This window comes from Coloeus monedula (assembly GCF_965178545.1).
Source record: "Coloeus monedula genome assembly, chromosome: 17".
Classification (NCBI taxonomy): domain Eukaryota; kingdom Metazoa; phylum Chordata; class Aves; order Passeriformes; family Corvidae; genus Coloeus; species Coloeus monedula.
Window position 1 is genome coordinate 11,324,762 of NC_138797.1, and position 71,421 is coordinate 11,396,182.

The window sequence follows — 71,421 nt, forward strand, 5'->3', positions numbered from 1 at the left end:
AGCCTGGGATTTATAGAAAACTCGGTATCATCCAGAGGTGGGGTAAAGCACCTGTCTAAAATGAATGCAACACCCAGTGTTTTGGAGGGTTTGTCATTTTTCCTGGTTTCTGGTGAACTGTCTCCATTCCACTTGCCTCTGTAAGGGGCTGTTTCAGTTCTGCACCTCCCCAGAGCCTGTGTCCCTCATGCAGGGCTGCAGTGCTGGTGCTCCATCTCTCTCTATTTTCCTTTAGCCCAGCTGATCCAATCTGGGAATAAAAACAGAGGGAAACAGATGGTCCATTGTACACTCTGCTCCTGCCTGTACCGGCTCCCAAGAACCTGGTGCTGAGGCCAGGTCTTGCCTCTTATTTTCCATGTTTCAGGTTAAATGCATGTGCTAAGAGGAATGTGGGTAGGACAGCTTGTGTTCCTGAGGGGGGCCCCCTCAGTCACCCCCTGCTTTGGGATGGTTTTCCTGCTAGGGCTGAAGAAACTGGGTGGAGAAGGTCCCCGGGGCAGGAATGGGTGTCCTTGAGCTGGGAGCCCCTGGGGTGCCAGCAGGTGACCTTTTTGTCAGCCCTATTAATCATTGAGTAACATCTTAGATGCTGCAGCAGCTGGAAAACTCTGAAGTATGATTTTTGATATCAGTGGATTATGTTTCTCAGCAAAAAAAAAGGGTAGTTTTTACACCTGCAAAGAACTGTGTGTTACCACCTTCCCTTCACAGCTTTTATTGTACTATATAATAATTTATTGACGTGACATCAGCTTCGGTATCAAACTCTGCCTCTAAGTAGCCCAACTCCAGGGAAGTTTCTGTTTCACTTCTGTGCAGCAAGCATTGGCGACATCCAGTACAGCAAGCACCAGGCACAGGCAGCTGGTAGCTCCTAACCCTGCTCCCATTTTCCAGGCTTTCTGCCTACCTTAGGAGACAAAAAAGCAGAAGGCTGACCCCCAGCATGATGAATTCCTGCTGAGCTTTTTCCCATTAACTTCAGTAAGGGCTTAATCCGGTGGTTTTCAGAAGCTGGGTGGCTGGTGGGGACTTTTGATGGAGGCAGGGGAGAGAAGACAGGGTGTTAACATGTATTTCTGATTAATTATAGTGTTCTCAAGAGTAAGTGAATAATAGTACTGGTCAGAGCCAGGCATCACACAGGTCTCAGCCCTGCAGAGTAAATGGTGCCTGAATTGTGAGTAATGTTGACCTGGCAGAGGCCAGATAAGATACGGATTTTTCATGTCCAGGACTGGACAGAATTCCACATATTGATAACTAAAAGCACCAAAATATAGGCAGCACTTAGCACGCAGCTCTTCCTCACTCTCAGAAATCACATTCAGCTGGCTTAGACAGCAGAAGTGCCCAGCAGGGCAGGTAATTCATAAGAGAACAATTAGGAGATTAAATGGCTTCAGTAACTTCCAGCCTTGCTGCCTATCTGGTACAAAAAGAATCTTTTCCTGTTAATCTGGTGAGAGCTGGGGGCCAAATCCTGCAGTGTCTGGGAGGGATTTCTGCAGGGACCCTGACAGTTCCCAACTGGAAATATGTTCCGGTACCACCAGCTAAAATCACAACTAAGTGCTGCTGTTAAACTAAACTAATGGCAGAGTTGTGGACAGAATGAAGTTGTCCCAGCACCCTGTGTGTGTTTGGGGGCTGAACACTGTCCATGCATGCTGAGCCAGCACCTTTTACAAGTAACTCCTGAATTTACCCGTAGCTCTCAAAGCCATCGCACTCTCCTATGTCAGAGCTGGCCAGAACAACTAAAAATTCACATGATTTTGTTTTTCAAAGAACAATGATCTGCCTAAAGTCAGCTGTTCTTGTTTTTAGCCATCTTGAAAACATGAAGATACCCCATTGCTCTGAAAGCAGGCAGGAGGAATGCAACAAAATGAATAGTTTGACTTTCATGGTTTTATTTTGGTATATATTTCATATCTAGATCTCATATCTATATATGATATATATTGTTCTATTATTGACCTGTTCAGATGTTTCTCAATGGAAAATGTTCAAAATTTCCAGTTTATGAGCTGTTCTTGGAGGAGAGGTGACTTTTTGACACTGATTTGGAATGAAAAATGGTTTGAATAATCCAAGTTTCCTACAGAATATAAACTTCACCTTCCAGCCAGGTCTGGGAGTGATAATTTTCCTCCTACTCCAGGTTTTCTCACTTATTAAAAAAAAGAAAAGAAAAAGATAAATGTCATGATATACACTTGAGTCTCTTGCATTTTTGCCAGGCTAAGTGATGGAGAAATTGCTTCATCCCTTCTGATGGCACTAGTAGAGATGCTGAGAAATGAGCTGTTTAATTCCGTCCTTCTATCAGGAATCTGCTAAAACTTGGGCTGAATGAAAACAAACATTTCTCCAGGAACTGCACTCGGCACCCACAGCATGGTGGGAACCAGGTCCTACATTGCCTCCAGCAATTCCTCCTGAGGATGTCACTCCTGTTTACAGGAAGACACTCAAGGGTGGGCAGAGTTAAACCAACCTTAAATATTTTAGCACAGCACATCCACTGCCTTCTCAGAAGGTGTCAGAATGAGACATTACTTATAAAAAGGTGATAAAAATGCAAAACCAAACAGAAACTTGGGGTCACCCCACCTTTTGCGCACTGCTCTGTGCTGAGCTTTGCAGACCCCCACCACTGCTCTGGACCATCTGCCCCAAACCTGGGCATTGTGGGAGCTTTCCTGCTACAGCAACGGCTTTTGCTGGCTGGTGTTGGATGAATGGGGCAGATCAGAGCTCTCAGTTTCTTTTCAGACTTTGCAAAGTCAGGTGTCTATTCAGTATTAAATATTATCTCCTGTAAACAAGACAGGAGCCTGTTTAAAAACCGTGGGCTTTAAAAAGCGTGGGCTTTCCAGCCCAGCACAGCAGCAGCACACAGGGCCACATCAAATTCTTCTTTTATGAATCACAAAATAGATGCTGCTTTAATGCTTATGAATATTTGTAAACTGGGAGTTCTGACTGAAGCCAGCGTTTGACCTCCTGGCGTTCCCGGCTGGACACATCCTGGCGTGGCTCGTTGAAGATGCCCGTGTTCCGCGCTTTGCCTTGTCACTGGGAGATATGGCACACAGATGGAATGATCATATTGGCCTCCAAAGGAAAATATTTAACCCAGGGATGTCAATGAAATATAGAAATGATGGTTAAAATCCCAGAAGCCTGCCTTGTTTTTGTCTTTTTCCTTTCATCTAGCACTTTGGGTCATGCCATCACTTATACGCTTCAGCCCAAACAGGCAATTGCTGAGTTAAGAACCTGGAGTTCAAAGTGAACCATAAACCTTAGTCTATAAGATAAATCATACAAATTACTTTACAGAAATAAATAGAACGTTTGGGAGAGAGGTTATCTTCTTGCCTTCAGTTTACATCTCTAATGACTGTAAGTTCACAAATGCATTCTGTCAAGAATATAAACATTGCTTTTATTATACCAAAGACAGATATTTATGACCAACTTTTACAGTATGGCCAGCCAGCTTAGAGGAAAACCCTGGAATCTGGGCAAGAATGTAGAAACTTTGTCATGATAATTTTTAAATTTGTGGGCATCTTTTCAAAGCACCATGAACTCTACTCAGAAGAAAACCTCACCACTTGGGTTAAACTGCAGAAATAAGGTTTTAAAACAGTGGTCAGGGCTGAGCTTTGCTAAATTTTTTTTGTGCAAGTGGTGCTGACATGCAGAAATAGGTGTTCCCACACAAACACACCCAGGTGGGATTTCTCTAAAACTTTGAACTCATCTTTCCCACAGTTCTCAATGATTTTATTATTGCAGCCTTGTACAGTGCTGTGTTTCAGGGCACAATCCTTGCTCTCCTGCTCTTGTTGCCAGAGGAATTTCATTTGGATTAGACTATTCACTCAATCCTTTTTTTCTATGGCACAGTATAATAAGGAAAAAAAATATTAGATTGATGAAAAGATTTTTGCTGAAACTGGATGTTGGAGAGGTCAGGGAAACACAGAGGCAACCCCAAAGGGTATTTTTCACACAGATCCCAGCATGGAAACTGGTCCCAGTTTGTTCCTTAAAGTGCTGCCTCATCCTGCTCTGTCCAGACTACATTAGAGTCCCCAACAAACCAAAATATTTTTTACTGCTCTTTGAAAAGCTCCTCTTGCAAAGCAGGGGAACAGCTTGTGTAGGATGCAGCTTGGGTACCTGACCTGAAGCTCCTGTTGTGCAGAAGATGGGGATAAATAACATTTTCTTTGCACAAATCCAGGAATACCGTGGTGCATTGCTGTTGTGGAAATCTGACCTCTGCTCCTTGCTCTGTCTTTAGGATAAGGCTGCCTGGGGAGAGGTTGGGCTGTCTGGGACAGGAGGTGATGCTTGTGCCTTGGGAAGCCGTGACATTAAGTGTTTTCACTGCTTGATGGACTCAGGGTGCTCCTGGGGAAAGAGAGACCAGATCCAGGTCCAAAAGGATAAGAAAAATACCTCCCTGAGCCCCAGAGGCAGCTCTGCAGAGCGTTTGGGCTCTGCTCCATCTCATCTCACTTACCCCTCCAAAACAAGTCCCTCTGAGCCCAAGCTAAGCCTAATTAGCAAAGCAAATGTGGGCACGGCTCCACTCCGAGTGCCTGGGCTGTTTTACGTAAGCCCGCGGGTATTTCCCATCTCAGCGAAATCAGCACCTCTCCGGAGCCCTCTTCCGTCCCAGGAAAAAGCGCCTGTTTTGGAACAGAAGAGGAAAGGCTCACACCAAAACCACTCTGCAGCTCGTATCGCTGGGCTGCATGTGTTCTGTGAGTGCAGCAGTCATGGATAAGGTATGAGAAATTGGACATGAGATTGCATTTCCTGCTCATGCATCTGCTGGATGAGCTGTTTGGAGCCTGCTGCTCCATCAGGGATTGTTTCTTTCCTACATCATGGTAGTCACAGTGTCTCTGGTCGGTTGGGGTAAGTTATGTCTGGGAAGGGAAGGGAAGGAAGAGAAGGGAAAGAAAGGGGGGGAAAAGGAGCATGTTGAAGACAAAAGCGTTTAAGCCCGGACACGTCTGTGAGCATGTGTGTGACACATTCACGGGCTGGTTTGTCAGAAGCAGGGAGGTAAAATCTGTGCCCCCAGTCGTGCTCAGCAAATCAAAGGGTGGAATGGAAGAAAGAAGGAATTCCTCAGCTCTGGCTATGCTTGCAGATCTTGCCCAAATGTTGCTGGCGTGCCTCCACCCCTCCAAGCAGTGGAGCTGCAGGGAAGTCTGGGGTGCAGACCAGCTCCCAGGGAGGATTTCACGTCTCCAGTGCCCCCCAAACCCTCACTGCAGGAACCCAGGTCAGCACTGAGTGGTGGGAGGATGGGCTGCAAGCTGGTCCTCAGTGCTGATGGGAGCTAATTATCAGTGACCAAGAGAGCTCTGGGCTTCTCCCCTCGGGACAGCATCTGGCTGGGAAGCAGAGGGCAGAGGAGGGAGAGAAGGGAGAGGAGGGAGAGGAGGGAGAGGAGGGAGAGGAGGGAGAGGAAGGACCATCAGGGTTTGGGCATGGGTGAGTTTTGGAGTCAGTGGGTTTGTGAGGGACAGCAGGAGGGAGCAGGGCTGCATCTCCACAGCGGGTCAGCAAACACTGGCAGTGCCATTGTCCCCTCTGTCCCCAGTGACACACCCAGATCTCCTCCCAGCTCCACTGGGGCACATCAGAGTGTGCCAGCTGCTCTGTGTCTCCCCTTGCACCTTTCTGCTTTGCATACAGGGGCTGCGATAGAGATGAGAACCTCACCTTTGCTGTGTAAACCCACAGGACCATTTAAAAACCTTTCCCGATGGAGGGACAACTCCACTCCCTCACAGCAATGCACCAGAGGGTGTTTTGACAAACTGATTGTATCCACAGCTCAAGTGGATGGGGGTTTCTGGAAAAAGTCCAGGGATTTTCTGCTCCATTTGACATCTCCCACACAGACTCCTCCCTTTTGTTCCAAGCAGAAGTGTTACTTTCCTTCTCTTTCCTTACCTTTTTTTTTTTTTTTTTTTTCCAGAGGGAATCAAGATACAGGATAGGAAGGAACACGAATGAACAAACAAACAAAAAGCCAAGAGAAATTATTTTTGTATTGAATCATGCAGGAAAAGGCCCACTCCTTTCAAATGGAACTGAACAGCCAAGAAAATTCTGAGAAAAAAGGGATTCAATGGGAGAAGTGCATGGAACAAAATAGATTTTTCTTCACTGGAGATGTTTTGCAGGAATGCCTGTGACTCCTCCAGCCCCTGCTCCTGTGCCACCTGCCCTGAGAGGGGGACACAAACAGAACCTAGCCGTCATCTCCATCCTTGAGATTGCCCTTTGTGCAGAACTAACCATTGCCCATGGATTAATAGAGGGATTGATTAATAATTTGACTTAAATGGTGTCTCAGGGCTCTTCATTACTTGACTGCTTGGTTGGAAGCACCAACAAATATTTTGTGTTTTAGCACAGAACTGAGAGCAGGAGCATGTTAACTGCATCTCTGAGGTGGTGTCCCTGGTTCAGCAGAGCCTGTGCCATGGAAGACCCAGACAGATCCAGCCATTTCCCCACACTCCTCTCTCTTGCACTGGAGCCACCCTCTCAAGGGCTTTTTTCCCAAAATTAATTACAACTTGCATTAAAGCCAGTGCATCTTAATATGAGTTCTGTCATAACCACAGATGAATGAGGTATCTGAATGTAAAAACTTCTCTTTGTTGGAGCCATTTATAACACACAAGTACGCCAGGATTATTCCAGGCAATAAACAGGCCAGGACAACCATGATTATCCATGAAAATGAACAATGGTAAACAGTTTAATACAATGGTTTACGCGAGAAGTAGTATAAAAAACCATTTCCCAGGCATCTTACCTGAATGATAAATGAAAACAGAGCCCCAAATAACAATAACAATGTAAAACAATTTGGGAAGCCTTTTCTAAGCAGCACCCTGGTTAGAGTCCAAAGAAAATACATGCAAAAAATATTCAAAATCCCATGCTTTACATTGACTTTGGCCAGCTCCCAGTTCTTGGGTATAAAGCTTTCTCCCAAAGTTTTGCAAGTAAAACAAGTTCTTTGAATGAGGACCTGATCCAGCCAGCTGCTGAGCATTCTCCATTCTCACTGAGGTCATCAACATCCACAGTTTGCAGGACAGACGTAATGCATAGGTCAAAAAAATATTCCATATTGAAATCCATCACATAAAACTCCCCAAAAAATGAAACTTTCAGGATTCACCCCTCAGTTGTGCAATGCTTTTTTTTGTCTGTTTTTTTTTTTTTTTAATTGAAAATAGCAGAGATTTGAGTACAGAAGTCACTGCTGGAAACTGTTCCGGCATCTGAGTGACCATGAGGCCCATGGAACTGGATGCTGCTCTCAAGGTTATGGCCAAACCCTCCCTGCTCCACTCATGGGATGCTTGGAAGCAGCTTCTGGAAATGCTCCTGCACACAAGCTGCCCCTTCAGCCCCGAGCACGGAGCAGGATTGGGCTCTGAGCCCTTAATCCCCACAGTGAGAAGTGGAACACTGCACACAAGATGTAGCAACAAAATAGATTTAGTTCAAGGTTAGTCTCAAGAACCCTTATCTGATCACTGACAGTAATTTATCACACAGAACCCATCATTAGTGTCAAGCTGTTTTATTACCCACTAACTTAACACTGTTTTACCAAGAGTCAAGTGTGATGTCACTCATGTTAAAGTAATTTACAGCTAATAGATATGAGGTAGGAGTCAATGTTGGCTCACTGAGTTCCTTTCATACTCGGTGCTAGCTCCTCTCATTTTGCTCAGTAGGCAAATCAGGGAGCAAGGAGAGGCAGCAATAAAGGGGAAACCAGCCCAAGCACACACAGAGGAGCTTTGAATTCCCCAGCAACTTTTACTTTGAGTACAAGAACTGACTCAAATACCTGAACTCTGATATCCAAGAACTGAAATGGACAGTGGGATTCAAGACACAATAAAAAGTAATCTGGTTTGTGGGACAAGAAGTGGGGAGTGCTTTGGCCATGTGGAAGCTCCAGCACATCAGTAGAGGGGGAATCCCTCTAAAAGTCACATCACGTACCCGCAAATCCTGCAAAATCTGTCTCACCAGGAAAGAATAAGCTTGGGCTGATTTGACATTGCATTTTCAGTGGTCTCAGCTTTGATGGCGAGAGTTCCCCTGATTTGGAACACAAAGAGAAGTTACAGAAACCCCAATAAGGAGTTTTGTTGCAAAAAAATGGAGACAACTGCGCATGAACATTGTTTTCCTTCCCTGCCTTCCCCATCTCTCCAGCCAATTCTGTTCAGTCTTAAGGTCAGCCCCGGTGCAGGCTGTGTTTATAAGAGAATACATTTCCCATTTCCAAGCACTTGCCATCTCCTCTAATGAATCCTCCTGCTGATGTCTCCCGGATCCATATTCTTAGCCTGCTAGACATTCGGAGATAATCCTGACTAATGTGTATATATTCAAAGAGTTTTATTGTGGAGAATTGTACATTTGGATTAAGGGAAAGGGCACCCTATATCAGCTCACCTCTCCAATTTTATACCCAGTAAAACCATTTTAAATCATTGTATCTGCTCTTCTTTCCCCTGGAAGTTCCTAAACTTTGGGCTATTTGCATGGTGACTTCAAATGGTCCTGGAGGTGTGACCCTTCAAGGGACTGCAGAGAAGGTCTCTGGGGATTAAATTTTAACAGTTCTTGGGATCTCAGGTAAATATGTTGCTCTGACAACACACCTGGACTGTAAATCATTGGAGCATCTCTTTTGTCAGCTCTGTCAATAACTGTCCTGGTCTGTAAATTCTGTTTGATCAAACAACTCTTGGAAACAATCACGATTTCAACGGTGACCTCCGTTTCAACCCACAGCACCGATTGTATGCAGATTGGTCAATGGCCCCTGAAAGGAAGACCCCCAACTTTTGGCTGCAGGAAGGGACCAGCTGACCAGATGTGAGGCTGAAGGTTTGGAAGAGCTGGACAATGGTTAAACTCTACCTAGAGATTGGCCTGGGTACAGTCAGATGGGATATACATGCTCATAATTTTCTTCCTTTCCATGGGGAACTGAATGAAAGCTTGCCAGGACTTCTGCTTCTGCATATCTCTGCTTTCTTAAAATCGTTCCAGAGGTTTCTCATAACACATGGCTTAGCTCAGGCAGTTCCTGCGGAATCTCAAGAGTGATCAGGAGATTGTGAGTGGCCCTTTGCCGTGTTCTCCCTGGCCACAGCACTGGTGGGCTTCCACTGTGCCGGAAGAAAGCAGCTGGGCAGGACCAGCTGTGATCCAGGCCTAAAACTCACATGGTGCAAAGCCCAGGTTCTGGCTTGACTTTTTATTTACAAAAGTCATAAAAAACATTCCTCTATCCCTCCCCACCTCCAGAGCTTTCAACCATGGATGCCACTGCATCTCTTGGGCAGCCCAGAGAGACAAAGAAGTGCTTTGCTTCCCACTCTGGCCAAACCAGCTGCCTCTCCACCTCTCCCCCTCCATACCACCTCTCCAACTAATTGGAGCCACGTTTTCATGCCAAAGCAGATGAAAAATGCAGCCGGTGAGGGCTGAGAGGTTGTTGAGAAGGTGAAAAATGAGGCTTGGAGAGGTCAGGGATGCAGCCAGAGAGGAAAGCTCCATGAGGTGGAGGAGATTTGCTGACCCAGACCAAAGCAGTTGAGACGTGACAGAGAAGCTGCAAAAGGAAAGCACACCCTGCAGTGGGTGAAGGCAGGAAGAATATCGGGCACAGGGATATTCAAATGAAGTGTAGCAAAGCAAGGCAGGGAACATTAAATTTAGTTCTAATAGGTAGGAAAGGCTGCACCATTCATTTCTCACATCCTTTCAGTACCTTGTTTATGAGAAGTCACAGTGCCACGTCTCCATCATGGAAGATTATTTTTAGACCTATAAAACACATGAGGAGAGAGATGCAAAATGAAAATTAGCCCATAATGCAGAGAGTGTCCCAAATTCATCCCTAGGGTACCTGTATCAACTGCAGTGGAAGACTTCCACCAGAGGTTCATTCAGACCTGTATTTAGAAGTGCACATCTGTGCAATGCTGGGCTTTTGAGTCAGGAACTTCACATCAAGCCTGAAATGGGAAAAAAAGAAGTGCTTCTAGTTGTAGCAAGCATCAATATCACAAGTGATTTAGGACAGAAATTTTATAAGATGTGAAATTCTGTCCCTGTTAGTGCAGAGTTAAATAAAACTCCAGAAAGTAAATGAAGGAGAGTCATGTTTTGGGACCGTGCCTCATTCTGGGCCTTCAGAATCAAATCCATGCAGTCTCCTAATTAAAACAACAGACTTCTGCAAACCTTCAGACCTTGGAAGAAGAAACCACCTTCCATGCAGCCAGACTCTCAAGTGGTTGGATTTACTAAGTGCATAACTTCTCACTATTTATATTTTAAATCAAAAATGTCTTGCTTCCTTCCACACTTATGTAAGGATTAAAAAAGTGGAGATCTGGATTCAAAGCAGCTATAAAAATAACAATTGATTTATCCCTCTGTGATGCAGGGACTCCTGTCCTGAACTACATGCAGAAGTGGCCAGGTAGACCAGCTTTCAGGTGACCCCTCCAGATCCTTCCCATCCTTCCCTCCAAGCAAGAATGCTCAAAGAACTGGGAATGATTCCAGACGAGCGAGGGCTACAGGGACCATAAGGAGGGTAACACAGGTACAGCCTTGCTGCTGCAGGGAGGTTTGTGTAGGGGTGAACACTCCCAAAGGCTGTACCTCTGTTCTTTGGGTAGTTGGGGAAGACAAATGTCCAAAAGAGACTCATGTTCAGGAGCCACAGACCGTCCAAAAGCTATCAAGCAAATCCTGAGGTAAGTGAGTGCTGTCTCATTTTCAAGATAAGGGGTTTAACACTGTATTGAAAAATTAAAGTCTTTCCACCATGAAGGCTGATTGGAAGTGTATCCAGCCGGAGAGCAGGGGCACAGCACCAGTCAGACAGCAACTTCTCAGTCTCCCACTTTTGACCCAGGTAGATGAAATCAGCAGTGCTTCCTCAAAGTCATTGCACTTCTAAGGAATAATGAATCTGAGGGTCTCCCAGATGGATTTTTCTTTTTTAATCCTTGAGATGTCCCCATTTCCAGTTTCCTTGCAGCATCCCACATAGCAAGGGGCTCTGTTTATGAGAACACTGCTGTTGATATTAGAGCTCATTACTCCAGAGCCCAAAGCTTTAAGGAAAAACACCCAGTATCATGAGACTTGAAATGAAGAAAATGAGCTCATACCCTAGAGATGTCCAGCTGGGAGATTCCACTTTATGGAAACGCAGTACAAGCACCTCCAAATTACTTGGGCACCAGCATCCCACATCCCAACACTTAGTAATAACCTAAAGGTCCCAATTTTTCCTTCCCTGGCATGGAAAGAGGAAGATCCTTTGCATGTTTCTCCCAACCAAGCAACAACCAGGTTACATCATGACTTTGGTGGCCGAAGCCCCTCGCTTTCCTCCCTCCCCCACCCCAGGAACAATGGCTAACTGTTCTTTTTCCATCTATAAATTTGTCTGAGTTAACAGTTCCCAAGATCTGGCAGCAAGCTGGAGCTGGGAGTGAGCTGAGAGATAGGAGAGTGACAGTCTGAAATGAAACACAGAGCTGCTGGGCCTGCAGCCGTCAGACAGGAGCCTGGCTCCCTCCCTTAAAGATTAGCGAGACTCCTTCACTGGAGCCCTCCGCATTCCCCAAAATCCTAGCAACAAAGTGCTATCTCTCAGCCGCCAATGAATCATGTGAATTTAACCTTTCACCTGGCCACAAGGAGGTTAATATACCAAAATAGCCTTTTTTTTTTTTTTTCTTCCCCCATTTATTGCCCATAATGGCAGCGGGGAGCATGGTGAAAACCCTGCAGAGCTGGAAAGGCTCTGGAAGTGGTTTGACACCAGACTTCTGCCAGGACCGGGCTGGCATGCCCAGCATCAGCCCACCAGGCTGGAGTTTGTACAGGGAAATAGTTTCCATTACACAGTAGAGAAGATTTTTGCCTCTCCTTGCCTGGCTGGTGCCTTTCTGTGCCCTCCAGCTTCAACCCCACAAACTTTTACCCAAGGTGTCCCCCAGCATGCCCACATGGCTGGATCCTGAGTCACTCGCTGCTCCTGCCCGTGGCAAAAGTCCTGGAGGACATCCCCAGTGGGGTCAGACCCTCACCCCCTGCGAGATGCTGAGCCCTCCTAGGTCTGTGTATCCTTCTTGGGCTGGAAGTCCTTGTCCTTTGGGTTTGGGGCAAAATTGGAGCCCTCAGTGTTCCCTGCATAAAAAAAACCATCGAGACCACAGTTTGCCCATCTGCAAAAAAGCGATGTGGTCCATCCCTCGCAGGGTATTCCCAGCAGCAGGAGCTGCAGCCCCAGCCTGTGCTCACTGTGCCTGCCATGTCAGCCTGAGGATTCCCTGACCACTCTGCAACTCAGAGCTTCTGCTAAATCCGCCTGGAAGGAAAAAGAATTTTAAACAATTTGGGTCCAAATCATGCAGGCATAGGTCACTTTTAGGAGGCACATGCCAAATTACCCATCTGAGGGGGGCACACACTGCAGTTGGCATTTTGTACCCTTTAAATATTGAAGGAAAAGTGGTGATTTGTGCAGCCGTTTTTGCCTCATGAGAGGCCGGAGGAATGGCTGAGACTGAAGCATCCCAGGATAAAGGATCTGTAGGGGACAGCAAGCAACATCATCTCTACAGGACACCTTTTATTTCCCATGCCAGTGAAATCCTTGTGGGCTAAGGAAGAAAATAGGATCTCAGAGCAAGAGGGGGAGAAAATCAAATACTTAACCCCACCTCTATCACAGCCCCCCTTCCTGAGAGCCACTGCCACATGCATATAACAGGAGATAAATATTTTTGGCATAGCCTGCTGTTTATTTAACCCTTTTGAGACACAGTCCTCTGGCATCCTCTCACTCTTCGAGACACAAAACCTGTCTGTCCTTGCCTGGCTGGGCTGGGGCAGCTCAGTCCTTGCCCACAGCCTCTCGCTGGACAGGGCCTCCCCCAGCCCTGGCTGTGTCCATCACTCCTCTCCAGCACTGCCTATGGAATCAGCCTGGCCTCGACTGCAGGAGGTACCTGAGCTTGGTCCTTGGACAGGGACCAGCCCATCCCTTGGAGACCGGGTAGGAAGGGGCTGGGGGAAGGATGCAGGGATACAGACCGGGGAATGTGGACTTGGGGATGTGTCAGCAGTGGAGACCAGGGGATGCTGGAGATACAGACCCTGTTGGTCTCCTGTCCATCTCCCCCCTTCCCAGGCTGGGGAAGCAGCTCCTGTGAGCTTGGTGTGCAGAGTCAGAGAGCAGCCCGGTGCAGCCCATCAGGACTGAAGGGACTAAATATGCGATGGGTTTCCCTTTGCACGGGGTGGCTCGGGATGGGGGGATCGGAGGGGGCCCCGTGCCGGCTGGGCGGGCGCTCCAGGGCAGAGCCCAGCCGCGGGCACCGCCTGGGCTCGATTCTGACATGGGAGCTCACCCTCCCCGACATCCCTGAGGGCAGGGGGCTGAGAGGCTCCTCTGAACCCCGGGGGAGGATGCTGCAGCTCGGCGGAGGCAGAGGAAGGAAAGGGGACGTAATTAATTGTCACCTCCCCGTGCACTGAGGGGAAAGGTAACCATAGTTTCCACGCTCGGGATGAGCCTTGCTGCCCTGCCCGGTGCACCAGGAACGGGAACGTTTCTGCCCTTCTTCCTCCACTTGGTTTTTCTTTTTTTTTTCTCCTTGGCTTTTTCTTGGGGGAGGGGGGAGCTAAAAGCCCCCTCCGGGATGGCGCGGGACGCTCCCACGCGTCCGCCCCGCGCAGGACTCACAAATCAGCCGGAGCAGGATTAGGGCCGAGGGGCCGGGGCGCCGGGCAGTCTGTCCCGGCCCGGGGGAGCCTCACCTGGAGGGGTCAGGGCTCCCTCGGGGCCGCGTCGAGCCGCACCGGCCCCTCTGGAACTCAGCCGGAGCCAAGCTCCGCCTGGACGGTGCGGTGAGGGGGTACGGAGAGCCCTTAGGAAGCGGTCGGTCCCTTCCTAGCCCCCTCAAAATAAGTGGTCCAATCCCCCGGGAAGAGGGGAGCCGGGTCCGACTCAGCCCGGCAAACGGACCGTGAGCCCGGCAAGGGCCGTGCACCGGGGTCAAAGCTCCCGGAGGTACCGCCAGGGTACCTCTCCCGGGAGGCCTTCCCGCCTGTCCCACCGCCAAACGGGGATGGAAAAGAGGGATCGGGGTTTCCGGGCACCACCCTCACCGGTGCTGTGTTACGAATTTTGTATCTAATCCTCTCCGTGAGCCTCGCAGGGGTGTGCGGCCGCCACGCCGTGGTGCCCTCGGTGGGGCAGCGAGCACCGGGAGAGCCCCGGGCTCCCCGTGTCCCCCACTCCGGCGTGACTTCCCCGGGCGCAGAGCGAGGGCTGCGGACGGGGCATCGCCGCTGCCACCGCTGCCACGCTGGCACCTTCCCTCCCACTTCATTTGAGCATCGCCTACAGGGGCCTTCCTCACAGGAGTACCCCCGGGCCCCCTGCCTGCCTCCCGGTTACCGATCGCAGCTCGAAATCCTACAAACACCCCAAAGCACGGGACATCCCACGCCGTGGGCGCCACACGCAGTCCTCACGCGTGGGTGACACCAACCCGGGCCGGCGCCCAGCGGGGACTGGGATGTGGGGCCAGTCCGGCGGCTGGAGCTGGAACCCCCGGGTTTGGAGCACCTGCCCGGCGCTGCTCCGCGGCCGCGGGCGCTGCTGGCGCGGCTGCGGGAGGAGCCGCTCTTTAGACCCCCCGCCCCTCGCCGCGGCCTCGGTGGGGCGAGAGCCCGGCAGCCCCGACACCACCGGAGGAAAAAATGCGTTGAAAAACTAGGTAAAAAAAAAAAATTAAACAGGAAAATCCAACAGCTGAATGGATCTGACCACAGACACGCTACAGGTCCACGGGCAGGTTTTCGCGCACGGTGGTTTTCTCCGCCGTGAGCACGCTCACCGGGCACATCCCTCCGGATTGAGCAGCGCCTCGTTTATTTCTACGTTTTCACATTTCTTTGAACGCCAGAAGCGATCGGAGAAGGCAGTTCGTACACATTTTAAAAAAATTAAATATAATAAATTACAGTTAAGTAACATCTTGAAATTGTGAAAACTGGAAACCCACGCGAAACGAAAGGAAGGAATCTCCAGCAGTGGCTCAGCCACAGCAACGAAGGGTTTGGGGCTGGTTTTCTGTAGGGACGCTTTTATTCGTGCCGCCGTGGGACTGGGGCGTCCTCGGGTTTTATTTTCTTTCTCTATAGCTTTTTCACATTTAAAAAATTATTTTTATGCCTTTTTTTTTAATATCCCTTTTTTCCTTTATTTTTTTTTTTCCTTTTTCTTTGTTTGTTGGGGGGGGGGGGTAATTAGTTGTTTTGGTTTTGTTTTCTTCTTTTGCTCCGCGGGCACAGGGACACAGGGATACCCTGCGAGCCGTAAACGGCCGCTTTTGCCGAGCAAATAAATACATCTCCAGCCAGTTGCGCTGCATTATTCCGAGGGAAATAGCTGGCATTCCTGCACCAGTTTATTTTGGAGCTGAAATTTCCCACCCTTCCCGCAGCGCTGCTCCCTGCGGAGACGAGGCTGGACGGGCTCCCCCGGGCGCCGGGACCGCACGGGCGGGCAGCGCTGGGCTGCGTTACCGGAGGGCTCCCGGCAGGGCCCGAGCAGGGCCCGATCCAGTCCGTAGAGGCCTGCGAGCGACAAAATTCTGTCCGCCCGGGGATGGAGCAAGCGGCGGGCGAAATTCGCCGAGAGTTTTTCCCCGTTTCTCCGGGGAGGAGAGAGAGGCTCAGCGACTTTGCGCAAAAGCACAGTTAATTCCCCGGGACAAATCCCGGTAACGATGGAATTATTTCCTCGCTGGCCGGTACCGGACGAGAGTTAAATTGGCTGAATTACCCGGGCTGATCGGGCTGCTGGGACTAAAAGCTCCTTTCCCTCTGAAGTCCCTTCCCGGCTCGCACCCACGGGGAACAGCGGGGAAAGGTTTTTTGTCCCCGTCGCAAGGCCAGAGCGACTCGGCCTGGGGGCTGCAGGGAGAAGGACCCTTCTCTCTGCTGCTCCCCCCGGGGAAGAGCAGAGCACCTGGAAGCGGGACAGCCCCGACGGGACTGTGAGAGGCCGGAGAGCTGCTCTCCGAGCGTGGCAAAGCCGCGCTGAGCCCCGGGCGCGGCCGGAACGTGCAGACTGCGAGCATCGCCGCATCCTCGGCGGACCCGTGGGCCGCTTGAGGAAGTCAGGGCGAGCCGGGGGCAGGCTAAGACGCCCCTTCCCCGTAAGGATGGGGTTTATGTCAAAACAGAACCGGAGCGCTAGCTCGGAGCAGAAAACCACCAGCTCTCATCCTCGGCTTCCAGATCCCCGCCGGGAAGTTTTCGGTGTGCTCCCCAGCATCTCCCGGCGGCCCCGGGCGGGGGGGGCATCGCCTGCAGATGGGGTGTGGGAGCGAACCCCAGAAACTCAGCGGGGCCCGCAAAGGAGAGAGCCACTCCCAGACCTCCCCGGGGGCGGGCGGACACCTCCAGCCTCGCTGCGGGGGCGGCCGGGGGCCCGGGGCGGTGCTGGGCGCTCTGGGGGCCGCATCCTGCCCCCGCTCCGCTCGGCCCCGCCGCCCCGCGCCAGGGGGAGGCTGCGGGCGCGTCCCCCCCGCCGGGAGCGGAGCCGGCGGGACTTGTCCCGTCCCCTCCTGCCGGGAGGCGCCCAATCCCGGCCGGGACCGGGGCTGCCCCGCCGGCCGTCACGTGGGCCGGCCCGCACCGGGCCGCCGTAAAGAGCCGGAGCCGCCGCCGCCGCCGCCACTTCCCCGCCGGGCGCAGCCAGGGACGCACCCACGGGAGACGGGGCGGCGAGAGGAGGGACACCGGGGGAGGGCAGCCCCTCTCTGCCAGCGGGTCCGGCTGAGTTGTTTTTTCTCCTGCCTCGCCCGTAAATTTTATTATATATTTTTTTGTATTATTATTTTTATTTTCCTGGGATTTCCCTGGATGGTCTGAGCACAGCTCCATGCCCCCACGGCCATGCCCGGCTCTGCTCCCGGCACGCTGCCATGTGAGTACCTGTGCGGGAGGAGCGGGCCAGGGCGGGATGCTCTTGCGGGGTTCGGCGGCTCGAGCTCTCCGTCCGCACGGAGAGGCCTGCCCGAGGGTTATTGCGCTTTTTAACAGGAAAGCGGCAGCGCTGGTGGCTGGGGGACACCGGGGATGCTCCTGATCCTGGACCGCTGCCCAAATCCGTCGGGACCCCGTTCCCTGCGGGAACCCTAGGGGCCGCAGCCGGCCGCGTCCTCGCCAACAAGGCCCCGAGCTGCGCTCCAGGCCCTGGGTTCTGGGGGAAAAAAAAAAAAAAAAAAAAAAAAAAAAAAAGACGGGAAGGGAAATACTATTGGGAAAAAAATTTAATTGTTGAAGTGTTTTTCCGGCCCCTTGGAGGTGCCCAAGCGGGCTGCGGGGCGGGGGAAGGTGCCGGAGGGGTCGCTACCCGTTCCAAGGAGGTTAATTCTCGCCGTGGCTGAGAGGAAAGCTTAAAAAGAAAACAAAGGAAAAAAACTTACAAATTTCAGCCCCTGCTTGAGGCAGGGAAGAGGCGTTTTCGGCGGGAGAAAGGCCGTCGGGTCGCCGGTGTGTGCGGGTCTCAGCCCGCTGCTCTCGGTTCTCCCTCCAGGTTCCTCTGAGTGAGCCCCTCGGCACCGCCGGGCCGCAGCCGGCCGGGCCCTGAGCCGCCGCCGCCGCCGAGGACGGAACATGTATCAGGGTCTGGCCCTCACCCCCAACCATGGCCAGTCGGCTTATTCCCACGACTCCAGCAACTTCCTCCACTCGTCGGCCGGTTCGCCCGTCTACGTGCCCACCACCCGGGTGCCCTCCGTCCTCCAGACGCTGCCCTACCTGCAAGGCTGCGAGCCGCACCAGAGCCACCTCGGCAACCCCCCGGGCTGGGGGCAGAGCGGCGGCGAGGCCGCGGCTTTCAACGCCGGCAGCCCCCACCCGTCGTCGGGCTTCTCGTACTCGCACAGCCCGCCGGGCAGCAGCCCCTCGGGCCGCGACGGCGCCTACCAGGGGCCCCTGCTGCTGGGCGGCGGGGGCCGGGAGCAGTACGGCAACGCCTTGGTGCGCTCCGTTAACGGGTCCTACTCCAGCCCCTACCCCGCCTACGTGACCCCCGAGATACCGCCTTCCTGGACGGCCGGACACTTTGAGAGCAGCGTGCTGCACAGCCTGCAGACGAGGCAGGCGGCCTTGCCCGGCCGCAGGTCCACTTTCGGTAGGTCGCCACCGCCCTTCAGCGACGTCTCGGGGCGCCGGGTGGGAGCCATCTCCATCCCAATGTCAAACCCCATCCCCGCTGCGTGTCGGTGGCCCAGCCCCGGGATGAGCTGTCCCGCTGGCATTCCCGACGGGAGAGGAGAGGATGATTTTATCCAGGGATGGGGAGATGGTTCGGGAACGGGGTATGTGCGGCTGACCCTGCACAGAGGTGGGATAAGGGAGGGGGTGCTTGTGTGACAAGAAGGGCAAAGACCACGTTTCAAAGCAGAGCAATTCCCCCGGAGGACAGAGGAGCAGAGGCCGTTCAACCCCTTCCCTCCCCACCCCACCACCACCCCCGCGATATCTCCTTCCCACAATATCGACTTTGTGCCTGTGCTTCAATACTTACCCTTGTGTTTAAATTAGCGGGGCAGATTTATAGCTCCCTCCCTTTTAAGTAATTTATTGTGGTAAATTAGTTTATATTTGAACAGACTCTCGGTCTCCTCAATCGCTTTCGCCAAAACAGGTCCGTAGCTGCATTGCTCTGCGGCCTTTGGGGAGACACCGAAAGGCGCTCAGGCGTTGAACAATAAACTTCAATTCCTTTGCATCCACACCGAGAGTACCTTTAAACCAAGCTCTGAGCAAATAAAGTTTTGGGCTTGATTTAACAGGACTCTTCGTTCGCGAGGTTTATAACCCCGGGGGCACTCCACCAGCCTCCTCCGGTTGTGGTTTGCAAAGTCCTTTAAAAGCCACTTCAAGATCTCAGCCGCGTTATCATCTTTACTGCGGTGAACCGAATTATCTTATCTTCACCCCAAGAACAAAGTTAAAGCAGGGAAGCAGCCCCCTCCCCACCAAGCTGCCTCCCCGGGTCGGCTTTTCCTCCCACGCCGGCGATGCTGGGCAGCGGTTTCTTTCCAGGATTTTCTCTGTGAAAATCTGATGTGTTGTGCGGGAAAGAATCGTCCTGCTGAGGGAGGTGATGCCTCAGAGATCTTTTCTGCACTCTGGATTCGGTGCTTTAAGATCCAGGATAGCGGCTGCCGTCCTCTCTGCCGTTTATTTTTGCTCTTGGATAGTGTAAACTCTCTCAAGTAGTCTAAACTATTCTTTCTTTCTTTCTTTCTTTCTTTTTTTTTTTTTTTTAATTTAATGAGTTACTGCAATTTGTTTTTTACCTTTTCCCTTTACATTTTATTTCTATTTTCCATTTTCCTCCTTTTAAAGTTTCGCTCTTTCTCCTTTTTCTTTCCGTTGCATCATTATTAATCTGATCGAAGATTTTATTATTTTTAAAATATAATAATAAAAGCTATTTTTCCTCGTAAGAAAAGAACGGGAAGAATAAATTATTTTTAAAAAGAGGGGGGAAAAAGCGGTAGGAGGAAAAAGACCGACTCTCGATTGAGAGGTGCCCCCGTTTCGCTCCGGGCTGCCCGTTTGCCGCTGAGCCGTGCTCGGGGCAGGGATGGACCGCGGACGGTGCTCCGCGGCTCCTTCTCGGGAATTTCTTTTTTCCCGGGGACAGAAAAAGTGAGGAAGAGCCTCGCCAGCAGGAATTGGGGGCGCGGGAGGCCGGTGGTGCTCTCCTGCGGAGGCCGGGAGCCCCGCGGGTGCCAGCCCGGCATCGCTCGGCGGGCAGCTCTGAGCCTTCCCTGGCCGGGCCGTCGCCCCCGGCCAGCGCCTGGGTGTGTTTCATTATGGAAATCAGGAAAATCGCCCCATTTTGTCCCCTCACCCATTTATTTTTGCACCCCGGAGTCATCATTGCACTCTCCCGCTGATGACCCTGCGCCTCCTCATCCCAGGGAGACCCCAGCCGCATTCAGCCCTTTGGCGTCTTTCGGGGAAGGGATGGGGGAATAGGCGGTATTTGAACAAAATATTAAAAGATTAAGGTGTGGAGGGAATAAAGGGGTTTGGTTCACACTTCTGGGGTGGAGGTAAACCCCCTCCGGCCAGGGATTTCCCCTAGTATTGGGCACAGAGGATTGGAGACCCTCTCCCGCAGGGTCCCCGGGGACATCCCCGTGCGCCGGGGATGGCTCCTGACCCTCACGCCGCGGGTGTTTCTTCCAGAGTACCTGGAGGAGTTCCCCGGGGACGGCCGGGAATGCGTGAACTGCGGAGCCATGTCCACACCGCTCTGGAGGAAGGACGGCACCGGGCACTACCTGTGCAACGCCTGCGGGCTCTACCACAAAATGAACGGCATCAACCGGCCGCTCAAGCCGCAGAAGAGGCTGGTAAGAGGGGGAGACCCGGCCGGGATCCCCTGCTCCACCCGGGGCTGGCTGGAGGGCAGGGGACGGGGGACTGTAGCAGTGCCTGTGCTGTTGGGATCTTGGTACTTGTGTTAGATCTGTTTGACCCCCTGTCCTCCCACAGACTAAGTGCCAGGACACCCTTGTTGCGGAGCAGAACCGGCTGGGGACAGGGGGAATGGGATGAAGCCAGAGGGTTTTCTGCCCTGGCACGAGTGGTGGGCAGTGGAGACAGAGCCGCGGGGACTCGAGGGGTCTCAGGGCTGCACAGAGGGTCTGCACCAGAGTCGAGCAGGGACAATCAGTCCTGCCTGTGGCTGGGACTCTGCGGGCTTCCCCAGGCTCTATTCCTGCAGTGGGTGCATTGCTTTGTATTCTATTATTACTATTATTATTATTATGATTATTATTATTATTATTATTTCCTAGTTCTCCATGCAGACACACAGGGTCTAGGCAAGGCAGTTGAACAGGAGGCAGGGCTGGTCCTGAGCTGGCCCAGCAGGTTTGTGGCTGCTCACAATGGGAGCAGGATGGGGCCCTGCTCCATGCTGCCTTCACCCTCCTGCCTAAGGGGAAAACTTGGGGTTTGGCAGTTCCCAGTTTCCCTGCTGGTTAAAGCAATAATTCCCTCTGTCAATGTAATATTTGGCTTCCTCCAATTGGGATCCCATGGTGAGAGAGGAAAGGCGCGTCCTTTTTTTTTTTTTTTGCGTTGCTTTGGGATGTTTAAATTTGGTGGTAACAGTTCTGGTTTTAGAGCTTGTCATCAGACGCCGTCATTACAAACAGGATGTTTGTTGGAGCCGTGCTGGGGAACAGCTGGGAGCTCCTTGGGCTTTCACTCGGGGTGTATTCCTGTAGTTATTTCTTTTTATTGCAAAACAAATTATTAGCAATAACCCAACAGTGACAATTTTCTGTGTAAGAAAATCAGTAAGGAGAAAAGAAAAGGTTGCAATGGAGCAAGATGTTTCATTCTGATTCCAACCGTCGGAAATGCAGCTCCGGATCTGCAAAATGAAATGAGTAGTAGGTCCATGGAAAATCCCCCTCTTCTGTTCATCACATTAAAATCAAGACATTTGTGTGAAACATTTAGCATTATCCAACAGGATTTGCCTGTCTCTCCAAAATCCTTCTGTCTCCTTAAATGTGATGACATTAAATCTGCACCCCCGGTCGCTGCTGTGCCGCAAATCTCAGAGTTACGCTGCTGATTTCTTCAGAGCGAACACGATCCGTGCACAGAGAGAGGTGCAAACCAGTTCAAATCCAACTCTGCATTTCAGACTGGCATCCAAATATGTCACTGGATGATTTTCTAGGGGATTTTTGAGCAGCTTTTCCCTGGGAACTGGAGACATCTCGCTGCTATTCCATATTTTATTTCAACACGTGGGAAGGGAGACAGCCGTGCGTTGCCTGCTCCCTGCTTGAGCCTCATCGGTAGCACCCGTCAGGCATTTTTCAACAAACATTTCACCAAAGTTTTCTGATGGAAAACGCTTGTTTGCAGAATTAGACTGTTTCCCATAGATGAGCAAATATAGTTGGGAATTATCAAAATACTTCCAACCTTTTTTATTATTTTGGCAATAAATACAATAATGATAAATCTCAAATGAAAGAGCTGAGTCTTGTCCAGAGGAAACTTTTTGCTAGGGTTGAAATATTTGAGGGGATTTTGATTTATGGATTAGAGAAGGGGCTGCAATTTTGACTTTCCATCCTGACTTAGGAATTAAACATTTTGAAACCTTGGGTTTTCCCAAGGCTGTGAAATGTCTTGTTGCAACAAGTTCTGCCCTATTGGAAGAAGAGAGATCTACTGATGATGGGCAAGAGGGTGCCAGCTCTGGGAGCCGAGCAGTGAATGCAGTGACTCCATGGCTGCAGGAACAATGAAATCAGCTTTCCCAGTGCAGTGAAATACAGACACAGGAAAGAAAAAATGGTTGCTTTTGTCCTTACGTTACGACCTTTGTTCTGTACGTAGACACTGCGCTGGGAGTTATTCTGACTTCTGTTTTCACAAAGCAAAGTCCCCCAGAAGAGAACACATCATGGCCCAGATAACACTGCAGGAATGATGTCCTGCAGCTCAGCCTGCTCGTGCATAGGAGAGGGAGAGCAGCAGTAATGTAGTTTCCACTTCATTTTTTGTTTCCTTTTTTTCGAGATAAGGGCAACATCCTCTACACAGCGGGGACAGCCATTCTGCTCCAGCCTGTGTCTGGATTCAAAGCACTGTGGCTTTCAGCAGAAAGAGTTTTTGTTAGAGGAGGATGGAGGCAGCACTTTATTTTAGGCAGCACCTTTTCTAGCCAAAGTTTCTCGGTGTGTTTCACGAGATGGTATCTTAGACCTAGTGTGAAAAGCCAAATCACTTTTGGAACCAGGAGCAGCTGGTGGAGTTTCATGGCTCGTGCTATTTCCTGTGTTAAGAGGGGATCTGCCCTGCATGTTGCAGTACAGGAGGGGCAGATGCAGCAGAATCCTGAGCTGAAGGACTACTCTGAATTTTTCCAGCTTGGCTCAGAGGATATTTTTTCCACCTCGGCCCAGGAGGAATTTTTTCAGCCTGTCCCTTTTTACAGTTTGCAGCGCGCAGTGGGTTTGGTGACACTTTTGGGGAAGGTGGGGATGGGATTGATCACAGCCTTTGGACAATCCAATCGGACCCTAGAACCACCCAGTCCTCACGGCGTGTGCCTTGGTTCTCTTCTGCCTCTCAGTTCTTGCTGCTCCCTCATCCTCCAAGGTGCAGGTTTGCCCAGAGCTGTAGTGACAAAGGCAAATCTCAGAGGATGCTGCTGCCTTTGGCTCTGAGCCTCGGATCTCCCCACTTTCAGGAGCTGAGCTCAGATATCTCAGCACGCTTTGCTACAACTTCTTTCCTGTAAACCACAAGTCCCCTCGAATCTGCTGGAAAATGGGGGCAGAGAAGCATTGATTAAATCAGGGGGTTCAGTGCCTTTTTTTCCCCCTGTGAAACTCGGTGGTTTCTTTTCCACCTTTGAAAAGGAGGTGAAGCAAAGTCCCTGACAGCTTGGTCTCCCTCAGAAGGACCTGCCCTGCTGGCTTTGAATTTTTTGAGCTCTCCAAGCAGCTCTCATACACAGTTAATTCAATAGGCACCAACTCACCATTCCTTGAGCTTATCAGCAGCACTTGGCTGTCAAGCCAGGTCTGTGAAGAGTTTTTGTTTGAGTGTATGGTGCATTTGTATAAATAAACACTGAGCACAATGTTGAAGTCAACAACTTCCTAGACAAGGTCAGAATGGTACAAAGGCAGTGGGGTGGAGGCAGGCAGAAATGCATTTTCTTTCAAGAGAATTGCTGGGAAACCAGCAATAATGTATTGTACCCGCGTCCTTCAGTGAGCAGCGGTAGCCTTGACTGTCTCTTGCTTGCTAAGATGGCAGGTTGTGGCGCAAGAGCAGGTTCTCATGGGGTTCCTGAGGTTTAAATTGTAGTATTGGTTGTGGAGGATGGTTTCCTCTCTCCTTGGCTGTGCAAGGAGGAGCCAGCCTGCAGAGTGACATTCAGGATGCATAGAAGGCACGTGTCACTGTCCCATCAGGAAGCCCAGGAGCAGGTTGTGATGCAGTGCTGGCAGGGTGGGCAGACCTCTGGCAGGGCTGGCATTGCCCTTGGGCCACCAGAGCCACAGGTCTCATTGTGGTCTCATCTGCAAGCTGTGGACACAGCATCCTGTGAAACAGGGAGAGTGTGTCCCTCCCTCACAGGGACCTGTGGTGGCCCAGAAAATTTGAGACTTTTGAAAGGGCTTTGTGTTGGCCTTTCCCCATCGGCAGGCGAGGACAAATTGCAGCAGTTGTCCCAGGGCTGAGTGCCTCCAGATTCCCCTCTGTGTCCAGCAGGAGCTGGACCTCAGAATCCTTGCATCCATCAGGTGCTCAGCACCTGCCTCTGCTCCCATCAGAGCCGAGGTCCCTCCTGGTTGCAGGGATGAGCAGCACAGCCCTGGCAGCTGAAAGGCTCTCAGGGCACTCTGTAGCTGCTCCAGGATCTTGCTGTGACACCAGGTCCCTTATTAGGTACGAAGATTGTTGTCTCATCCCCTGTGCCAGGCTTGTCAGCTCACACCTTGGTGTATTATTATTTTTGCCCGGTTATTTCTTGCAAGCTGAATAATTCCCAAAGTGATGCCATTATTTGCAAATAGTTGCTGAGACCTCTTTGCTGAGCAACGAGTGAATCAAACCTAGGGCATGTAACTTGTGCCTCTTGAAATTCAAAGCTGATCTTTATTTGACTGCTAACCTTTTAAAAACATTTCATTTTTATTCCTACTCTTCCCACTTCATTCGTTATATTGCTCAGTCAGGATATCAAGCAATAATGGAAAAATAAACAAACAGGGAGTTTTTATTGCCTCCATCACCTTTTGTCTGCCTTTGAGTGGGTTCAAAGTGATTTTTCTGAGAGCTGAAGAACTTACTTAGACACCTGAATGTGGAGAGGCTGAGATATTACTTATGCCACAGGTATCATACACTTAGTGAGGTCTTTTATTAAAATAGTTTCAATACCTGGTGTTAAGAGACTCTCATACGAAATGCCTATTGAGCTGACAAGGCTGTATAAAGAGAGATGGGAATTTTCCAGCGGCTTGGAGGGAAGTTGTCAGAAATTAGTTTGCTGCTTCTGCCAGAATGTTTCCTTCTCCATTTGGAATTACTAATGTTTCAGAGCCAGCAACCACTGCACTCACAAAATATGTCATTAATTAATGTCTGCAGGGTGTTTCTAGAGCCCGCAAGAGAACAGGTTATCTATGAGACTTGACGAATAACCTCCCTTGTCTCACCATGGACCAGTTCAGTTTGGTTCTGCTCAGTTCAGCCAGTTGTCTTAACACAGAGATTAATTGGGATGTTTCTAACTTTAGTGGTAGTTCTGAGTGCAAGAAAACAGAAGAGTTCACTCAAAGCATGAATTTTCTTCATGCATTTAAAGCCCAGCTGGCATTTTCAATCTCTTTCTCCACCTGAGTGGATCTTCTGGAGGGAGGTTCTCTGTGCTCTGAGTCCTGATCACTTCCAGCAGATTTGTTGGAAGTTTGTGAAACTAGTTGCAAGGATATTTTCCAGGTTTATCAATCTAACAAAAAAACAACCCAAACCAAAACAACAACAACAAACCCAAACCAAACAAACACTTGCAAATTAGTGATCTCATTTGAATGCAATTTCTTTGATCTGAATTTGGCTCTCGCTTGTGTTTCACATTTCCCGGGAATATGGTGTACTTGGAGATGTCATTTTTATATGAAAGGAAACTTCCCAGTCCATCACTCCTGTGTGTGCACTCATGTGTTTGTTTGCTTGTTTTGAAGTCTTCATCGAGACGTGCTGGCCTTTGTTGCACTAACTGCCACACCACCAACACCACCCTGTGGAGAAGGAACGCCGAGGGAGAGCCCGTCTGCAACGCCTGCGGCTTGTACATGAAACTCCATGGGGTGAGGAGCACATCCACACCAGGAGGGACCCTCTGGGGTTTGGGATCACTGCCCAGCAGCTCTAGGAGATCAGCTCTGGAAGGACCAGCCTCTGGACTGGACCCAGAAGAGCTGTACCTTGAACAATTAAAAGTTCAGTCTACTGGGGTGCTCCAGGGTGAGGCTGAGGGAGTACTGGAATGCTCTCAGCTTGCCCAGAGATGTGGATGCTTCATCCCTGGAAGCATCCAAGGCCAGGCTGGATGCATCTTGGAAAAACCTGGGATAGTGGAACTTGTCCCTGCCCATGGCAGAGGAGCTGGAACTACACGATCTTTAAGATCCCTTCCAACCCAAACCATCCTAAGATTCCATGAAAAGAAAGCTTACCAGGCTCCAGCACCTGGAGACTGAAGCTCCCCAAACCCAAACTGAGATAAGGAACGTATTTCTTCTCTATGTGCTAATTAAGAATGTGTGAAGGAGGCTGCAGAGCCCACATGGAGGCTGATAACATTTACCCACAGAGGATGGGATCTGTTGCTGACACATCCTTCAGCCAAAGAGGAGACTCCATCCCTCCATAAGGCTTCTTCAAACTTCTGCCATAAAGGCTGAAGCCTCTTTACCCCATGCCCATTCCCTCTGAGCCCTGTAGGCTCTCAGTCTGTCAGTGTAATTTAATAGGGCCCTGTCATAAAGGTCACTAATAAATCAGGAAAAGAAAAATAGGAAATAAAGGAAAAAACAAAATTTGTGGGAAAGCCTTAGCTGTTAGCCTTATACATCTTCCAGCCAAGGCCTGATGCAGAGAAAAATAGCTCTTAGTGAAGGACAAGGACTTTAGGTGCTTTGCATGAGCTACAGCACAGAAATAGGAGAGCAACACATGCGGGAAGGAGCTGAATAAAATACAATATTAATGATTCCAAACTTTATGAATGTCAAGGTACCACGACCTCTGGCCATGAAAAAGGAAAGCATCCAGACGAGGAAAAGGAAGCCTAAAAACATTACGAAAGGCAAAGCCTCAACAGGTACAGTGCTGCTATGATCCATCCTGGGGCCTTGGAGCACAGTTCACTTCAACATGTCTTCTGAAGGAAATGATGATAATTAAAAATAATGGGATTTTTTTCCCTGATGATTGCTTTAGATCTAGGGCCTGTATTTATGCATAGACCTCGTTTGATAGGAGGATGCTTGGTAGGAAATCTCAGCGCTGTCACGTTGTTGTGAGATTCCTCTGGGCTGTGGGCGCCTGGCTCCAGTGCAGCAGTGCTCATCTTCAAGCAGATTTGGGATAAATTAAATAAAGGGGAAAAAAACACTTCCAGATTTTGAAAGGGTTCCCTCCTCCTCCATCAGACTCTTGACAGAGAAATACAAAACCTTTTCTGACAGAGATATAGTAGAAAGAGAACAGTAGAATCATTCTGTGAGATGTCATGGTTGCTATTAAAATAGAAATTTCTTTAAGAGCAGGTTTGCACCCACATTGCTTCACTGCCCTCTACCAATTGTCTTCCAGGATCCACGACTTCGGCCACTAATTCCCCTTCTTCCATTACCAACTCAGACAGCACGGTCACTTTAAAGTCAGAGCCCAGCACAACCTCACAGTACCCCGGACAAACCATCGTGTCGGTGTCCCAGGTAAGGAGCAGGGCCCAGAGCCATCGCCTGCTGGTGTGGATGGTCCACACGCCTCCACGGCTGCTGCTCTGGGGGACCTTGATGAGGTTAAGCAATTAATTCATTGTGCTGTGGCCACCAGCCTGATGGACTCCCTCAGGCTGAGAAAAGCAGGGAGCATGAGCCAAGATGCTGTGGATGAGAAAGGTCTCCAGCTTGTTGGTTTTCCATTGGATCTTTCATCCTGCAGTGGGGAACTGGGTTGTCCAAGCTCTGCTGCGGCTTCAGTGCAGAGCTGAGTTTAATTCCCATCTCCTGCCATGAAAGCACAACACTGTTGAGTTGATGAGATCAGCCCAGGGTGGAATCCTCTGTAGCTCCCAAGAAAAGGCTTCCTGGGCATGTGTTATCAGCACCTTATAGCCCTGAGATGCTCAGTGACCACAGAGCTGTGATGCTGTCAGAGGCCCGACTTTTGTGCCAAGTTTTTCTTAGGGGCTAGTTGCTATTTCATCTTGGTACAGGAAAAAAAGGCTCTAAATCAACTCACACATCAAAATTTTGTAGCCCAACGTTGTCTTTATGCTGAGTCTAAGCCCTCCCTGAGCTGGACATGTGTGTATGAAGGGGAAGATCATCCCTAGCACCATATGGGGTAGGGAATCTTGTTTGAAACCAAGAAATGTGTTTTGTGCTGTGCTCTGAAAAAATATACACACACCTAAAGGTCTCCAAACTGGATATATTTAATCAATGAATAAATGCAGAGGGGCCCTGGGATGCCTCCTCTTTGCCTGGTCATTGTGGTTGCACTGAGGGTGCAGCACCCCTCCCGCCCAGCTCCGGACTGCTCTGAAGGGAACTGTAGCATCAGGGATAACCCACCCTGGTCACAATCTATCCTAGTGCTACCTCTGCATTATGACAAGGGGCCAGTGGTTAATGACAGTGGTTAAGGCTTTCTAACATCCCTCTGCTTCCCTCCCCGGGGCAGGCACAGAGCCAGTCGGACGAGGCACTGGCCAGCGGCCACGGCGAGTTCAAATTCGAGCCCGAGGACTACACCTTCTCCCCCAGCAGCATGGCCCCGCAGCCTGGGCTGAGCGTGCCCCTCCGGCAGGACTCCTGGTGTGCCCTGGCACTCGCCTAGGAACCCCCAGCCTCCAGCAGAAAGCCTCGGGACCAATGTTTTCGGCTGTCCAAGGGGCAGGAGGACGAGCTGCCCCGGTGCCCCGGGATGCAGGGGTCGAGCCACAGCCACAGGACAGGTTTCTCTTGGAGGATGCCCATGGAAAACGCCAGCTGGATGGGGCTGGGATGACCCCGCTGTGGCACCAGGTCCCCAAAATCTCATCCTTCCCTAGAGCAGCCCAGGGCTGCCTCCCCAAGGCTGGAACCTCGGGGCTGCCTCCATTTTCCCGGGGAAAGCCTTCCTCCTCTGAGACGAAACCAGCAAATAAATGCATCCCAGAATCTATGTTTATTCACAGTGATTTCTCCCTCCTATGACTCCACTGTGTGCAATTTATTCCACTTTCCAATAAAAGACTGTAATAACATGGCACCAAATAACTTAATTTTATTAAAATGTAAGCTACATGGCCTGCCTTATGTTTTATTGGCCACAACAGGAAGAAAAGAGAAAAAAAAAAAGCAATGGTTGTTTTAAACATTTACTGTTTTATATTAAAAACAATCATCTCTATAGAGTGTTAGCTTCTGAAGTGTTTTGCATATCAACACTGAGCTGATGAGTCATACATGAAATAAACACGCTGCTCTTCCCTTTCCAGCTCCAAACAAAGAGGTTTTTAGTATTATTTTAGGCAAAGAACATGACAAAAATGGTCAAAGCCTCCCAATAATAAAAGAATACTAAAATGCTGGTTTTTTCTTTTGTATTTCCTGATTGGTTTTGATGTTGCATTAGAAAATCTGAGCATTAGAAAATCAGAAGTTAGTCCTCCAAAACTTAAAAGAAAGGCTTGAGGGACTGAAAAATAAGGGGTATATTAGAGGTGTAATTGTTTGCATCCAGTTTTGGGGTTGTTTTGAGCGGAGGATTTCCAGCTTTCAGCCATGCAGAGCAGATTGCTTTTTAATTATTTTAATGAAGGCCAAGTAGAAAACAATTTCTTGGAGCTGAGCTGTAGCAGATCTTCAGTGATGCAAAACCCACACCACACTTCCAAAAGCTGGCAACAGTGTGTTTCTGCAGCATCTCAGATATGGGAAATGGGGAGATATGCCCTGTAAGGGGATCCTGAAAGTCCCAAGGAACCTGGGGATGAGGAGTAGACCATATTGAAGAGGAGAGAAGAGTGGGAAATGAAGAGGGAGCAAGGTCATGAAGTTACTTATGGCCTACTTTATTTGTTATTTCTAAACAAAATCCTCAGCCTCTCTGTACAGCTATTTATGGCCAGGAAACTGTCAAGTAATAGTTCCTTAATATAGAAGTTGACCTGTCCAGGGCTTCCTGGAGCAACTCTTCCTCTTGTCAGAAGAGATGGATCACTTGATTTTTATTATAAACAACAGGCTAAAGAGGATCAGGGAGAGTGAATCTGACATCAAGTCACAACTCAGCTGAGATGGAGGATGATGCTTTCCACCATGCAACCCTCACTGAAGGAAAGGAGATGCTCCAGGCACTGGGGAGCACTGGTCCCCTGCAGGGGCTGCTCTGTGCAGGCACGGTGGGGGTTCAAACCACCCTTTTATCAAAGCCCATGGGTGAAAACTGTCTTTGGAGGAGTATTTCGTGTGCCTCCAGAGCTTCCCTAGCAGCCTGCATGATGCCAAGCTCCAGTGCCAGGGCAAAGGCTGTCATGGAAAGGCATCCCTCCAGTGCCAGGCCAGCACTGGCACACCGGGTTTGCAGGGCCAGGCTCTGACCATGGATCCACATCTCTACCGTTTGTTTTTCCACTCTCTGGCCGGCCAACATCCGCAGCAGAGCCAGGCACAGCCAGGCAGCAGATAAGCCAGCAGCACAAGGCTGGAGGGTAACACCATTCCCAAATCCAGCCCAAACTGTGCTTCTGGAGTCAGGGAAATGGGTGATGTGGCCCGAGCTCGGGCGACCTGCTGGCGCCCAGGGTGACGTGTCACAGCACAGGCTGGCAAGAGGCAGCAGAGCCCTGGGTAACGAGCAGCGCTCCTGGGCAGCTCCCCAAACTCCAAACTCTGCAGACAGGAAAAAGACAGCACAGCACAAGTCATGGCAAGATGATTTCTATGGATGATGGCAGGGGGTCCTTGCTTTTTCATCTGCATGACCCCGAGGAGGAGAGTTATTTTAAAGGCAAACAAGGAGACCTAAACAATGCCAAGATGTTGACACCAGTGGCTCCAGAGGTTTTATTTATTGCCTGTTGGTAACCGTCGACCGGGTGTCAGGATGCTCCAGGGGCTGGTGACAGACAAAACGAGGCAGAGGGACAAGAAGTGAAACAACTGGGACATGTGTAATTTTTCCTTCCTGCTCACTCCCTGCCCTCACTGGGTGACATCATCCACAATGTCATTTTTTTCATTTCTTGTCTTCCAATCTTTCACTCCCATTCCCAAGGCAGGAGCCATCCCTGCAGACTTGTGGGCCTTGGTCTCCTCATGGCAGAAGCAAAGTGTCTGCCCAGCCCTGTGGGAGAGAGGAAATTCCTTCCCTCCAGGTCCTTGCACCCAGAGAGGAACCAGCGCCCCTGTGCAGGTCCCAGGCTTGCAGACCCACACCCAGAGGGATCCATGCAATATTTATCCATTCCCCTGGCCAGTTGCCACTTTGAAGTCCATCCCTAAGGAATCCATGTCCCTTTTTACCCCCCATTACATGGAAAAGAGGAGCATTTGCCCCAATAGGTGCGAACAAAAACCATGGGAAAGTTTGGATCCTCCCAGCTCATACTGCATCCTCAGTCCTGCTCCTACAGCCTCCTGGTGGCACAGCCGAGCTCAGCTCACAGAGTTTGCCACAGGAATTTGAATGTTTGGGGTGGCAGGATTGAAGAAGATCAGACAGAAGAATGAGGTTTGGGAGAACCAGGCCCTGCAGCTGACCAGGATGTGGGCTCCCCCCAGAGCAGGCACTGTCCCACCCCTCCTGGCTCCAGCCAGGTTGGACCCTGCCCGACCTGCTGTGCCAAAAGCTCTGTCAGCTTCAGAGAACAACTTTTACTTCTCTTTCCCAAACCTTTCTCAGTCCCCTTCATGCTCCCTCCCCTTCCAAGGCATGGGGTGTATTTGCTCTCCTGCAGGTCTGGTGACTTGTGGACAACTATTCTGTTTAATGCTGTTGTACAGCTGCCTTGGAGCTATCAATTGCCTTTGTTCAAAGGTTGCCTGCCCAGATGACTTTACAACATGACTACAATGATTTGCTCCATTTTGCACTTTAAACTGATGCCACGGTGATTTCTACCAGGTCAGCGAGCGAGTAATGAAGCACTTGAGCCTATAAACACATGTTGTTCTTGTTTATGGTCATATTAATAGCACAATAAAATCATTGCTCACCCAAGCAGTTGCTTTCAAAAAAGAAAAGAAAAAGTTTGTTTCCTTTAGGTTTCTGCATGGAAAATGGAAAGTTGTGGTTTCATGTCTGCCGGACCCCCAAAGCCCCAGACTCTCTAATGGGGTGTCACTTTTATGCTGGAGCGCAGAACCATCATTTTTCCTGTGTTGCACACAGAAAGGTTCAGCACAACTTGTGTGGCATCTCAGCTGCTGCCTGGGGTCTGCCTAAACTGCAAATCCCACCCAGCTGGCAGAGGAGTTTGACTGTTCCTCACATGAGCCTTGGGGACACACAGCCCCCAGGAGAAGCTGTGTGCGAAGTCTCTGGTTTGGCTGGTTTGTGCCAGCTGAGGAACATGCCCACCATGGTTATAAGGGATGGGGGCATCAAAGTTCCTTTCCTTGGTCCTGTAGTTGAAAAATCTGTGAAGCATTATGTGGATCCAAGAGATTTCTCCTGGAAAGAAGGTGGAAGCAGTGCTCCAGGGAATGAAGGGGTATAGGGCTCTGTTGCTGGCTTTTAATCTCTCTGGAAGTGCTTGGTGATACATAGAGACAAATTCACTGTTCCCTCCCAGTCCCTGTCCACTGCTTCACTGCTCCTCTCCAATGTTTTGGGGTTTTTTGCCAAGCTGGTGTCATGTGCCATCCAGGGAAACAACTCGCGGTTGCTTTTCAGGTCAATGTGCTGCAGTAATTAAATATCCAGTCTATTTACTCGTGCAGCAGCTAAAGCAGAGCTGAATATTCGATCTCACCATTGTATGCATAGAAGAAGAAAACAAACAGCACCGGTTCTTTCATCACATCAGGTGGTCCTTCCTGGAGAAGGCTTTGTGGCCAGGGGTTGGTAGGAGGTGGTGTCTCCAAGAATTTCTTCTGTTCAGTATCAAATTTACATAGAATGCACTTAATGAGGAGCAGTAACACCTTCTGCAAAGTGATTTTATTTCAAAGAAGTTCCTCCTCAAAGGGAAGCTTGTTCAGCAGCACGTTCCAAAAAGGCTCTTGTTAAATGGAGTTTTTCCCCATCCGGTTTTCTTCTCAGAAAAACCTCGATCCCATGGTCTGGTGAAATTTCTACCCAAGAGCACCACCACAGGTAGCATGTCATGGATACAGCAGGTGTTGAGAGGAAGGATGGGGAGGAGTTTTGGACAGTTTTTATGGTCAAACTTGGCAAAAAGCATCCTCACCTATAGTTTTCTAATGTCCTGGGACTGCTGGGATTTACCAGCCTTTGCCCTGTTGTTGCAGGCTCTCCTTAACATCGTTAGGAAATGCATTAATATTGGGATTTCAAGACAGATTTTATAGCAAGCATTTCCAGAGCAGTGTTAAATGGGGCCAACAGCAGACCTTGACCACTGTGCTGTTTGAAAATGTTGGAGGCTGAGCTGCTTCCAGGGCCAATTTCTCAGCTGGTGCAAGGTAATACTGCTCAGCCACTCTCCCATAGAAACAATTAACCTCATAAAGAGGATGCTGTTTGCATTTCCTGATGACCTAGAAGAGAACAGGAGGAAGTAGGAAAATTTTATCATTCAAGCAGAAGATTCTGTCTTGTTTTGGGTGTAAAACTTGTTGCTACATGTTCTGGGAAAGCTTTGGAAGCCCTCATATTGGGAATGAGTGCAAATAAGCACATGTGGGGAAAAAGATGGATCGAAAAGAGCAAATTAAGGTGCTTCTTATGATTTTTTTCCTCCAAACCAAGCAAATGGCTCCTAGCAAACAGCGGTAGAAACTTCCAGCCCTTGTTCCAGTTTCACCTGCGCTCACATTTCCCTTTTCTAGGGAAAGGCATGGGACTGACCCTTCTGTGGGACCACCTGAAAGACTGTTGGGAGGAAAGGAGAGTGGGCACAGACAGGATGTGGAGCAGGGCCCTCATGTCACTGTTATTGCAGGTGTTGGTGTCATTCCTCCCATCTGTTCACTCCTTGCTTGCAATAAAGAACAGCTCCACTTCGTGAAATGAATGGAAATGATGGGCATTTAGCCCCAGGAGCCCACTGTGACACCTGAATGGGGGGGTGCTAAAGCTACTTTTAGTGCTGTGGCCTCAGCCAGGGGGTTGGGAAACACTGCTGGAGACCCCACCCCTCCTGCGTGAGCAGGACTAAGGTGAGCGCCAAGGTGGAATCAGTGTTAATCATTTACCCCTGGAGGCTGTAACAGACACTCTGTGTGTGTCTGTAGGGATCTGCAACAGGAATGTTCAACAGGGAAGCTGCTGCTGCTCAAAGGGCACCAGAAAGTGGCCTTTTGGGGAGGCAGTTGATTCAGATCCACCTTCTTTTGCTTTGTGGGAGCACATTCCCCGTGTTGTGGGTGTTCGGTCACTGGCAAGGCCATCACTGCTTGGGGACTGCAGGGTGATTGCCACTCCTGAGCCTGACCTTGACATCTTTGCTCCCTGATTAACAATGCCACAGCACCAAACAGGAGCAGGGAAGTTACAGGGAAGGTGACAGCTAATGGTGAGTCAGGAATGATGGTGGTGTTTGAGCCTCACTCCATGGGAATGGCTTTGGAAGCATTTTAAGCTGGCTTTTCTGCTGTCCTAAAGCCTTTTTAACTCCTTATGTGATTATTAATAGAATATGTATATATTTCTTATTAAATAATGCAGATATAACAACAAGCCAAGATTTGGGGTTGAGTTGGCACTCAGGTGTAGCTGAAATTGTTGCTATAACCTTCCTTCAGGAGGAAAAAGTGATAAATACAGGCTGTCATTCCTCCATCGCTAAGTGCATCCCAGTCAACACCAACCCAGAACTTCCTGTCTTCAGCTTGGGTTTCTTCAGTTCATGCCCCAAGCTAGGCTTTCCCCCAGAGCAAACCCTTCCTCTGTGAATCTTGCAGTTCCATGGGAGTCTGTAGAAATCTCATGATAAAAACAAAGGGTAAAAGGGCATAATTCCTGAATGTGTTCCTCTCTTGCTTCATCGCAGAGCTTGCTCCCAAATCCAGCCTTGCATCCACAGAAAAGGGTCTGTGAGCATGAGCCTGGTGTGCCAGTTTTGTCCTGAGCTGTGCATTCAGGGTGACTGCAGAGTCTGTGGCTCACAGGACAGTCCCAACACATGAAAGATCCCTCAGCTTCTCTTGCAGGAGGCTGAGGACCCAGCAAAGCTGTTCCAGAAGCATCTCTCCCAGAAGGAAAGCTGATCTCATCAGTATTCTTGTAGCAGGCTTTGCTACATGCCCAGGAGTGATTGACAGTGGCTTGAGCTTTGCTTTTAAATCATGCAGCTTTGCCTCATATTAACGCATGGTTAGAAAGGATTTAGCAATTTAAAATATTAATAATGGATAGCTCATTTCTGAGCAGCCAGTTTTAATAACAGTGCTCCTTCTTGAACAGGCTCTGCTCTGAGGTCACTGACTGACACTGCTGCTTGTCCTCACCTTCTGAAAAGATGCAGAGCTGTGTCCTGGTGTTCTCCTCTTTCCCTGCTGCGTGGGGTGCCCTGGGCACTCCAATTTCAGGGACAGTGATAGCTCTGTGGTGTTAATGGCACCGAACCTGGGGAGAGAAGAGCCACATCTGCCCCATCACCTCAGAGTCGGAGGCTGGGAGAGCAGGAGCACCCTGGGGGGCTCATGGGGAGGGGGTGTTGGGCCTGCCCTTGTCTCCTACCCCTGGAAATTTTAGATGTGTCTAAACCAAAGTGCAAACAGGACAAGCACCGCTTTATAACATTTTGGGACAGCCAGGGCAGACTGGAGACACCCCGAGCTGCCTTGAGATGTTGACACTTTCTCCTCGGGAGCTCCAGGTTTCAGAAGGTCTCTGTGCTCACACAAAAAGTTTTCTTAAACTTTTTGAAGCCTATGGTTGCTCTGAAATGGAGATACCTCTTCATTTTTCCTGGCTTGCTTTGCTTTTGTGGCTTGGTTGGTACCTCACCAATCATTTTGGCCACAGTGGTGTGAGTGGGGCTTGGAACATAACCACAAAATCAGATACATCTGGAGAAAGCTGAGCAAGGTCACCAGGGATGGAGCTGCTTTTGGTTTTTAAAGGCAGCCTGGATAAATGGCAACCAAACCCTCTTCCCCTTGCAGGAGGCAAAAGCCAAAAATAAAACCACAATGGTACCCACAATTTTTTAAATAGCTGCCTTCCACTCATGTAATTAAATTTAGTTTTGTTTTTTCAAAGAAAAGCTGGCTAAAGATCAGTCCCTAATTCATGGAAAGTTGGTTTGGATAAAATAGAAATCTACTTACCTCTTAATCAGAAAACAAATCCAAACAAAACCAGAATCTAATTTGAGGTTTATAAGTTTTTTTTTAACTCAGTATTCAAGTGCTTCTGAATGTCTCACTGAAATCCAAAACCAGGAGTGAAAAAAAAAAATGTCAGGGAGAAATCACTGTGATTTCTCAATCTTACTCAGAAGCAGGAAATCTGGCGACTTCCTTGAAAGCTTTCTTAGGAGATTGACATGCTTTTCATTATCACTGATGTGTTTTATTGAGGTGCACAATTGGTCTGCAGAAAACACAAGGCAAAGGTTTAGGTTATTTTTCCCTCCTGAGTGAGGCTGCCCAAACGTGGTAATTCATTAAGCATTCTGTGCTCCTGCTAATTGCCAGCTTGGGTCTAGGCTTCAGTGTGGAGCGGATCCTTGGAGTGGAGGCTTATCTCAGGAGCTTCCTGAGTTTGCAGAATTGAATGAAAGTCTCACCAGGAAAAGTGGTTTGTTTTGCTTTTAGTTTGTTTTGTAAGAAAGCTGAGAATTTCCCTTCCCAGCCAAGGCTGAACTGACCATAGGGAAGCTCACAAATTTCAGCGCTTTGGATCGTCAGGCACTCAGGACTCCAGAAGTGCTAAATTCCTTTTAAAAATATATAGCTGTGCATTTTCAGTGCTCCAGTGAAATTATTAATTCTGTTCGAATTTGGAAAGAGGCTGTGAATATTTTGCCCTGTTGTCAGTTGATTTCCTTCCTTTCCCCAGAGAGATTTTTGGTCAAACAGAGGTAAAAAGCTTAAACTCCATCAGACTTCCAAGCTTGGCTCCCCACTTTTAACCCTGGAGTTATGAGGGCACTTTCTGGTGTTGTCTTCATGTCAGAAGTCATCTGTCACATCCATACTTCATCAGTGGTTGGAGCTGGGATGTCATGAGGCAAAGTGACCTGAGAAAGGTCCAGCATGAGGTCAGTGGCAGAAATGGCCCTGGTTAATTGGCTCTGGATTTTATCATGGAATTGGGGTAAAAGTAATCCATATAATAAAGTTTGGATTTTGTTGGAGAAGTGAAACCACTGCTGGGGGACAATGGTTAGTCCTGCTGAGGGACCTGAATCTACAAACCCATCCTGGAGTGGAGCTGAGCTGCTGTTGAGGAGCCCTGACCACCCCTGCCAGCACCCAGATGTAGTCCCCCAAAGACTGGCAAAATCTTCCTAAAAAAGGTCATTTCAGGCTGAAAAGCAACAAAGCTTCTCCATTTCAAACCAAAAAGGGATTTTTCGGGGGTGGGGGAAAATAAACTATATTTGGAAAACACTTAACCAAGTTGCCTTAACTTAACAACAGCTTTTATTAGATTGCACTTGTCCAGTGAGATTAATGGACGTTTTCCTTTGAAACTCTGGGAGTCTTTCCTAGACACTGGGAATAAGTAGGTTCCTTCAAATGTTCTGCTTCCTACAGGATTTACTGGTGAAAGATTTAATACAATTCAGCACAAACATTTTAACCTTTCCATCTAAAATGCTGAATTCAACCGTTTCCTGAATGTGTATAATTTAAAGGCTCGTGTTTTCCTGTGTCATGCTCTCTGAAGCATTTTATGTCGCCTTGCTCCTATTGACTCTTTTAAGAAAACACTGCAGGAGTATACAGTCACTTTCAGATAACTCAGATTGTTTACTTTATGAATGAAGGAGGAAATTGAATACTCAAATAAAGTTATGCATCTAAGTGCCAGGAGCTAACTGCCCTCTTAAATTTGCTTGTCTCCTTGAAAGAGTCTTTAAATACAATTTATGACGTAAAGAGCCTTTCTGTAGTGCTGAGAGGGATCTCCACTGTTTCTGTTATAAATGGATGCTCTCAGCAGCTGCTGGAGTCTGGGCCAGGGACAAATGTTGGGCTTTCAGGAGCTCTTGTGCATCCCATTGATCTGCGTGGGGTGCAAATAAGCAGGGGCTGCTGCCTGGGCTGCTGTTTTGCTGGAATTATCTGGTACAGACAGTGAAAAATAAAGGAAAAGAAGATTTTCTAGCATCATCTAACCAATGTCACACTAAACTTTAACATTAGGTTTAGACTTCAAACCCGGGGAGGTGGAGTGTGCCTGCCTGTGTGAGCAGTGCCGTTTGTTGTCCTGTTTCTCCTGCCCCTGGTTTGGAACAACTCCAATCTGGTTTGTATTTAGGAATATAACTCAGACCAGTCCCAAGTTATTCTTGTCTCAGCAGTGTGTTAGCACCTGAGGTAATTGTTTTTCCTTAAAATAGCTGGCAAACATGATTGAATTTGCATCGAATTAGAAAGTAAAGCAATTCCCCAGGTAATTAACCTTGCAGACTCCCCAGCCTGTTTCTCCACCCCTTTCCTTCAAGAGAATTTCTCTCAGGATTTCATTCCACTGAACTAATGAATCGCTACAGTAATGGGAATATGATTGACATGCTGAATGTCCTTCCTTGAGCCAGAGTGATTAGACAAAAATAATTAAGAACAGGCACATGTGGCCAGTTTGGCTCTGACAGCGATGGGCAGGGTTTGGGGAGAGGCTTGGGGGCTGCCAGGGTGCCAGAAGGACTCAAGTGCAGCCCTCCCAGTAGAGATTTAATGCTTGTAAGCCATCATTTGGCACAGGGCTTTTCCAGGTTCACATCCAGGTACAATGCTTTGACGTATATATCCCTTTATTTACAAAGAGAGGAAAGGTTCAGAGTCTGTTTGGGTCCTGTTGGCTGGGATTTGATGGCCAGATGAGGGAACAAGGTTAAATATCATGGATCCCAGTTGGATGTGGGAATTTGATGGCCTTCAGCTCTGTTCTCCTCAGCAAAGCCATGACATGCTCAGAGCAGAGAGTGACCATGGAAAGCTGCCTCCTGATGTCCAACATCCTTATCCATAAGCAGGACCAGGGGCCAAACTCTGCTTCACACAATAACCTTTGAGCCAAGGACTGCCATCACCTGCACCATGGGCACAGAGTGCAGAGATTACCCTTGACAGGATTATTCAAGCATCAAAAAGGTGAGGTCCTTGAAACCTGGAATAATTGAGAAACTGTAAGATAAAGAGCAGGAACCCAAATGAGATTGTGGCCTGCAGGGTGGGGGAAAGGGCCAGATTTGGCAGGTGGATTGATGGAGAGAGGCACTGATTTGCACCCAACCTCCTCTTCAGCCCCTCTGCATCTCCCCGGCAGAGTTCCCCACATTTCCCACAGTCCTTCCTGATGTAAATTTGGGAAGCTTTTGGGGCACAAAGGAGATCTGGAGAGATCTGATTATTCCCATGGCTCGTCCTTCTTGCAGAGCACTTTGCACAGGGGCAGTGACTGGGAGGGGAGTGCCCTAGACCTTTCTCTCCCCTCCCAAAGTCAAAAATCCCCCTATCTGAGGGGCTTAAGTCAGGTGAGCCAGGCAGAGGTCACTCACAAGGTCCCACCTCTCCCCCAGCATGGGCTGCACCACCAGCAGGACCTCTATCACACACTAATATTGGATTATGATCGTGAGACTCCACAATGTCACACTGATAAGGGCGAGGGTTTTTCCCTGTACGAGCCTGTTTCATTTCCACACGTAGGTATGCCAAGTGAAGGGAATATTTTCCCCTCTGCATCAGACTCCAACTTTGCCGAAGTCGGTCACGGGAGAGAGTGTGCAAATATCAGGGAGACATTTGTCTGGCAAGGAGGGCAGTCGTGGGGTGCAGGGTGCTTCAGAGCTGTGGAAAGGGAAGCGGCTCGGACTGGGATAATGTGCATCAAGACGTGGTGAGGATAAATCCGATTTTCGTGAGTCATGCTGGCAGAGCTGCCTGGCTCTGTGTTTCAGAGGTTGCTGCAATGTTACAAAGACAGTCAAATCATGGATAGTTACCAGTTTTCCCAAGCTTATCCAGATAGTGTTTCTAGAGTGCCTGGTAGACACCTTCACTCTTATTTCCTCAGATTCCATGGAAACAAGCAGAAGCTTGGTACACCCTGTGAGGGTCTCACATCTCCATTTACACTGTCCATCAGTGGCTTCAAAAGGTGCTTCAAAGGCAGAGAGGCACCAAGAGGTGATGTTGGAAACATCTTACTTCACTGGCTGAATGAGAAAGCACTTTTTGCAGTCCTAGAGAAGTTTTCACCAAGAAGTGATGACGCAACAGAAATACCCTGGGGACTGAAAAACTTGATGCTGCTTCACTTGAACACAGCCGGCTTGCACAGTGCACCCCCAAACCAGGTAATGTCTGAGGAAAGAGAGGTGGGAGTCATTTGAAGGAGAAAAATACAGTAGCAAAAAGCAAATATTCATTTTTAAACTCCATTTACAAGACCACCCATCTGGGGCTGGGTCCCACATGGGCAGTGCGATCGCCTCCTCTCCCCATCCAAACCCAAGGCTCCCTGGGGGAGAAGATAAGGCAGTGCTTGAGGAAGTGCACCAGCTTCCCTTGGGCTGAGCCCTAATTAATGAATTAAAATGCAGAAATGCATCACAGCTTGTGCTCCCTGGTCACTTCCTACTGAACAACCCCTGCAGAACCTCTGCCAGCTCCATGAGCATCCAAGTCAATACGTGCACCAGAACGTCGGAGGGGACAATAGCAACTAAAAATAGGCAAAGACAGGAATTTGCCTATAATATTTTTAACCTTGGAGGATGGCAAAGTTATGTATAGCTAATAGAGAAAAATGGGTTTTGTTGCTTAAATGAGGAAAACAAAGAGTGTGTTTGTTTAGTTGGGTAGCTGGTTTAGTGTTGGTTCAATTTCAAACCTAACAACACTTTTTTGGCACTGTACCTGTGTGCACTTCTTCTCAGGCTGCTGTACGCTGTGTGGGCTTCATGGGGAAGCTGGGGAGAAACATGGATCACATCATAAAGACACTGAGTGTTAGTGGGAGGTTTCACCCCCTTTTCCTGTTTGCTGTTTAGCCGAGGAGGGGAGGGGGGTGGAGGGCAGGGCTGGGATTGAAGAGACAGTTTGGAACTGAGCTTGTGCAGTTGCTGCGACCTGGTCTCTGGGCAGGGACCAACATGTAAAGTGGCTCCTGACATCATCTTTAGCTCTCCAGTCCGTGCTGGAAACCTGCCATCCATGCAGCTCCTTGGAAGGACAAGGAGACAGGAGCAAGTCAAGGCTGCTGCTCCCTCTGCCGACTCTGGGTGCAGGAAGGAGGCTGAGCCGGGGCGAGTTCCAGGGCTGAGACCCAGCAGTGCCTGTGCCCAGCTCACCGCGAGCATCGCCAGGGTGGGAACCCCCTGCCAGAAGAGCTGCTTAGTAAATACTCAAAAGGGCAGTTTTGCCTTACAGCAGAAAGAGATGAATAAACAGGAAATAAGGGTTGAGCAACTGCTCCTTTTCTTTATGCATGTCTATGACAAACTATGACTTTTAGCAAAGAATATCTTGATGATAAAGCGTTCAGGATCCAGCACTGAATCAAAGAAAACTTTGCCATTTAATTTAATGGAAACATGTTCAAGTCTGTAATCTGCAACTAGAACTCTTTGGGGTTTTTTTTCCCCTGCAGATCCCTTTAATCCTTTAGCAATCATGCATTTTCCAAAGCAGTTTTCTGTATGTCCTGGGGGTATAAAATCACAGTGGGAAAGAAGGCTGCTCATAACCTGTGAGCAACTACAATCTGCCTCCCACTCTGCTGGTAACGCCCTGTGGATATTTGCTTCTCAGAGATTAGAGGAACAAAGCAAGAAGAGAGCAACGTTCCATTATGGTGGAGCATATAATATTGTGATTATTACTCATGCCCTCTGTCTAATTAATCATTTTGTGTGTTATTTGAAGGCAAACAGGGCCTTTGGTTCATTATCGCTTATACATACACAGAACTGGAGTCACTTCAGTGCTGTCAGACTTGGTTAATCCCTGCCTGGGTTTTGTACATGTCTGGGTATCTGAATCATGTACATGGCAAATGATCTACTAATATGTTTGCTCCACCAGTTTGTTCATATGGAGCCAAATATATGAAAGCATTCAAACTCCGGAAAGTGCAGATATGGTCCTAATGGACTTGACAAAGGCACCTAATGTTAAAGGTTATGAAAAAAGGGTTGCTGACGAAATGCTTTTTTTGCTTTCTTTTCTTTTCAAGTATTTTGTTTGTGTTTCTTTTATTATTTATATTTTATCTTGCTCGGTGTTTTAAACTGGGAGGCAGGAAAGGGGATCAAAAAAACTCTGAATTCTGTGAAAACAGACTTAGGGGGCAAAACCATCAATTTAATCTGAGCTAGAGGAAAAGGGTGGTTGCTGAAGATGGGTGCTTTGTGGTACCCAATACCAGAGCCAGCCTCTTACCAGAATTACTGGGATGCTGAAGTGGTGGCATAAAGCACAATGGCCACTAGGTTATCCAGGTGCAGGTATCCTGCCTGCCCACCCCTTTGGTGCAGTTGCCTCCTTCCTGCCTCACTGCATGGCAGCACCCTGAAAATCTGGGCTGTGAATTTTAAAATTTAAAGAAGCTCTGTATCCTTTTTCCCCTCTGCTCATCTGTACGAGAAAAGAGCCTGCTTTGAGACTCTGCACTTGGAAAGACTTCGCATTAGGACTGTAACATTTTGATTACAAGTGATATAAAACGCAGTTCACTTTATTTCCTAATTAATGACAGTACATAAGGCAACAGTAAACTCAATTGCTTCCAACAGCTTTTTATATTCACTTGGAGGCATTTACAGAAATATGACTCGTGTACCCAGCAAAATCTTCCCTTGACCAGATGTAGAAGGAAAACAGTTTTATTGGCTCCATGATAATATCACTAAAGAGGAAACAAGCTATAAAAATAATAAAAAAACACAAGCCACACTGAATTTGAGAGTTGCTAAACTGGAAGATACAGAAACAAATACAGAGAAGATAATAAGGCCTTTTACTGATAGTGCTGTCCTGTGTAAATAACGCAGACACTGAGTAAGTCCCTCTGCAGTGATACTCATTAGAAATGTGTACATCAGCCCAGAGCAATCACTTTGATGGTTCCCCAGCTGCTTTTCACAATAAATGTCCTCAGACCCACCAAGGTTGGAGTCATTCAGCTCGCTGCACGTCCTTGCAGATATACAGCCATACTGCAAACAGGGAACTGCTGCAGATTTCCCACTCAGGAATCTTGGGCTCGTTGCTTTATGGACCAGATTTCAGGAGAAGTGCTGGTCCAGGAGAGCTGATTAAACAAGGCTGTTCAAAGAGACAGAGAATGAAGCACCCATTTCCATAAGGAATGAGCATGGCCAAGGATTATATTGATCCATGGCACGTAGATCTTGTCTTGGGTTTGTGTCTGCGGGGGGAGATGCTCCTGAACTGCAGTGAAGTCCATGTGGACCTTATCTTCCTAAACATCAAACCTGTTCACAAACGAGTGTAATTAGCACTTTTTTACTTGAAATTAGAGATAATGGAGTTCTGCACACATTGGCACTCCAAGAACTCAGCAGTGGGTTTTCAGAGATGGGACTTGCCTGGCAGAGGTACAGCACAAGTACCCACATTGCAAACCATCTGTCTCCTGGGGGAGCTGCAAGAAGTCTAGAGAACTGCTTGGCTGCAAGTCAGGAAATAAAGCTAAATTTCCTAAGGTAAATTTTCTTTCTTTTCCTTTGGTTTTAAAAATTTTGCCTGGGGAAGGTCCAATGAAAGGACAAAATAAATAAACATGGGAGACTACAGCATTTGGCAGCATGATAGAAGTGAAGTATAATAACAAACGTAAGCTGAAAGCCAGTCAGAATGCAAATCCATACATTGAGGACACTTTTGTCTTTGTATTTGGTAGTCTGAGGGTGAGGAGGGGAGTAAATGATAGCCAGCAAGCAGAAACACTAAAACTGACTCTGAGGCACAAAATTTCATGATTGCATGGGAAAAGGAGAGCACTGTGAGTCAACAATGAGCAAGACATCAAATAAATTTGTGTATCACTGTTCCTAAGTGACAATAAGCACTTTCTCTTCTCTTGTTGTCACAAGTGTTTTCTTCTCTATACAAGTTTTACAGAGGGATGGGACAAAGCCAGCCCAAAGCCTTTCTCCAGCAGGAGTACAGACGATGAATGTCCAGCTTCTGAAGAAAATTCGTACTTTGTCATGACCATCCTACTGAGACAACAGAAAGAAGGACAACACCTTTGGCAAGGCAGGAAAATGGGAACTGGAAAGCATAAAAATATATATGGAGAAAATTGAAGGGAAAGCAAAGAGACATCTAGGATTTCCTGAGATCCCCTTCCCTTGGGAGGGTGCAATCCTCACAAATGAATCAGAACAGGTACATGCTCCAAAGAGTTAATCTTTATTAACAGCCCCAGAATGCCTTTCGGCTGGTGCACAGCCTGGTTCAAAGGTTTTCCAGAAAAACAACATGCCATAAACCAAAGGGCAACACTAATTGGAAGCAGTGTAATTCTGAAAACAGCAATGCCTTTTTGTGGGTTAATAACCGGAAATTAAATTTCGTGTATGTTAGCAAAGCCCATCATAAAGCACCAGGTGAATGAGGGGCACGGGCAATAAGGGCAAGGGTTCAGAGCACGCACAGTCACCATCCAGCAGCAACCCCTATTCCTTGGTCACAGCCAATATTCCCAAAGGATTAGTCCTTGAACTCCTGGTTGGAGGAAATGGTTTGCACAATGTGGCTGCTTGCTGCTGGTTTGGTGGTGGATTAAAGGTGGTGGAATAATGGACACGAATTCAGCTGTCCCCAAAAGTTGCTCTGCTCACGTCCATGTGGAGTCAGGGTGGCAGTAAAGGGTTGCTGTGACTTGTCCATCCAACCTGATGTTCCCCCAGTCCAGTGTTCAGGCTACTGGTGCTATGAATGACCTTGCCATCTGCACTGGATACACAAATGAAAGACTTGTCTGAACAATTAATGGGGTTTCGATGTTAAGATGTCATGCAGTGGAGAGCAGGTACAGACGCATGCTGGGGCTGGGTTTGCTGCTGATGGCATTGCCTGAAATGGAAACTCAGCTAATATTTGGACTGCAGGGTGTGTGCCTCTTATAAGGAAGTGGCTTAATCTGGAAAAGGAGGCAGAAACACAAGGTCAGATCCTCTCTCTTCTGCCCTCATTTCCTCTTCTGGCTGCACCAGCTTCCCCAGTGTTGCAGAAATGTCTCCAAGACCAGGTTGTCTCTCCCCAGGGATTCCTGCAGTGCAAGCCACCACTCCAAGCCAGGGCTGCAAGAGGGGCCTGCTGGGCAGGGATGCCAGATCACCTTGAGTTCAGTGACATCTTGCAAGTAGCACAGCCCTGAGGAGATGGATCCCATCCAGAAGCTGTCCTGACCCTGCCTGACATAATAAAGTCATCTGCTGCACAAGCCAGGCTGATCACATTTAATTGGAGATACCCATGGACCATCTTCATTCCTGGGAGCTCATTTATGAATAACCAGAGGTGTGGCCTCGGGCAGGAGCTGTGTCTGTGGTGGCAGTCCCTCCATCTGGGCAGTCCCTCAACACCTCTGCCTCTTGACACACTAGAGAAACATTTGCTGCTATTTGCTTTATTTCCAACTCTTGTGGTTAAGATGAAGAGTGGGAAAGCCTGAAAGCCAACATATGCCTGGGCAAGAGAAAAAGATCTCCAAGCATACCACGGGCTGCAGAAAAGGGTGGTGACAACCAAGTGTCACTGCCCTTTGCAGCTGTGAACCACAAACCCTGTTTGCCACAAGCTGCTGCTGCTCAGGGTCTATTTTGCTTTTCCCTGTCACTGTGTTTGAGAGACTTTTTGTCTGAAGGCCTCTCTCCCACTGAACCCATCCATCACCAATGCTGACAGAGGTTCCTGCTGCCCAAAATGGCCAGGAAGACTCGGTGGAGCCAGAACCTCAGGGGTCAAGTCCAGGTTGTCATGTCTGAGCGAACGCTGCTCCGGATACACGTGGCCCAACGTCATTTTTGGAAGGCAGTGGAGGACCAAGAGGGAGGAGAAGGAAGGATAGGATGTAATCTTTCATCCTGAGAGCAAGCATGTGGGATGGCAATATTTCATTTTGCTGCTGCTGATGGTCTGGCTCCAACGGGGTGGAGGAAGGGAGTCCCCAGCCCAGGCAGGGAGCAGCCGCCCTGGCACCGCTCTCCTGCTCGCTATATTTGGCTGCAGGAAAATTACAGAGGCAGGGAATGCTGGGGACATCAAGCTGAACTCGGTGATGCTTCTTGCGAGCCTAAGAAGGCCTAAAGGTACAAATGCCCCATGGTCGGGGTCCAGAGCCCAGATGTGAGTGGAGGAGGAAGGCTGTAGACACGGCACTGAAGTGATGGACACAGAATGAGCTCAGGGTACCCCAAAGCAGCTGCCTCCCAGCTCACCTGATGGGTGCACTGGACTTCCTTTCTCCCCAGGGTACCACCACCATCCCCCTCTTCATTCCCACCAGTACCTCCAGCAGCACCAGTAACCCAATATACCCGCAGCTGGTTTTACCCAGAGCTATTGCCCAAAAGTCCCCGCAACCCATCCCTCGATCCTCCTGGTGCTAGTGCTCAGCTGCCCCAGGCCAGGAGCTTTCACTCACCTGCTGCTGTGACCCACAAAATGCCACATCTGTTGTTGGGGCTGAACTCTTATTGGGGGGGCTATACCAGCTAATGGGGACAGTGACATGCCACAGTCCAACTCAGCACCCCACTCTATATCAGAGAAACCCCATGAGGTGATCCTTGTTCCACACAGTGGGGTGATGGTCCCAGAGGTGGGTGCCCACTGAGCTTCCCTGGAGCAGGCACTGTGGATACAGTGGTCATGACCCACTCCCAAATTGCACTTTGTTTGGTCTCACATCCCTGGAAGAATGCTCTGTTCCCCTCAGGGCTGCCTCCTGCCCTGGGAGCAGCCCCAGCCATGCACAGAGGAGCGAGCACCGAGTCACACTCACATTGTTTCAACACATTTGCTTAATTAGTTTATCAAGAAATGTGTTTGGCCCTGTCTGAGGGAAATGCTGTCTGTCATTCCCAGGCATCCTGAGGGGCCCCGGGGAGCTGACAGACCCTGGCTCCTTCCTATCTCTCCTTAACTCCATTTGCCGGGCCTATTTCCCTTTTCTTTTTTTTTTTTTTCCATGTAGCACTCCCTCACCATTTTGGGATTAAAGTAATAGATAACAAAATTATGTCTAAAAGAAGACCATGACAGGTAGGGAAACAATGTAAGGACCGGGAAGATTATTTGGAAAAAGTTAAATCAATGAAAGTGGAACTTGAAATTATTTTTCACTCCAGCTAAATTCTCCATAGATTGGAGTCACTTCATAAAAGTGGCAATGAATGAAAATTACAAATTATGCATAAAATAATAATTCTGTGCTTCCCTACAGGGAGCAGAGAATGCTCCATCGATGTTGGGCAGCCCAAATGAGAAGTGGGCACATGAGCAGGATGTCCCCCAGCCCTGGGGGAGGTTATTTGGGTGCTTGGACATTGCTGGAGCAGGGATATGAAGGCACTGCTGGTCCCAGGTGGGCTGAGATAAGCAGCAACCTCCAGTGATGGAGCATTTACATTTAGCAGCAGTGATGTGAGCACTTGCTGCTCTCCTGCTGTGCAGCGTTTGAGGTTCAGAGTCCAAGCAAGCTGAGGACAAGGGAGAGAGTGAAAACCATGGACCTGCTCCTGCCCGGGGCCCCTGCAGTGTGTTAAATTGTGTGTGCAGCTTCAGGGTCTGAAGTAACCTTGGCTTCTTCCAGAGGTGCTTCATTCATTGTTGGAGAAGGTTGAAATCTTCTCCCTTCCCTTGTGGTGACAGGGTCTGACCTCCCTGCTCCTGTTCCCAAACTGCTGATGAGGACAGGGCACTTCCAGGGTGTCTGGGCTCAGCTGTGGCAGGAGAGGCCTAGGGAAGCTCAGTTGTTGAGCTGCACCTGTAGCTATTTATCTGTACTTGGGGTTACTGGGGTGATGCAGGCAGTCCTGGCTGCCTTAGTAGTTTTGTTGTGATAACAGCTGAGCACTTTAAAGCGATTATTCTTATTCTAATCCTTCCCGTGGCTCCTGATGACAGTTTTGGATGTATCTCATGTTGTTTCCTGTTGCTTTATAGCCATCTTCTATCAAATTAAATTAATAATGTGGGCGTTTTTTCATGTGTAGGACATAAACCTAGGGCTCTCACTGGTTCTCCTGTCACAGCTGTGGCAAGCTGAGTGCCTGTGTGACAGTGAGCAATTCAGCTCTGGTGTATAGTAACCTACTGCAGCTGATCTTCTGGTCTATGGCAGCCAGTTAATTACTGATTGGCAAAGCCCCGTGGTGTCTTAACTGAGGTTTCATGAGGTTTCATGGGCTTAATGCACTTTTTCCAGCTTTTTTCATGTTTCAGACCTGGTGAGCTGGTGTCAGCCCTGTGATCCTTGCACAGCAGCCAGCTCATTACCTGACACTGCCACCACCTGAGCAACACTACTGCTCTGGGCAGGCCTGGGGCAAGAGGGTTCTGAAGATGAGGAACTCAAAAACCAGTTCTTGTCTTGGTGGGCTTGGTGCAGATATGTCTATTCTGAAATGATGAGATTTGACTTAGGCAAACTGCAGAACAAAGCAATACTATGTTTTTAACTCCTGAAAGTCATCCTTCTCTGTTAAACTAAACCAAAATAGCTCTGGTTAGGGGGAAAAGAAACTTATTCAGTTCAACGCTGGAAAGAGGAACACAGGAGGTGTTTTCAGACTAGTTCTCAACTCCTGGGTGAGCTGGCAGCCCAATGCCAATGTGAAATCTCTGCCCATCAGTAGTGGGGTGTAGAAAAACATCTTTAACTGCTTCTGTTAGAGTCTTAATTGCACTGGTGGGACCTCTGTGTGGTAACTCGATGTGCAGTGGCAGCTCTGTTGCCTTTGTCCAATCAATCCTGCTCATACCGAACCCAGAGCACTGGTTGTGCAGTGGAGAGGTGGAACTGTGGCCTGTTCCCTCTGTCCCAAGTCAGACAGGAGACACTGTAACTCATCCCTCTGGACGGTGATGTGCTTCCCTTTGCTTAAGCTGGAGGCAATTCCCCTTGTCCTGGTTGGGGCCGGGAGGAGCAGCAGGCTCCCGTTATCACCGTGTGGGCTGGAGCCAGGGCAGGCGGTGTCGGGTGATCCTCACCAGGTCCCCAGCTGGCACTGCCAAAGCATGCAGGGCTTTACTCCAAATGCTCCCACCACAGGGAAACATGACTTCTGCTGCCAGGGGGACAGGAATGGCACTCAGCTCGGGGACAGCCGGCCGCTGCAGCGTGACAGCCACTTCAGCAGTCAGTCCAGCAGCGCTCTGTGAAAACAAAAGGTGTCTCCATGCCAGAAGGACTATCTTCACTCCCAGTGGAATACATCAGATGTCTGGCAATTTCTGGGAGCCTTCCTCAATAAAAACATGAGGGAATGGGAGTGATGAGTTACATAGCAGTGTCCTCTAAAGTTCAAGGCATGCTGGCTAAATATATGTCACATTCCTATAGCTCTTGCCAGGATAAAGGTTGTACAAGCTACATCCAGAGTCTGCTTTCCTTCTCCATCAAAAGCCCCTCTAGATCCAAAGCTATCTGAGCCACTTACACCCTGGATTTCTTTTGGCTTGATTCTTTTTTTTTATTTTAGCGAATGAATAAAGGTGGATGCTTTCTTCCCAGGCAAATATAACACCATTTCTTTGACCTATTTCTATGTGCTTCTCTCCCTATCACAACATCCCTGAAACACCAGGGCACAAGACAAGGGAATCTTGTCTCCATTTTAGCGGTACAAAACTTGTGTGTTCTGTGTCCAAAACTGCGGAACAAGCATACGGGGGTGGCAATGGAAAGGCACTGAAGAAACATCACTTCTCAGTCACAGGTCTTTAGAAAAAAATAAGTTATCAGTTGGAGCAAGCTGGCACTTTCACTGTCCAAAAAAGAGACAGAAGTAACAAAATATCACTAAAATTTCCTGTAGATCTAAGACCAGCATGTGGCTCTCTGAGTAGCTGAATAGCTCTGAATAGAGATCCTCTTTATGCAGAGGGACTCAGCTCTCACTAGAAAAAATTCTGTGCATATTCTCCAATCTAATGCCCATGGCAGACTTCCTAGTTTGGTGAAACTTTGATTGAAGTACTATTTAAGCCCTTGCTTAAATTCAGGACACACAGTAACTCCACTGGTGGCTCTGCTGTAAGCAGTGTTTGAAGGGTAAATGCTGGTGCCCTTCAGAGGTGACCAGAGCTCTCTGCCTGTGTTACCAGTTTTTCACTGACTGGTCATGGTCCCCTGTCCTAGAGGGATGGCCTGCAGATATCTCAGCTCACTTCTCTTCTGGAGTGGTTGGTAACAAGCACATGAAAGGTAGATAGTTAAAACACTTCAAAGAACCTAGTAATCCAGACTGGGATTGAGAAGGGAGCATCAGTCTGCCACCACTGCTCTGCTGGAAGGGCTGTTTGTTTCTTGCTGTATTCCAGATTTCCCAAGGCTGTCATATTGTCAAACACTGCCGCGATCTGTGAGCCTTTACTCCCAGATAAAGATGTGAACTCCCGGCTCTTGTCACAGATAACGGCACAAAGCGTTGCAGTGACAGCACAAAGACTTAAAACTCAGCTTCAAACACGCAGCCATTTGTTACTGTCCTCAGCCCGGGCCAGTCTGCTGCGGGGTGTTCACGACTGGGAGAGCTGAGCTGGGAGAGCTCATCTCGAAGTCCCCAGGCTCCTTAGGGATTTCCATCCTTCTGTGTTGCTGGGCCAGTGCGTCTGTCCTCACCACCTGCTGCTGCAGGGCTGCTAAAGGCTGGTTACCAAGTGAGGATGTGCAGCCTTGGGGTCCTTCATGCCAAAATGCCAAAATTCCTCATCTGTGGCCCCACAGGCATCCTTCCTGGCAGCAGGTACCTCATCAGCGCCGTCTGACTCTGTAAGTCAGACCTGTGGGTTTCTCTCCTGTTGTACTGCAGGCCAAGAGCTGAGATCTCATTTTCCTCTTGCAAGTGTCAGACCCATCTCCACTGGGAACCTGTAAGTCTGGTTCATTCACTACATCCAAGGAACGTTCTCAAAAAAAACAGCTTTTATAAGAAAACCTGTTCTGAAATAAGTTGTTAAATGAAGACATCTGGAATCTACTTAAAATGGAAATTAATTTAGAGTAAAATTATATTATCTTTTGAGCAGTACGTAGCAAGAACTACGTCTTCTGAAGGTGGTGTCATTCCTTCAAGTAGAGTTGCACCAACTCTGGGCTGATGCAGCTGATTTTGGGGGACTATTTGAATTTCTGATGATGTATTTCATCACCTGCTCAGAGCGAGAAAAGCTCCTTCTCTCTGTCCCTGGTAGAAAACACTTCAAAAACAATTCTCTGCTCTACCAGGATGCAAGTAACCTTTTCCATGGAGGTGGAGGCTGGTGGTCTCCGACATCCTCCTTTTGCTCAGCCCGTCCCAGTGCCTGTGACCAGGCAGGACCGGCAGCGCCTGTCGGAGGCAGCGCTGCAATTGGGATCCCCAGCTCGGGGCCGCGGCCGGGCTCCCATTGTTCCCGGCCTGCCAGACAAAGGGTTAAGTAAATGTTTGGAGAAGATAAGGTGCCCTGTTGACAAGCAGCAGGCTCCAGCGGTCTCAGCAGGATCTCTCCCAGCAGTGATAAATGGGGAGGTTTTCAAAGCGGGATCAGCAGACGCCACGGAGAGGGCGGTTGCTGATGCCGTGATTGGCAGTGGGGAAGGAATCCGAAGGTGTTTAATGATCCCACACTCTGCCGCAGCTTTTTTAGACTCTGCGTCTAGCCAGAGGAAAATCCTCTATCAGCCACAGAGGCTCACGTTCCCGGGTCTTTTTGTTGTTGTTGCTTTTTTTTTTTCCCACTAAAACATGGGAACATCTACTGAAAGGGATCCTGATAAGGACCCTCTGCAATTCCTCATCCTCTCATATCGGTTTTGTCTCTTTTAATTTTCTCTTTGAAGTGCCCTGTGTATAGTAGGTGGACTGTTTAGTTTGGCTAACTTTGGCCAGTAACTGTGTTTGGGGGGAAAAGTGTCTATTAAACTAAAGACTTCCTTCTCTGCATAGATGTGTTATTCAAATTATTGACTTGTCATTCCTTTGCTCTAGTAAGTATATAATTAAATTACATCAAGGATAAAACCGTTGGAAGGATCTGAATCCCTGATGTGATATTATTTGGTATTCAGACCATTAAAGGGTTTCCTTCCTTTTAAATAAATCCCAAAAACTGTTGAAGGGCTGACCACCAAACTTTTTTTTCCAGATAGATGAAATATTTTCTGTCCTCATCTCTGTCTGAAAGCTGCCCTGGGCAGCAGGAAAAGCTGCAGTGTTGGTGTAGGAAATAGAATAGAGCAGTAGAGCCTGGGAGGATGAAGCTTTGCCATGTGCATCCATGGACTGCCTCTTAAACTAGGATTTTGATCAGCTGTATTCCCTGTGGAGTGAGAAATGCATACAAAGCACTGCCTGATCCAATCTAGACCTGACTTATGCCAAGAGAAGTGAGACAGCCAGGAACATTGATGGATGACAGGGATCCAGGCACAGGGAACGAGCTCATCCTTTGGGCCAACCTCATCATAGAAAGACTGGGGTGGGCAGATAAGTCTTTCTTGGGGGAGAAAGCAGTCCGAGCAGTGCTGGTGCTGCTGATCTGGGTGGGCTGGAGGGAGCCAGGGCTGGGAGCTGCTCCATGGGCAGAGATGAAAGGAGCCCGGTACCCCCCAGCAAAGGGCCAAATGAGTCGGGACATGAAAAGCAGAGGAAAATATCTGAAGAATGTAAACACCAAGGTGGAAGAGGAATTATTTAGCATGTTACAGGCTTGGAACTAGGTGCCGGGGATGGAACAATGAGGAAAACTCCCTCTTGCAAGCAGGGAAGCTTTGCTAGCGGCTGGAGGTGGAAAGGGAAGACATGGTTTCAGCAGAGCAACTCAAGAAGTCTTCTTGTCTGGAGGTTGCTGGGGCAGGGGAGCAACTGGAGCCACTTCCCCAGCCTGGGCTGGGAGCCAAGGGGGGTCACGCCGAGAACAAATAGGATTTAGTGATCGTAAGAGGGGAATGCGAAATGCCTGGAGGAATTTTGATTGAAATTTTATAACTTCAAGAAAAATCTGTCACAGATAAATCAGGAGGTGGTTTAATAAACAATTTAAGAGATTAGTATTGAAACAAATCCCAGTTAAGTCTCAGCAGAGGAGCGGGTAAGGGAAGACCACTGCAGAGAAAGAACGTCAGGGGTATTACAGGCACTAAACAGAAGGCTTTCCAAATATATAAACAATCTGGGGAGGGGGCAGATTGGGAAACCTGTAAAAATAAGCAGAACCACATTAAAAGGCTAAGCAGTAGAGCACAATCAAATATTGAACACGGGATTGCGAGGGAGCTTTCATCTCTCAGCGTCGGCCGGACTGTTCGTACCTGGACAGGAGCCAAGGCCAGGTCCCCATGGAGGTGTGGGGCTTGAGGGCCACAGCCTGTGCCATGGTGGGACCCTGGTGAGATGTGGCAGCCTGCAGTTAGGCTGACCAGCATCCTCCTCCAATGGTCACACATGAGGTATCATGGGAAATATCCCTTTGATGAGTATCTTAAATGCTTTAGACACTAAGCAGATGTCTTCCACACAAGATTTCCTAATATCTGAAGTACTAAAAGGGATTTGTATCTAAAAAACTTCACAGCAAAGCCCTGAAGGACATGGTGATCCAAGAATGGATGAAGGATCTGGCAGAGTGTGTGCAGGTGACCTACACGGAGTGAAAGCTGGGCCAGCAAAGTCTCTCTGTTAGCAACAAGCCCAGGAAGAGCCCTGCAGGGATGTCTCCCACTGGGACAAACCCCAAACCCATTTCCAATACAGAAACCTGTTCCTTGGTCAATAACCTCACTAAGAAAAGGACATGGTGTGGAGTCAGGGATCTTTGACTTGGGAAACCATTTGAAGCCAGACTCTTAGATGAGCATGTAATACAACCCCAGTCCCACATCCCACTTTCTCCAGAGCACCTGTGGAAGAACAGACATGCTGCTCCTTGCCCAGACTTTGTGTCTCTTGCCTGCCTGCAATGAAGCCCCAGAGATTCCCAGGTGGAGTCACTAGGAACTTCAGAGCCATCCATCATGTACATTTGACTCCTGGATCCATGTTCCCAGCATCTCTGTACCACATCTCTGGCATCAGTGTGAGCAGTCCCTGTAATGAGGGTCTGTAAGAGCAGGACCCCCTCAGCCAGAGCAGAGGAGAGAGCTCCACACTGGTGCTGCAGGCACAGGCAGGCTCCCATGGCTGAAGTCTGGCAGAGGAGCAGGGTGTCCTGGTGGAGCTGGTGGCATCCTTGGGTATCACTGTTACATCTGCCAGGACCCACCCAGATGAAGCAGCATTGGTCCATCCAGCTCATCTTCTGATTGTCAACTTTGCAACAGCGTCACCTGGGTTTGAGCAATCAGTGTCTGAAACACTCAGCCCACCCTCAGAAGGGGAGGGAGACGGCCTGTCCTTGGACAGTGTGACTCCTGTTGAGGGGACACAGAGGCACGAGCAGAAAGAGGACTGTGGAGTGTGATGGAGCTGAAAGCAGGAGTTGGTGCCTCCATCCTGGCCCTGTGGCTCCCCCACAGCAGCACAGTGACAGACCCGGTAGATGTTCATAGAGGGCCTATTTTTAATCACCTTTCCACTGGGTTTTTGCAACGCCCCGTTCACACTTGCTCTGTGAAAAAGGATGTCAGAGCAGATTAACAGCTGGTTCCTGCCTGCTCCGACAGCTCTGACAATGCGTCCCTTCTTCTCAAGGTGACAGGAACATGCAGCTGCCTAATGGGTACAGAAGTGTCTATTCTTTCCCAGTGACATTTATTGTGAAATATCTGAGTGGGACTGAGAGACATGCAAGGCTTTCCCTCCCTTATCAGGCGACCCTGGTCAGTGTCCTGCTGTCAAGGACTAAAGTAATTTATGTCAGAGCTGCAAGTGTTTACTTATCTGCCCCAGCGCCCAGCTCGGCCGAGAGCAGCCAGACTGGCTCCAGTGGGGCTCACCAGCCTTTTCCTGCCGGTGGGAAAAGCTGGGTGCCGGCCCCGTCCCAGCCAGCCGGGACAGGAGGGGTGAAAATGGGCCAGCAAAAGCCTTCCTGTGGCTCTGATGCAGGGGGACAGCAGCAACACAGCTGTGAGAGTCACAGACATGTGACAAGAAGTGACATCCCAGAGCAGAAGGGACTAAACTAAAGCCTGACCAGCAGCACGAGGTATCTGCTCACAATGGCACGGGCTGAGGTGTGAATTTCAAGAGGGTTTTGCCGAGTGGAGCGGAGCAGCATGCAGCCAATGGAAGCTGCAGCAGGTCCCTGCATGGTTTTCCTGGGCATCACATCTGGGAGCCCACAGAAAGTGCTGGGGAAGGGTGGCAGAGCTGCTTGACAGCTTCATGCCTTCCTGTTTTCTCATCTTATGGACCTCTGGGGTTTTACTGAGCAGAGGATTTGTGAGGGCAGAGGGGCTCCAGGGAGGCAGAGCTGTTCAGGCACAAGGACAGCCCTGTGCTGGGGATTGTTGGCTCTGTAGCAGCTTGGCAAGAGCATCCCAAATCCCTGTGAGCCTCACAGATGGCTTTGAAGGACTTATCCAGCGCTTCTGTCTTGTGTCATAGCAGAAACCAGAGGTTTCAGTGCATCTGGTCCTGTACAACTGTACAACTGTACAACTTTCCCTCAGATTGGGTTCCAAAACTCTCCAGTTTTTGTAAAGCAGCACAATTACCCCAGCAGTCCTCCCCCACGCTGGCCACCATCCATCATCCCAAAGAGGGGAACAACTTTCATCTCTCTGAAACTGCACATCCTTCATGGCACAGGAGAGATGCGCATGGGCCTGATAGCTCTGCTGCCGGGGGTGCCTCCTTCCTGATGGATGTGCCCAGAGATAAATACTAGGCTGTGGTAGTTTCCTCTCCAAAGCTCACAAGCTCTTGTTGTCGGGCGGGAAACCTTTAACCAGTTGGGATGTTGTGAACAATAGATTAAAGGAGACAGACTATCTCTTGCTAAATGAGCTGTTATTTGAAATCAGCTTTTTCTTCTTTTTTTTTTTTTTTCCAACCCAGAGCACTCCTCAGAAAAAAAATATTCCACCGACATTGTGTTTCTTTTGACAAATATTTTTCTGAGCTGTCTCCTCTTCCCACCCATCAAGGCATGATCAAAGGGCTGGTCCTGCTCCAGGGAGGAGCTGCAAGTGCTCGGGGTGGCTGCAGGGCCCTGATTCTGTGCTGCCATCCCTGTCTGGTGGCACTGTCCCAAGTGCTGAGGGACCTGGTGTGGGTGTTGCAGGAGAGCAAAATCCTCCAGTGATGCCCTTTGGGGCACGAGTTTTGTGGCCATCACTGTGCCACTGGTCATGCTCACCCCAGGAGTGATGCTAGAGGAGTGGCAGAACCAGTGCGGCTCCACAGGTGCCTTTCACCTGTGAGAAGAAAGTGTACCTGCAGCAGGCATAGCAAGAGCCTGGTGTCTGCTCAGCCTGTTTTCCAAACATCAGGAGATTCCTAAAATGCAGGCTGATCCCATGAAGCGTAACCTCTCCTATTTCTGGCTGGAAATCCAAAGTACAGCAGTCAATAATACAAAACCCCAGCCCTCATCCCTCCACGCTCCTGACAGAGGTTCATAGGCAAAAGCACAAAAGCCTGGTTTAAAAAAAAAAAAAACAGATATTTATTATGCCTTTGATGTTCCATAAGAACAGTTGTGGCTTCTGCTTAGTCTCCAACATCCGATTGACAATTGTTTATTAGTTTTAAAATAGCTGAAATTCATGTCAAACATTCCGCATGTTAAAAAAATGTTTATGAAGTGTTATCATAGTTTATTTAACTGTGAATGTTTAGGAAACCGGCATAAAATATAATGGACCACACAAGGCTCTGAGCAGCCCAGCAATGAATGGTAGGCACATTTTATGGACCATGGGGAAGGGGGATGCCACCTTGTGCTCCTGGAAGATCCTCCTGGTCCTCAGGTATGCTGTTGTGGCATCAGGAGTCCAAGAGAACAGGGCTTGGTTTATTTTAAGGATGTTTCATTGGTTTACAAGACCAATGCTCACAGTTGCAGTTTTTGCACAACTGGGTTGAGCACAGGTTTTAAATGCCAGGAGGGAGGGATTTCTTCTCATGGGCTGTGAGGGTTTGCTGATGCAATAGAAATCTCTTCCTCTTTAAGGAATCAGAAGAGCTGCAGAAAAATATCATAGAATCCTATAATGGTTTGTGTTCAAAGGGACTTAAATATTATCTCATTCCACCCCTTGCCATGGGCAGGGACACCTTCCACTAGCCCAGGTGGCTTCAAGCCCCATCCAACCTGGCCCTGAACACTTCCAGGGATCCAGGGGCAGCCACAGCTTCTCTGGGCACCCTGTGCCAGGGCCTCGCCACCCTCACAGGGAATAAATTCTTCCTAATATCCGATCTAAACCTGCCCTCTTTCAGTTTAGCTCTCCAAAGACACATAGTAAAGCAGCAAATGATTGCAAGCCAGCTCAGGAGCATCCCAGTACCCTGATTCTGTTCAGAATCCCTGGATGTCGATGAAATATGTATTAGAACCATTCCTACAAGCAGTGCCCAGTAACAGCTGCTTCACTGATGGTTGCACAAGGGATCAAATTTTAGAAATTCCCCATTTTTGTGAGCTTTCCTTGAAACCTGCAGATTTAGCTGCAGGACAGGGGAAGGAAATGCCAGGTTATTCTTCCCAGCGGCTGACAGAGAGGTGGAACAATAGGAATGGATATTTTAGTCATTGGGTTAAAAACTCTTTTTTCCCCTGATAAAAATGAACTTGTGGGATTCTTTTTTGTTCCAGAGCCCAGATGAACCCAGGAAGCAAAGATGCTCCAATGCTGTGAGCTTTTCTATGACATTTCTCTGAGCTCAGAATAAAACCAGAATAATCCATACTCAGATTAATTGATTTTATCTCTAACATTTGAATTTTACATCAAAACCTCATTTCTTTCATGGATTTTATTTTTGACGACTGGCACACAAGTGGACCTGGTTTAAGCAGCTTTGCTTGCCCATTGTTTTACAATCCAATGTTACTTTGTGCCTGCATCTCTGATCTCTAGGGCCCGGCTGTGCTCCCATTTAATAAAAAATCCCACTGGTTCCATGGTTGCAGAATGGGTGGAGGGAAGAGTTGGCACACCAGGCTCAGCACGGCAGGGTCACTGCCCTGGCTCACTGCAGCACCACCAAAGGTACCAGTGTTTTCTTTCTGGGCTCTTGCTGTTCCCATCACCTTCATCTGACCATTTTTCCCTTCCAATCATAAAATTTCCACTTTTGATATTTTAAAATCTTATTTCTCATAAAACTCCCAAGTATGAAAATTTCTTTTAAAGAAATATACCATTAATGTATCTTTATGATGTGCAGCTGATGCTCACAGCATGGGCTATGACTTTTTTATGTTCCCTACTTGTCCTTGAGACATTTTATTTTGACACCATATCCTTACATTCTAAATTAAAGCATATTTTTATTATCTGTTACGTGCCAGTAGACAGCAGTGCCTTACAGCTGTTGTACAGCTCCTCATGTCCATCTCAGGCCACCTTCCCCTCTTCCCCTCCACTCCCCCCATTGCTTCACCTCTCCAAAAAAGCGAGGATTGAGTTATCCATGCTGACAGCAATTTACAGTGCCCATTAACAGTCATATAAATTCCAGTGGATCAAGGAAGCTTGGAGTATATGATATTGAGGCACAGCTAATAGCTCTGGGCTAATTGCCATCTCGTGTTTCTGCTCTCCAGCCCCACTGTTTATATCTCCAGCACAAGCAGGCAGTAAAACAAGTTTCCAGGTTTCCCGAGTCACCCGAGGAGGGCTGGGAGCTGCTGGCTCCAGTAGCAGGCGGAGGGCTGGAGGTGGCAGTCACTTCCCATATTTAATGGGAGCTGCTCCTCCTGATCCTGTAGGAAATGAGGTCGCTCTGATGGAACTTCTGCAACAGTTGTATGGGAAAAGACAGTGTCAGCTCGGTGTCACCATGGTTCTTATCATGGCTTGAGGGAACAGCAAGGGGTTGGTGGCTTTGGGGAAGCCTGTTAGATAATCTACATATAAACTACAATTTTCTGTTTGGCAATCAGTAGCTTGAAAGGTTGATTAATAGGGAGATTTATTGTGGAGTCCTTGTTGGCCTGGAAAGCTGGGTGAATAGGGATATTTACTGTGAAGTCTTTGCTGATCAATAAACAGCCGGGTGTTAATTGCCAAAGGAGTCTGGAAATCGGGACACTGCTCACACTGAGCTGGGCCAGGGTGCTGGTAGCAGCATGGAAAGGTGTTCCCCTTCTTTCATCAGCTGCCAGCAGAGGGGTTGTTTGTGCAGGATCTGGCATATCTGTGTTCTGAGCACTGCAGAGCCAAGAGGAGCACGTCTGTGTGCCTCGGGGTGTAGTTTAATGCCTTTCCCCATCTCATTTGCTGCCTTCCAAGCCAAGACACCCCTTTTTTGTTTTTTTTAAGGAAATGAAAATTAATCCTCTCCAACACACGCACTTTTAATGAATTATTTGTGAGCTCATGCCTTTCATGTTGGTGGGGTCTGTCAGTGGTGTTTGCTCTCAGTTGATTCATCCCGCCCTGTGCCAGGGTGGGGGGGGATTTGATTATGGCACAATTAAGCCTGACAGGGTTATCAGATGACCCCTGGAACAATTGTAAAGCACTTTCCATCTTTTGCAAGATAGAGAGATAAATCTTGTGAGGCTGCTTAGGTGCAAGAGCTGGAAAATTCAGCTGGGGTGGGACTGCTGGGGAAGTGTCGAGGTGTGAGGGAAAGGGCAGGAGCCCCATCTGCATCTGGAGTGGGTCACGTTCAGGGTACTGAGAGGGCACCTTGGCAGCCCTTCCCTCCTGCACACCTCGTTTCCATGTCTTTCTGATCACATTTCAGCACGGAGAGTGGGCCAAAACTATTAATATCAGGTGGGTGTTTCACCCTCCCACCCCAAACACACCCTCCTGCTCCTCTCCTTCCCGGAATTTGCTGCTATCCCCAGCTATTTGCTGACTTGCTTGGTTCGGCAGCTTTCATCCTCCTCACGGCTCCCCAAAACATTTGCTTTGACTATTTGTAGAGTTGACCCAACCCTCCTTCAATATTTGGAGAAAACAATGGTTTTTCTGCTACATTTTTTCCCCAGAAATTATCAGCAGGGCTGAAATTCTCTTTATATTAAATACGTGGATTGACTGAGAGCTGGAACTCGGGGAAGGGAATGTGTCAGACTGTGAAGGATTTGCAAAGTTTTACCACGAGTCCCTTCTGGGCCACTGCTGAGGGGCAGCAAGCCTGAAGATTTTTGTCCAAACTCATTCCACTGCTTCTCACTAAATCTGTTAAAACATGCATTGATTTTTGCCTTAAAAGTTCCGGAAATGAAAATGAAGGAGTGGCTACATGGGAGCATTGGGTTGCACTGCGTCATACCCAGTGAAGTGTCACCCCGGAGTGCCATGTAAGCATCTACTTTTCCTTTCTTTCTTCGTCTTATTTTATTATTTTGACCATTGGAATGACTAACACAATATCACAATATTATTTTGAACATGCAGATTTGCACTTTCCAGCAGATAATCCACACATGACGTCCACGTGAATGTTTTCACACTCAGGCTGCTTTCAGCCGCCCCTTTCCTCAGCCACATCCTGCACCCCCATCCCAAACTGCAGCGTGTGAGGGGCTCCTGAGACAACCAAAACCCCTGAAAGAGGAAATTGGCCATTTTCCTTTTTATTTCAGGGTCTGTTTTTTCAGACTGTGCTCTTGGTCTCCTTGGAGAGGTGCAGTGAGAGGGACTCAGGTGGGCAGCCAGGCAGGGAGGGAAGCCTTGTTGGTGTCAGGAGAGGAGCTGTGGAGGGGAGGAGGAAGAGAACAGGGATGTGCAGGACACATCTCTCCCTGGACACTGGAAGGGAGAAGCAGCAAAGCCCTGGACACCAAATGAATTCAGCTTTTCACTTTTGTGATTTTGCAGTAAACTCAAGTTCAGTAAATTGATTTTCGTAGTAATAAAAGCTGAACACTCATAACCCCCAAAGCGATAAACATTTTACTACTGTTTAGAATTTATATTTTTATTTCCAGTCTTTTCCTCGGAAATGCCCTGAGGGGGAGGATTTTATGTGCAGCTCTATAAATGAACTGAGTGCAAATATTTTTATTTTCTGCTAAACATCAAAATTTTCATGCATTCTCATGAGGCCAAAGGCACTTCTTCAAAGTACAGTGAGCCAGCAGAGTAACTTGGCTGGGCTTTTTTTTCTGAAGGAAAAGCATTATCAATAAAAAAGCTGGGGACCAGGCACTGGGCAAAACAGAATGACCACAATAACTACCAATTTCTGATTTTGACCCTCTTGTTTTTCGAATTTGAGCTAGAATTAACCAGGTTACTTTCTGTGTTTATGAGTCCTTGTAATTCCTACTCTGAGAACAGAGGAGAAGCTATTGAAGTGCCTCAAGAAGAGTCATTCATTTCCCTCTGGTTCTTGCATCAGTATTTCCTTGTCTAGATCTCAGGGTCAAGTCCTCTGCTGCTGTACAACAGCAAGGCTTGATGGCTTGGACTGGTGCTGGGCTGATTTACACCCATGAGAAGCTGGTCCATCCTCTTAATTGTGGTTATCAATTTCTAGGAGGGTGTGCAGAGGGTGCGTGCAATGCTCACTTGGAGCCTTGGGATGTCCCAGGGTTTTGAAGGTTAAAATAACAGTGCAGTGATGGATGAGGAGCCCGTTACAGGTGCATTTTAGAGATTTCTGAAATGTTTGAGCTATAATTCTTCTCTCTTCACAGTCCCGGGTGGCCAGAATTCATGGCAAAAGAAGTGCACCTGGCTCTTCATGCAAAGGGATAAAAGAAGCAATATATTTTTAAGGGATATTAATGCTCTCTAAAACATCCTGGAAATACTCCTTCTGTAAAATATACATAACGAATATCGATGGCATCTCCTGAGGTGACCCAGGTGATTCAGCACTTGGCTGCACATGAGGGATGTGGTCATCACTTTCCCTATGGCAGTAACCTCTTTCTGCCATGTAATGGCATCCAGGGGAAGATGCACAGTGTTTTCTACAGGTGTAGTTGAAGGCTGGGGGATCTGGATGCCAGATTTTGGTGGGCTCTCTTAACCATGGCCATGTCTCAGAAAACCTGATGTGGGCAGGAGCCCTGTTTGTGCATTTCCATGGCCAGTCTCAAGTGCCTCCACTCTTACCTTGCCCCATCAAACTGCACAGGAAGGGGAGAATGGGAGATGGAGAAACTTCTTCTGCTTGGCACCAGCTCCTAAATTTCCTTCTCGTCAATGGATCCCTACCATGAGCCAAGCTTAATGAATCAAAATGTTAATTAACACACACATAAATTCAGCAGCCCTGGATGGATGATGCCTGGCCCCCTCTGCTACTCTGAATTCCTCCCCCTCATCATCATCATCACATCTTCTGGCTCTCTCCTTCATTAGTTTTTATTTGATGATTTAATACCACCGTTAGTCAAAAAATTATCAGCTCTAGCATGCATGAACAGCAAGCTGCAAGTCAGGGCTGTAAAACACGAGGCAATTCATGCTGCAAAGATGTCACACGGCTAAAGAAATCTGTCCCTCATTTCCAGTGAGGGCTGAATGGACACAGATCCAAAATCCTGGGCACTATCTGCGGATAGCACTTGGCTCTTGCAGGAAGAAAAGCGAATAACCATCAGGTAAAAAGAAAATTAAAAGTAGCTTCTTTGCAATAAAACTGGGTATCCTGGCCTGAAAGAAAAGCAAAAATATTAGGAGTGGCATTTTAATGTGTTTTCTTCTGATGAGTGGACATTTTCAGCAAGCATGATGGACTGCCCTGGTAGGAACCACTCCCAGCTGTGGGCCAAGGAGCTCTGGGCTGAAAATAAAGCCCTGGGTTGATGTGTCCCCTCCAGGTGCCTTCACCTGCCCATCAACATTCACTCACATGCTCCTATCAGTTTGAATTTTGGGGACCCAGCATCAATCACCACGGGGAGAAGTGTTTGACACTGCAGACTCTGGGTAGGTTTAGACTAGTTGCTTTTCTTTGGTAATTAAGGAAGATTATACAAATGATTAAGCCTTTATTTACCATTAATGACTGGAGTTTACTGAGCTGTGGCCCTGACCCCACAGGGTCAACCCCACAGGCTGGGGACTCATCCTGAGCACCAGGAGCCAGAGGAGCCCTTGAGCAAGCACAGAATTGGGCTTCAGAAAGGGACTTTCAGAGAAGGATGAGTGCTTACAACCCTGCCTAAAGCTCTTGAGCTGCCAATGGTGCTGCTGCAGCCACTGCCTTTTCTGGGGTTGCCCTGGGATGCTGAGCAGCAGGGAATGTGTGAAGTGTCCCAGGCACTGACAGTTGACACACACACAGCCTGGATGGCTTGTGCACCAGATAAAGGAGAGAAAACACCTCCTTGAGAGAAAACACCGGATTTCTCCCTCTGCCATCCTTCATCTCTGCTGACTCCTGATTGCAATCTCCCAGCCCCCCAGGTGGGTGGCTCCCAGCTGCCATCCCTTGGTCATGGGGCTTCCAGAGACACTTTTTGCAGGGTAGAGCAGCCTTCCCTGCAAAAAGTGTCATTATCAGTGTTTCCTATAGACTGTGTAGGTGTTAGGGGGGAAAACAGCTGGTTTTTGTTGGGTCCTAATGGTGGCTTCAAAAGGACAAGGTCCCAGGGATGTGGCACACCCTGGGCCACTCTTCACCCTGCTCTCTCTAAACATCTTTCTGCACTGTGCAGTGCAAAAAAAAAATTTGCAAATGACTTTCCTTTGGCTCAGAGTGAGTGAAGTGTTTCTGGATCAAACCCAAATATCAAAGTCTTTCTTTCTGACATCCAAAGAAATACAGAGGGTTTTCTTTTGGGAGAAAGAAGAGAATTTGAAAGTGGTCTGACAGGCTAGAGAAAGGTGATTAGAGGGGGTAAAAGAAGAAAACACCTTCAGAATTTAGCTAAGTATTTAAGAGCACTGAATGATGTGCTGGAAAATTTTTGTCCATCAGGTTTGGATCAATTTGTTCTGCCTTTGCACCACCATCGATTTCCACTCCTGTATCATTAGTGCTGCCCAGGACCTGCCTGTGGGTGGGGGCTGGAGGCCCTGCTGGAAAACTTCTGGTCTCAGCTCCAATCTTCACACAGGAAAAACACCTCAGAGGCTGTGCAGCCCCTCAGAGACAAGTCCCTTTACCTGGCTTCTGCGTGCTACTGGTCACTGTGGGACCAGTGATGGCTGTTGGGACCCCCGGGCAGATCCCCCCATTGGGAGCTGCAGGAAAACTGCTGAGCTGAAGTCAAGGATGGATTGGGTGAATAGGCACGAAATCTTCCATTAATGGCCAAATCCTGCTGCCAGCCCAGAGAGCCAGAGGGCTGCACATGTGCCAGCGTGGGCGGGCTCGCTTCCTAAAATAGCTTTTTGGGATTGATGCTGCCAGGGCTCAACATTTCCAGAGGTGTCGGGGCAATGCTTTGTTCTGACACACTGCCTTCACCGATAACCATGGCAGGGACCAAACAAGCTGCAGGGAAATTAATTGGAAAACTCTCTCAGGCCCCCCCAGACTCTCACACACCCACAGTAATGTCACCAGCTGCCCACAGCAACTGCAGCACCGAGCTCTCATAGAAAAGCAGAGATTGCAGGGATTTCCTTCACTCCTGCCCCAGGCAGGGCCAAGGCTCTCTGGAATTGTGTTAGTGGGAGTCATTTTCATTTGATCACAGTGTTGTGAAGGATTTAAATTCAGACTACTTCAGTCCTGTCTTTCTGATTTTCTTTATTTCTTTGATACAAACAAAAAGCCTGAAATGGAATATTTGTACCTCACAGTCCTTGGATGCCAGGAATCTCTCTTAGAATATTTGTAATGCTGAGATATCACAGAATCACAGAATGACAGAATGGTTTGGGTTGGAAAGGACCTTAAAGCTCATCTCATTCCAACCCCCTGCCATGGGCAGGGACACCTTCCACCATCCCAGGCTGCTCCAAGCCCCATCCAACCTGGCCTTGGACACTTCCAGGGCAGTCACAGTTTCTATGAGCAACCTGTGACTCACCACCCTCACAGGGGAGAATTTCTTGTTAATCCCTAACCTAAACCTACCCAAGTATGGCCCCTGCAGTCCATCCTTTGGGTCAGGGAAATATCACAGTCCTGATCCACCAACAGCAGCGGACAAAGGGATCAACCACTTCCAAACCAGTGGGACCAGCATCACCAATTAAGTGAGAATTGCCTTTTGTTATTTCTCCACAACCTTGGGGTTTTTGTTAATCTTCAGGAGAGGGGTGAAGCTGTGGGGACAGGGTCTCTGCATCAACCTGGAGACACAATCCTGCTGGGATTCACACTCACACCCGGGTCCTGTCAGACCAGCAAAGTGGCCAGCACACAGAGATGGGGGAAAAAAGATTATGGAGAAAGGAAAGGGCTCCACTGCACCCAGATATAGATTAATAAGTGAACCATTCATCTGATAGGGACACGAGGGAAGTTTGCAGGTATTGAGCCCCACTACAATTCAGTAATACCACTTGGCTTTATCTCTTGCCCGAGTAACACAAACATTTATGGAATTACATTTTAAGGCTTTTAAAGGTGTATTTAGAACGTGTTTCCTTTGAAGTGTTATCTTTGCAAGCTCTCGTATGCTGATAAAACCCGTGTTTAGCTGCCTCGCAAGGAGCATTCAAAAATTGCCAGTTCGGAGATTTTTCACTCTCTTTGGCCAGGACAGGGCAGCCTTCCCGGGGGCCGTGCTTTGCCTCATGCCACTGGCACTTGCCACAGCCCTTTCCCAGCAGAGCCGCGGTGTGTGCAGGAAAGCAGCAGTGGGAGGTCTGTGGTGGTGGGAGCGATGTTGTGGGGTGTTCTTTGGAGGTGAGTGACGTCCTCGGAGGCTGTGAAGCTTTAACACAGCGAAACAAGAGCCCCGGGGTTTTGCAGGCATTGCTGCCTGGGAGCTCCACTTCCCTCCCGGGGAACCTTGAGGAGAAGGGAAACAGCGTGGCGAAACAAATGACTTCATTCCAGGCTGGTTCCAGTTAGCATCCCCATCCCTCCTCCCAGCCCTGCCCAGAGATGAAGACATTGTTCAACAGCTCATCACTCACCGGCAGGCTCTGCGCAGGCAGCCAATGCACAGACCCCAAGCCTCATCCCATAGGCAGAAGACTTGACCCAAAGCTCCTTGAGACCCATGGAAAGGCTCCAGTGGATTTCTATGGGTCTTGGATCTCAGCAAATGTTGGCAAACTCCGCCGAAGCTAATGGGAACGTTGCTGGCAGCACAGACTGACGGGTCAAGCAAAGGGAGAAAATTAATTTATCAGCCAAGAGGATTTGTCTTCCCTTGAAGTTTCCAAGGAGTTTCTTAACAGGATGCTCATTAACATACCTTTGAGGGAGGAGGGATGCCTCTCTACATGCCATTTTAAATACCAACAGCTCCAGATTGGCAGTGGCCACATGGCAAACAGCTCAAGGGGGTGGAAATACTCTCCCCATTCTCTTTGCCCCTTTTCTGGTCCTCCCCAGCTCCAGGCAGACTGTCTTGCTCCTGACCTCCACCCTCGACTGGAGCCGAAATCTTGGTGCTGGAGCTGGGCCACGATCACTCCAGCGCTGCTCAACAGCCTTTCTAGAGTTGCTTTCATGCATTTTCTTCCCCCAAACACACCACCCCACCTCCAAAATCACCAGGCACAACTTGTCTGAACATGTGCCGAACCCGATAAGCCTTTGGCAACTGCCAGAACAAATTGCTTTAATAAAAATGAAAACCATTTTGAGGGGGGAGCGGGGAGGGAAGGGAAGCAAAAGCAAATGCAAAAATAATGTGCAGGCAAGGGCCCATGTGATCACCTGGCAGGAAGAGGCATTCCCAAATCAAAGCATAAATCATGGGTCTGGGAGCAGCCAGGCCAGAGTGGGGGCAGGCAGCGAAACCCTTCACTTCTAGGTTCACGTTCATTGCTGTAAAGAGCATGGAGCGGGTGTTGCTTTTACCACGTGATGGAGAGGAACATGCTAAAATACTTCCCAAAAGGAGTTGTATGAGGGGCAGGCTCCTGGGGGGCACCCAGGAGTGTGTGGCTGCAGTGGTTTTACTGGGGTGGGTGTGCTCAGAGCCCTCCAGGCAGGATGGGCAGATGAAGGGGAGAGGGAAGGTTCGAAGGATCCATCCTCCAGCCAGCCCTGTGTGCCAAGCATGTTTGCTCCATCGCATCCCACCCCAAGGCAAGGGAGCAACACAGGCAAGGGGAGCCTGCAAAACCCTGCCTGGAAGGTTGTGAATTGGACACAGCCCTTGTGGGGGAGAAATTGGCCCAAATCTACCACATTCCACAAAGGAGTTTTCACACTTGGCGAAGGATTTTGCAGAAGCTCTTTTAAATAGTTGGGGTGATGTTGTCTTTATCTGTGCTCAGGAGGAAGGGATGTAAATCCCAGACACGGCACAGCCGTGTACACCGTGCTGACAGTGCCACACCAGGGAAGAACCTGAGAGCAGGGAGGGAGATTTGCAGCCTGACTTGATGGAGAGCTACTGTAGATTGCCTAAAAGTTGATCAGCCACCACTGCAAATCAAAGAATTTGATTTTCTATATTTTATTCTTTAAAACAAAATTATTATATAGTTAGGGATTGGTGAAAACCCAGTGATGGATTAGTGGATTAGATGCTCCACAGCTGCTTTGACATTTGCTCTTTCCACTTCTATTGGACTCAGGCAGATCATCTCATTCTTGCTTTTTATTGTGGCATGAGCACTTTGCTTCTGGTTTTCCATCATGGGAAAGAGAAGATGGAAACAGAGAAAAAAACCCAACTTTGGCACATTCACAGTTCCTATATTGGGTATTCAGGTGCTGCCACACTGGAGATAACACATCAGGGAGAGCCAAGGACAGCTATGGAGCATCTTTCTTTCCAAGGATCTGCACCAGAAATTAAGTTCAAAGTAAGTTTTCCTGTCTTTAATACTGAGATATTATTAATTAATTAATTACAGAAGGATAAATGACATAGTTGTGTGTTACGGGTAAACCATTTAAAGCCTAAGAGCTGTCATCCTTCCCCAGCTCTCGAGAGCAGGAGCCTTTCCAGTGAAAAGCTTTGCTAACGAAGCAGTCACAAAAAATATTTACTGCCAGAGTTTCTTCAGTTGACATTTGCATCTTCTGTAATTTGCAAACTCTGTGCAATTTGAGCCATTTTCATGGGACTATAATTTATGGGAAGGGTTTTTCCTTCACTTCTCAGCATTTCTGTAAAAAAACACAAAAGCATCTTTTGCTCTGAAATTCACACTTAATTTTTTAGTTCTTTTTGGCCAGGGGAGGAGGGAGGGGCAAGGGAAAATGGATATTGCAGGAGACAAGAGCAGAGGTGGAGGAGTAAGAGACAGGAAGGACTATTAAGTGCAGAGTTTCTCAAACTATGGGTCATGACTGCTTAAAAGAGAGCCAAGAGGTGTCAGAGGGCAGTGGGATCCTCCTTGGGTTAGCCTTTGAAAAGAAGACCTGGCTCCCCTCTCCCCATAGAAAAAAAAGATAAATTTTGGGCAAGATTGGCATCCTGGTGCAGCCTGGACAGGAATGCAAAAGGGGCTGCCTGGCTGTCCTCCATCCCTGGGCGGTGGGAGCCAGCTGTGAACTCCCCCTACGTGTTTTCATGCTAGAGAGGAAATGGTTACAAAACCCTAATTGCATTCACCTCCTCCTTGCGGAACGAGGGGAAGGCAGAGGTGAAGAGAACACCAGCAGCACAATGCATTTGTGATTCCCCAGTCTGGGCTCAGCCGCTGCCGGCTGAGAGCTGGAATGAAGATGGATGAGTCAAAAAAAGCACATTTTTGTAAAGTTTAAGAGGTGTTCGTTTCAACTTTTGGCACAGCCCACCCAGCCCTCAGCATCCTCAGCAGAAAGCCAGGCACCCTGAGCTCTGCAAGCCACACCATCCACACAGACAGACTATTTTTTGCAGGGTATAAAATATTTAAACATTTGTCTATTGGGAAAATGTGAGCAACAGGAACAGGTGAATTTAGGTGGGACCACAAAAACTTACGTGTTTCCTGACTAGACAAGTTGTGCCAAAGCCTGACATCAACAGCTACCTTCCCACCACCCCTTTGCACTTCATTGACAACAGCTGCCACCCAGTTTGAGGATGTCTTTGTACTCTCCTGCACATTCCCAGCACCTTGGAAGGCAAGAGCTGCACACCCAGGGCGTTTGCAGCCCAGATGGTGTAGGCTGGAGGTGAAGGAAAGCTAAACCAGAGTGGAAAGGACTCATCTGCTTCTCCTTCCAGCTGAGAGAAAACCCTCACACTGGCTGCCCTTTTCCCAGCTGATCTGGTTTTGTATCTTTTAGCAATGGAAATTTAAGGTAGTTTTTTCTGTGCAGACTTCTGAGATCTGTGGGTGACCTCTGAAGTTAAAGCATCTCCTGTTCACCTGCACCCTGTGTCGCCCAGTGCCACCCCACGCAAATCCAGGGAGAAGTGGCACAACCACAGCCCACAAGGGCGGGCTGCCTTTGTTATTTAGAGTAATTTAAATGCTCATAACACCAGAAAACTACTTGTTTAGCTAAGCCTCTCCTTGTCTCACTTTTACAGAGCCTTTCCACCTTTTCAAGGTGAGAAAAGCAGCCAGCAACGTCCTTGCTCTGGTCCTGCAGGTAATGATGCTCCATCCCTCGGGTCCAGCACCCAGCACTGCCCAGTTGGACGGGAGCCCTCCGAGCTTGTGGACTCCCAAATCCCGAGCCGGACGACCTCCCGGGGCTGTGTCTTGTGCAGGCAGCTGCAGGCAGCGGAGGTGTTTCGAAGCCATCGAGCAGCCTCTGGTGGAAGCTGCCTGCTATGTGTGTGCTGCCTTCCGTGCGTGTCCTGCCACAGCCCGCTCGGTATTCCTGGCGGGATGGGGCGGCTGATGGAGGGAATATTTCCTTCTCTCATTGCAGCACCCTCCTGGCAACGTTGATCTACCTCCCCTTTCTATTTCTGCCTTTGTTTCTGTGTCTGCTGTGGAGCAGCGTCTGCCCAGAGATGCTGTTCCCGTGTGCTTGTTCTTGCTGAAGGAACTCTTTTGGGTTTGCTCTGATGGGATTTGATGAAAAGCCCAAGAGGACCCGGTTCTGAAGTCCTCAGGCTGATATGTGATGAGTGACAGGACCAGGGCTTCAAAATGGCAGAGGGCGGGGTTAAATTAGATATCAGGGAGAGATCCTTCACTATGGGGCTAGTGAGGCACTGGCACACGTTGCCCAGGAAGGTGTTTGCCTGATCCCTCGTGCCCATGAGTTATTGCTAATGATGCTTTTGTCAGCACCCTAATGGGCTTTAACAGCATCCTCACCTGGGGCCTCCACCCACATCCACGGCCCAGGAGCCCATTTCAGCCCAGCATGAGGCTAGCAGCTCCTGTCCCAGTGATACTGCAGGATGCTGGTCTCCAGCTCTGGCCATGTGACCATGAAATCACCTGGGGGGATTTTTTCCATTCTATTGATCCTATGAAATGAAGGATAACCTGCATCCATAATAAATGTTAATTTTGGTGGCCAGCTTTTCCTGAATCCTAACTTGTTTTTATCCTTTGCATTTGGGTGATCGAGATCAAATATATCCCCACTGCATCAGTGAATTTCTGTTGCTTTCTTTATTTTATAGTTTTTCTTCTAGAAAAAGGGCTTGAAATTATTTTTTAAAATTTTTTTTCAAGTCCCTAGATGTAAAGAAATCCACTCCTACCCAGATCTTTTGGCTCTTCAACCAGGAAGCAGACAACCCTTGGTTTCTGTGAGCAATCTGTGTGATCATCAGTAGACACCTGCGAGAC

General features: G+C 48.6%; 1 protein-coding gene across 1 annotated transcript; it reads left to right on the forward strand.

The window, feature by feature from the left end:
- Positions 1-17,826: 17,826 nt before the first annotated feature.
- Positions 17,827-28,863, forward strand: GATA5 (GATA binding protein 5; the record flags this gene model as incomplete). The annotated part of the gene is made up of 6 exons (XM_082293084.1): positions 17,827-18,346; positions 20,422-20,588; positions 25,974-26,099; positions 27,028-27,115; positions 27,610-27,734; positions 28,708-28,863. The coding sequence occupies 6 exons, from the start codon at positions 17,827-17,829 to the stop codon at positions 28,861-28,863; spliced, it is 1,182 nt and encodes a 393-aa protein (XP_082149210.1).
- Positions 28,864-71,421: the final 42,558 nt, after the last annotated feature.